The 60,948-nt window shown below is 51.4% G+C and overlaps 3 protein-coding genes across 3 annotated transcripts in view; all 3 read left to right on the forward strand.

Moving 5' to 3' along the window:
* The window catches only part of VPS39 (VPS39 subunit of HOPS complex), a 47,393-nt gene extending 34,587 nt beyond the window's left edge, over window positions 1-12,806 (forward strand). Inside the window, exons 12-25 of the mRNA XM_030843025.2 lie at window positions 1,086-1,228; window positions 3,352-3,495; window positions 3,953-4,094; window positions 4,755-4,841; window positions 5,170-5,243; window positions 5,570-5,668; window positions 6,264-6,381; window positions 6,878-7,006; window positions 8,049-8,151; window positions 8,374-8,419; window positions 9,328-9,477; window positions 9,643-9,777; window positions 10,035-10,126; window positions 11,198-12,806. Of these exons, the coding sequence (XP_030698885.1) occupies window positions 1,086-1,228; window positions 3,352-3,495; window positions 3,953-4,094; window positions 4,755-4,841; window positions 5,170-5,243; window positions 5,570-5,668; window positions 6,264-6,381; window positions 6,878-7,006; window positions 8,049-8,151; window positions 8,374-8,419; window positions 9,328-9,477; window positions 9,643-9,777; window positions 10,035-10,126; window positions 11,198-11,273 (1,538 nt within the window). The 3' untranslated portion in view covers window positions 11,274-12,806. The remainder of the gene's footprint in view (window positions 1-1,085; window positions 1,229-3,351; window positions 3,496-3,952; window positions 4,095-4,754; window positions 4,842-5,169; window positions 5,244-5,569; window positions 5,669-6,263; window positions 6,382-6,877; window positions 7,007-8,048; window positions 8,152-8,373; window positions 8,420-9,327; window positions 9,478-9,642; window positions 9,778-10,034; window positions 10,127-11,197) is intronic.
* Window positions 12,807-15,168: 2,362 nt separating this feature from the next.
* PLA2G4F (phospholipase A2 group IVF) lies at window positions 15,169-28,448 on the forward strand. Its single transcript, XM_030843028.3, has 20 exons — window positions 15,169-15,279; window positions 16,332-16,404; window positions 16,998-17,134; window positions 17,238-17,366; window positions 17,798-17,838; window positions 18,079-18,121; window positions 18,600-18,666; window positions 20,555-20,724; window positions 20,813-20,926; window positions 21,113-21,150; window positions 21,334-21,469; window positions 23,114-23,250; window positions 23,508-23,730; window positions 24,814-24,928; window positions 25,153-25,290; window positions 25,403-25,510; window positions 26,524-26,718; window positions 26,990-27,156; window positions 27,670-27,856; window positions 28,134-28,448. Exons 1-20 carry the CDS (start codon window positions 15,169-15,171, stop codon window positions 28,352-28,354), a joined length of 2,550 nt encoding a protein of 849 aa, XP_030698888.2. The 3' UTR covers window positions 28,355-28,448.
* Window positions 28,449-41,128: 12,680 nt separating this feature from the next.
* Window positions 41,129-60,702, forward strand: PLA2G4D (phospholipase A2 group IVD). The gene is made up of 20 exons (XM_030843051.2): window positions 41,129-41,173; window positions 44,279-44,351; window positions 44,536-44,672; window positions 45,248-45,379; window positions 46,044-46,084; window positions 46,466-46,508; window positions 47,545-47,608; window positions 47,943-48,079; window positions 49,243-49,353; window positions 49,477-49,514; window positions 49,692-49,827; window positions 50,140-50,276; window positions 51,460-51,682; window positions 56,832-56,949; window positions 57,314-57,451; window positions 57,668-57,775; window positions 57,923-58,114; window positions 58,372-58,538; window positions 59,179-59,365; window positions 60,476-60,702. Exons 1-20 carry the CDS (start codon window positions 41,129-41,131, stop codon window positions 60,700-60,702), a joined length of 2,454 nt encoding a protein of 817 aa, XP_030698911.2.
* The last annotated feature ends 246 nt before the right edge of the window (window positions 60,703-60,948 follow it).

Here is a 60,948-nt window from a genome sequence, read left to right on the forward strand (position 1 = left end):
ATCTATCACACATAGTATAATACCCTCTAGGTCCATCCGTGTTGTTGCAAATGGTAAATTTCATTCCTTTTTATGACTAATATTCCATTGTGTGCGTATATATATATGCCACATCCTCTTTACCCATTCATGTATCTATGGACACTTAGGTTGCTTCCATGTCTTGGCAAAAATAATGCTGCAGGGCTTCCCTGGTGGCGCGGTGGTTGGGAGTCTGCCTGCCGATGCAGGGGACATGGGTTCGTGCCCCGGTCCGGGAAGATCCCACATGCTGCAGAGCGGCTAGGCCCGTGAGCCATGGCTGCTGAGCCTGCGCGTCCGGAGCCTGTGCTCCGCAGCGGGAGAGGCCACAGCAGTGAGAGGCCCGCGTACCGCAAAAAATAAATTAATTAATTAATTAAAAAAAAAATAATGCTGCAGTGAACATTAGCGTGCATATATTTTTTTGAATTAGTGTTTTTATTTTCTTTGGATAAATACCCAGAAGTGGAATTGTTAGATTGTATGGTAGTTCTATTTTTAAATTTTTGAAGAACCTCCATACTGTTTTCCCTAGTAGGTGCACCAATTTACATTCCCACCAACAGTGCATAAGGGTTCCCTTTTCTCCACGTTCTTACCAACACTTGTTATTTCTTGTGTTTTTGGTAGTAGCCATTCTTTTTTTTTTTTGGATGCGTTGGGTCTTCGTTGCTGTGTGCCGGCTTTCTGTAGTTGCGGTAAGCAGGGGCTACTCTTCGTTGCGGTGCACAGGCTTCTTATTGCAGTGACTTCTCTTGTTGTGGAGCACGGGCTCTAGGCACACGGACTTCAGTAGTTATGGCTCGCGGGCTGTAGAATGCAGGCTCAGTAGTTGTGGCGCATGGGCTTAGTTGCTCCTCGGCATGTGGGATCTTCCCAGACCAGGGCTCGAACCCATGTCCCCTGCATTGGCAGGTGGATTCTTAACCATCAGGGAAGCCCCAAGAGTCATTCCTTTTAAAAAATCAGTCTGGAACTTATATTGCGATAGAACTAGTCTTGTTTTAGTTTATCCTTAAATTGCTGTGTTCCTTTCTGGGGAATCATGTTTACCTTCCATGTAGATCCTACACATGTGATGGGCCTGTACCCAGACCTGCTACCCACAGACTACAGGAAGCAGCTACAGTATCCTAACCCGCTACCTGTGCTCTCTGGGGCTGAGTTGGAGAAGGCTCACTTAGCTTTGATTGACTACCTGACACAGGTAGGTATATACAGAGGTATATGGAAGAGCTTACCTGGAAGTTCCAGTACCTGCTTCTCTATGGCAGGGAACTGGGGGCCTTCTATAATGCCACAGGTGTTCCATAAATGAACACTATTGAAGTCTGGGGCGGGGGGGACATTTTTTCCTGCTTCATCTCCCTACTTAACAATAGTATTGAGCTCTTTTTTGCTAAATCCTGATACCAGGAAACACATTCAGTTCATGGTAAATTCACACTAAGCTATTGTAGGAACTAAAAACAGAAAAGTTTAGTTGATAGAAAAGAATACATTTTTAAAAACAAACTTTTGGGAACATATATACTTTTGGAAAAAATACCTGCTGTATGCAGCAAACTTGGAAAACACAGAAAAGTATAAAACAAAAATAAAAATCACCTATAGCTCTACCACCCAGAGAAAATTAACTAACATTTTAGTGTTGTCCTTCCAGACTTTTATTTGTACCTGTGAATAATTTTTGTTTATTTATATATTAGTTTACTTATTACAAATGGGTATCAAGCTATATATTGTTTTATAGGTTACTTTTAAAACATTTAGCCACATATTAGGAAAGTCCTTCCCTGTCATTAAATATTCTATAACATGTTTTCTTTACGGGGAGTATTTAGACTTAAATTATTTTCAATTTACTGTTATGGCAGATAAGTGAAATTTTCATGTCAGCACTAAAACTAATGTCTCCATTGAAGCCTCTGAACCTTACATTTCTGTGCAGAAGGTTATTTATTTCCTGTTCACCCACTCAGAGTCAGAGAACTTACTAAATTTTTTCCCAGAAGTGTTCTGCTGACCTTTGTAAGGGGTCCTCTGGATGGGCATGAGAAGTATTGCTAGGAAAATTGTAAGCCAGCTTCCCATCACCTGCTTCTGGGTCAGTGGGTGTCCCACAGGTCCAGTCAGGCATCCATTGCTTTGGCACTTCCTTGACATTGGGTTCCAGGGGTGGCTGACAGCACACAAACTTGCCTCTGTCTGCATACTGCACACCCCATGAGCCAAGTGAAAAAAGGTTCCCGGGGCAGAAAGTCTCCCAAGTGTGTGGCATCACAGAAGACCCTCTATTTTCAACATCTTAGCTTTAGGGGACTTCAAGCATACATTTTTCCCTGGCCTTCTCCACTGAGCTTAGAATATGTGGAGGTAACTGACATGAGCATTGTGCCACAGAGTTGGTAGAACAAATAAGACCATGGGCGTGTCGGACACAAAATAGTACAAACTGGATGATTCCGTTTATATAAAGTTCGAGAACAGGGGAAAAGTAATCTCTAGTGATAGAAATCAGATCAGTGGGGGTAGAGGGTGGGTGAGATTCTTTGGGAAGAGCACAAGGGAACTTTCAGGGGTAATAGAAGTGTTTCATTTTTTGATTGGGATGGTGGTTACATGCATGTATATATCTGTCAAAACGCATATGATAGTATACTTTTTTTTTTTTTTTTTTTTTTTGCGGTACGTGGGCCTCTCACTGTTGTGGCCTCTCCCGTTGCGGAGCACAGGCTCCGGACGCACAGGCTCCGCAGCCATGGCTCACGGGCCCAGCCGCTCTGTGGCATGTGGGATCTTCCCGGACCGGGGCACGAACCCGTGTCCCCTGCATCGGCAGGCGGACTCTCAATCACTGCGCCACCAGGGAAGCCCCTGATAGTATACTTTTAAGGGGTACATTTTATTGTATATAACTTATACCTCAATAAAGTTGATTTAAAAAAAGAAAAGAACAGGGGCTTTGGAATCAGACCCTAATTTGAAATCTGCCTCTGCCACTTAGGAGGTATCTAATATCTGTGCCTTAGGTTCTTCACTTATAAAATGGGTCTAATATTACCTGCATTTGTTTGAGGTTTACAATAGGATAATATATAAAGTGCTTGGCATAGCGCCTGATCTGTAGTAAATACTCAGTAGATAATTGTCTTTGTGTCTGGTGATTTGGTGGTCATCTATTTTGATCCCTGATAAAAATTGAATGCTAATGTGGGATCAGGGTGGGTAGGTGTGAGCTGATTTAGACGTATTTGGAATTGCCTAGTAGCTCGGGTGATAAAGAAAGATTGAGTCCTGGCCTTGACCCCGCATTTTTGGCCTTGGCAGAAACGAAGCCAATTGGTCAAGAAGCTGAATGACTCTGATCACCAGTCTAGCACCTCCCCGCTCATGGAAGGCACTCCTACCATCAAATCCAAGAAGAAGCTGCTGCAAATCATTGACACCACCCTGCTCAAGTGCTACCTCCATGTGAGTCCTCCAGCACTCGGGTCCCCACAGTCCCCTACTCTGGGGTCCCTGCCCCTGGTAAGAGTGAAGCCTTTGATGACAGGAACCAGCTACTCTTGGCCTGACGTCTGTGAGCTTCTTGGAATTGAGGGGATACGGCGAGATGTTGACCCAGAATCTTACAGTGGGCTGGTCTTCTCTGCTAAGATGGGGGTTAGTGCTACGAGGTGAACAGGGACAGTATTTCCCCAAAGAAAATTTCCCCTTTCTTTACCCTCCCTCTCCCAAAAAAACCCTTGAAACATGTTGTTTGAAAGAGCATAAATGCTTTACTGTACTACCTGTAGTCCTGGCAAAGGGTTGTTTGCTCTCTCTTGCTTGTCACAGCCCTGGTGTTTCAGCCTGAAGCAGGCCGAGGCTGGGGAAGGGGCGGGCTCCCCAGGAAGCAGCTTCTGCTGAAATCCTGCCTCCTCTGCAGACGAACGTGGCCCTGGTGGCCCCCTTGCTGCGCCTGGAGAACAACCACTGCCACATCGAAGAGAGCGAGCACGTGCTGAAGAAGGCTCACAAGTACAGCGAACTGATCATCCTGTATGAGAAGAAGGGGCTCCATGAGAAAGGTGACTGGAGGAGAGGTTTCTTTGGTTGGGAGAATCTCTTGTATTTTGACTGAGGTGTTGTTACCGAATCAGGTCCGGCTGCTCCCCGCTCGAAAATCAATACACGAGAGAGAGACAAATGTTGGTAAGAAAGGAAAGTTGCTTTTACTGAGAGTGCTGGCAGTCTGGGGAGATGGTGGACTCAGTGTGCCCCAAAAGCCCCCTCTGAAGATTCTGCTCGACAAAGGGAAAAAGGGAAGTAATCTCAGTTAATCATTGAGATAGGGGCCGTCCCCCACTGTGTGCAGGCCTGTTGCCTTCGCGTGATTTTTCTTTAGATGCTATCTTGTTCACACAGTTTGTTCACAAGATTACTGAAGGGGAAGCTAGGGAGGAGATCTGGCCCTCTTTTAATTACTTATTCTTCATTTCTACTTCTTTGATCTATGGAAAGAACCAGCGAGTTAAGCAAAGTATTGTGTGATCACAAGATTCGAAAGGTGTGCTAGGGCTACAGATAAGCAGAGCATGTAGGTGCCCAGTTTAAGGTTAGTGCCAAGACAAAGGGGCCTCCTGCAAAGACCTCTTTCCTGCCAAAAACTGCTTACAGTGTGATGACTTTCCAAGGAGATACACCTTCTGGAAGGGGTTCATGACCTTATTCTTGGGCTTCGTGGCCAGCTCTGCAGGTGCTGGTGGACCAGTCCAAGAAAGCGAATTCCCCTCTGAAAGGCCATGAGAGGACAGTGCAATACCTGCAACATCTGGGTAAGTCCAGCTTGTGGAAGGGGTGCAGGGAGAGGATGGTGCAAGTGGACCTGACCTCTCTCCCTTTCTGATTCCGACTGGTCATTCCCCTCCCTCCCTCATGTTCACCCAGCTGGGTTCCTCTGACTGGGGTGAAAGTCTCCCTGGTGATGGAACCATGACAGCTCCTTGGTGTGTAACCAGCTCGGTAGGCCCAAGCAGCCCTGAGTGACTGGTGCTTGGACAGAGCTATCTTCTCCGGAAGATAAATCCTGGGCAACCTGGGCATCTGCCTTCCCGGTCCTATGGGCAGGGTGGGTGGGCTTCATCTGCTGACTTTTCCCTCTAGGCACAGAAAACCTGCATTTGATTTTCTCCTACTCAGTGTGGGTGCTGAGAGACTTTCCAGAGGATGGGCTGAAGGTAGGTCACGGAGCCCCTTGGATTTATCTGGCACCACGGTTGGTCCTGATTCTACTTCAGACGGCAGTGGATGGAGGGGGAGGAAGGATTCATGCAGTTCTCTGGTGTTTCAAAGACTGGGAAACATGGAACAGCAATGAGTGGAGTGAAAAGAGCCTGGTGCAGATGCCAGGAGACCTGCGACCTAGTCTGTCCCATAGTAACTGGCCACAGATGCCCTTCCCATACAGCGTCTGTCCCCTTGACGCTACGCTTGTGCGCATGTGCGTTTGGAAGAATTCCCATCAGGTGGTTCTGCTGCTAGAACTCAGGTTTTGTTCCAACAGATATTTACTGAGGACCTCCCAGAGGTGGAGTCTCTGCCGCGAGACCGAGTGCTTGGCTTCTTAGTGGAGAATTTTAAGGGTCTGGCAATTCCATATCTGGTAAGGTATTTTTTTGATCTGAACTAAAAGGCTTCAAACCCAGGATCCAGGACTGCATGAGTCAGTGATCAGCCAGTTCAGATTAGGGTTTGTGTCCCTTGGGGATTGGAAGGAATGTAAGGAATGTAATATCCTCTGAAGACAGAGATCCCAGTAGACCAAGCTGGAGATGGCACTTTTTGATGCTACCTTCTAAAGATGACGTGCAGAGGGATAAAAGAGAAGGATGCTGGAGAAAAACATTTCAAAGCCACATTTGTACAGCCAGACTCAACTGTGACCGAAGGACAACAAATCAGTCCTAAGTACCAGAATGTAATACTCAACCTTCATTACATGGGCTGATTTGGAGGATTATGAGACAGAGTTTATAAAGGAGCTTTGACTGGAAATCAAGACAATAATTCCTGATACTGCTGGGTTGTACTGTGAAATTTCCCAGTGGTTTTAGAAGAGCTATCCCTTGGTAATATTTGTGGCCTAATTAGGGGACAATCTGGATGGGACCTCTTGGGCCTTAAAAATGTGAGGGAGCCTGGGCAATGGGCTGGGTCACAGCATAGAGGGTACCAGGCAGACCTGTATCTTGCCTCAGGAACACGTCATCCACGTTTGGGAGGAGACGGGCTCTCGGTTCCACAACTGCCTGATCCAGCTGTACTGTGAGAAGGTGCAAGGTCTGATGAAGGAGTATCTCCTGTCCTTCCCTGCAGGTACCAGTTCTTGGAAAGCGGGGTGGCCCCAGGCCTTAGAGGAGAGCTGGACCTGAGGGTGTCATGGGTGGTTTAGGGAAGCAGACCTTCTCTGCAGGCCCAGGTGGGCAGGAAGTGCCTCAGAGGAGCCAGGGCAGCTAAGTGACCCCGCAGGTGAGACTCAGGGGCTGGTGCCTGGATCTGGGCACCTCTTAGATCCCCTGGGCGTCACCCCTGGTGGTGGGGAAGGAGCAGATCTATCCGCAGAGTGACGCCTGTGCTGATAAGAAACAGGTTTGTGTAGCAGGGTGCTTCTCTACGCAGCTTGGTTTCTTTTCTTCTTTCCTCAAGCTGATGTTTTGGGGCCATGTAGAGACCATAAGCTAAGAGAAGGCCAACTGGAAACCACCATGGAGGCCCTTTCTGATTATTGAATCCCGTCCCTCTCGTCTTTCTTAATGACCCCACATTGCTGCCCGACAGCATCCTTTCATGCTGAGCGTGGTTTTCCTTAAAGGCAAAGCTCCAGTCCCTGCTGGTGAGGAAGAAGGAGAGCTGGGAGAATACCGACGGAAGCTCCTTAAGTTCTTGGAAATTTCTAGCTACTATGACCCAGGCCGGCTCATCTGTGATTTTCCTTTTGATGGTGAGTGTCTGGCTTAGGTCCAGAGCCACTTTAGCAGAAGGTAATGCAAAAACGGATCTTTCCCTTTTACCAGTTCCCCAGCCCTCCAAAAGGTTGGGCCTGGGAAAAACCACATGTTTCAGGCCTGTGCTCCTGTTCTGTCCCCTCTGAAGGCTCAGTTTTGTTTGAGAGGAGTCTCTTTTGGGTATGAACCACATGCTAATTTTTATTTATTTATTTATTTTTGGCTGCGTTGAGGCTTCATCGCTGCACACGGGCTTTCTCTAGTTGCGGCGAGCGGGGGCTACTCTTCGTTGCGGTGCGCAGGCTTCTCATTGCGGTGGCTTCTCTTGTTGCGGAGCATGGGCTCGAGGCGCGTGGGCTTCAGTAGTTGTGGCACGTGGGCTCAGTAGTTGTGGCTCGTGGGCCCTAGAGCGCAGGCTCAGTAGCTGTGGCACGTGGGCTTAGTCGCTTCGCGGCATGTGGGATCTTCCCGGACCAGGGCTTGAACCCGTGTCCTCTGCATTGGCAAGCGGATTCTTAACCACTGTGCCACTAGGGAAGCCCCACCACATGCTAACTGATGGCCAGGTTGAAAGCTGTTTCTTGGTTCAGTACATATTCTTGGCCAAGTTCATTGGTTAGCACTTTTTATAATCTGGCATAATGTCTAATTATACATCAGACAGACGTATGTCTGAAAAAAGACACACGTCTGTCTGATGTATAAGCTCCATGAGAGCAGAGACCAGGTGTCTGTTTACCTAGCTGAAGTGCCTGGTACATTGTAGGTGCTTATTATGCACTTGGTTGATCATCAAGTGTTGTTGCCCCATTTGTAAGCAGTCACAAAAAAGATGGGATAAAGTACCTCCTAAAATAGCTCCCTCCCCTCTTCCCTTTTAAAAATTTTAGTAATTTTCTCCTTGAAAAAACCCCAAGTAATAAAAATACTTTTTCCCCTTTTATATTTCCCCAATATCCATTCCTCTAATAGCTTAGCCCCTGGCCTTGGGCTTGCCTAATGGGGATGATGGTTACTTAAACACCTTTTTCCCCACAGGCCTCTTAGAAGAGCGTGCTCTCCTGCTGGGACGCATGGGGAAACACGAACAAGCTCTCTTCATCTATGTCCACATCCTGAAGGATACGAGAATGGCTGAAGAGTACGTTGACCCTGTCATCCCACCTCGCAAGGGTCTAAAAGAGGCCCCCCAGAGAGATGAGAGGCGTGAGAGGCTAAGAAAGCCACCCCTCCACCCTTCAGCAGGAGCGAGAATCACCTCGTGTGCTGGCTCCCGATTTTGCTGTCGTTAGGCTGCTCACGCAGGCAGCATCGATGCGCTGTCTCTAGATGTGGCCTTATCTGACCACTTTCTCCCTTGCAGGTACTGCCACAAGCATTATGACCAAAATAAAGATGGCAACAAAGATGTAAGTAGTGACCCTGGCCCCAGGGAGCACGGGTGCATTGCACTGTCCCTCTTAGCATAGCTAACCCCTCTGGTTTGGCCACAGGTGACCCTGGTATGAATTGCTAAGATAAGACAGGTCATGGGTCAATGTGCTGATTGGTTTTGCACGTGCGTGTTGAGGTAGAGGCAGCGCGACCATGATCCTGGTTTGCTTGGGATGGTTCTGGCTTACATCTGTCGTCGTCCGCGTGATTATTCGTAGCACCCCTGCCCCTTTACTCTCGAAAGAATCCCGACTTGTGTAATAAATTTATGTGGTCAGCCTGTTGAGAAGGAACATCTGATGGTTCTGGTAAGGTGCACACGTGTGCTGTCTAGATTGCACATGGATCTGTCAATGTACAAAGACGTTTCTGGTGGCCATGACTGGGGGTAGGGGTGCTACTGGAATCTAGGAGGTAGAGGCCAGAGTTGCTATTAAACAGTGCACAGCACAGACCCAGCAAAGAATTATTCGGCCCAGAATATTGAGTGCTGAGGCTGAGAACCTCTGTGGTACGGGTACCAGTAGGAGATGCAGCATCTCATCTTGGGTAATCCTCACCTGCTAATACGTGGCAGGGTCTCAGCCTTCGAAGCCAAAGGAAATGAGGGATCTCTTTGAGTCGTTTTGTTAACAGTGTAATGCAAAACAAATACAAGGCATTTGATTTTTTTTCTCTCAGGGAGAACACAATCTTTAATTTTTGACATCTTCAGTTGACTGACTTTACGAAATTTTTTAAAAGGTGAAAAATGATGGGTTTTAAATGCTCCGTGACAGCTGTTCCTATAGACCAACCCTCTTGCCTTTAGGTGTGGTCACACTGGGGGTTCTGGGAGGGTTGCTGCCAGCCTGACATGTGTGGCTTGTTGTGTATGAGACAGGTGTATCTGTCCCTGCTCCGGATGTACCTGTCCCCACCCAGCGTTCACTGCCTGGGGCCAATCAAGCTGGAACTGCTGGAGCCACAAGCCAACCTCCAAGCTGCCCTGCAGGTCCTCGAGCTGCACCACGGCAAACTGGATACCACCAAGGTCAGGAGTTCTTCTCGGGGAGACGGAGGGCGCGTGTGGACAGCATGGAATGAGAAGAGGGGCCAGAGGAGGGACTGGGGTTCGAGGGCTCCGTGACGTCAGGCATTTCCTCAGTCTCACTCGTGTCCTGCCTCACCCTATTCCCTTCTCTCTTCCCGTCCCCAGGCCATCAACCTTCTGCCAGCGAACACTCAGATTAACGATATACGCATCTTTCTGGAAAAGGTCTTGGAAGAGAATGCACAAAGGAAACGGTTCAATCAAGTGCTCAAGAACCTTCTCCATGCAGAGTTCCTGAGGGTATGAGCCTTTCAGACATGAGGGCAGGCGTGTACTTTTCAGTGTGAGACAGTTACCGCGTTCCCTGTAGATCAAGGCAGAGCTTTATGCTTTTGAACTCTAGTTCAAGCTGATCGGTAAGCAACTGGGCATTTAAATGCAGGTGTTTCAATTAGGGGAGTCTCTGTGGGCCGGGAAATGAGACAGCGCAGGCCCTTCCTTCTGTTCTAAATACCTGCTGGACATTGGGACTTTTCCCCCCATCTCTCTGCTCCCAGGTCCAGGAAGAGCGGATTTTACACCAGCAGGTGAAGTGCATCATCACAGAGGAGAAGGTGTGCATGGTGTGTAAGAAGAAGATTGGGAACAGGTGAGCCTCATCCACAGCTATGCACTGTTGGCTCTGATGCGGGTCACACTCAGGATGGATTTAAATGTCCCTCACACTCAGGATGGATTTAAATGTCCCTATGCCCCTTAGCCAAAGAGGAAAGTGCAGCTGCAGACTATCTGGGCCGCTTTTAGTTCTTGAGCCTCCAGAGGGCAGGCCACGTTGTCTGCCGGGGGTGTGGAGGGGGTTTGAGAATTTAAAGGCCTGAAATGTATGGCATGGAGCTCTTGACTCCTTGCCCATAAAGCCCTTCCCCTCTGGCAGCTAAACACTGTGACGTAGCCAGGGGGTGTGTGAGAGCTGTATGTGGGCAGGAAGTCCTTATCTTTTAAGGATACACCTCCGAAGGAAGAAAAAGGTCTTTCCACCTGCTGCCTCATGACTTGAGTAAAATCCTGAGGCAGCATCATTCTGTTTTAAGGCATATGCTCCAGTCAGTCCCCTTTCCTTCAAAGAAGAATGATTTGTGCTTTTTCTTATATGGCTGGAAGAACCCTTTCCTTTAGAAAGACTCGCTGTTCTTTGTTAAAATTAGCCCAAGGGACTTCCCTGGTGGCGCAGTGGATAAGACTCCACACTCCCAGTGCAGGGGGTCCAGGTTTGATCCCTGGTCAGGGAACTAGAGCCCACATGCATGCTGCTACTAAGAGTTCACATGCCGCAACTGAGGAGCCCACCTGCTGCAACTAAGACCTGGTGCAACCAAATAAATAAACAAATATTTAAAAAAAAAAATTAGCCCAAAACTTGTTCTGATGAGCAGTCGGCTCTCAGCCGCTGCTGAGCCAGGCTGGGGTACTGCCCCATCTGCCTGTGCTTGCACATTGATGACAGTAAGAAATATCCCATGCGCTCAAATGGCGTGGACCTCATCCTCTGTTCGGATATTTGCCAGAGATGGTGGCTACGTAAGTCCAGAGATGCCAGGCTGTTCTTTGTGGTTAGGGTGGGCGGCTTCTGGAATGGCACCCGGTAAGGTGCCTTTTCCAGTAAGAAGTGGTCTTCTCTTAGAGGCAGTCCTCACTCCCAGGTCATTTTCCTTCCCTGCAGTGCATTTGCAAGATACCCCAATGGGGTGGTCGTGCACTATTTCTGCTCCAAAGAGGTCAACCCGGCTGACACCTGAGCCCAGCAAGCCGAAGACTGAGCAGCGGACAACTCGGCTATCCCAGAGGCGGGGAGAGCCCCGGCCTGGGGAATCGGGGGCTGCTGCCACCACCAGGAGTCTCCCCATTTGGACACTACTGGCTACCTTGTGCCGTGGAACATCTCTGAACCAATGAGACTTGTGTTCTGGCGTTGCCAGACTTTTAATAGAAAAAACAATTAGTTACACCTTATATACCATTATGTTGCAGGCAATTCTGGAGAATTTTATACCTGCTTGGACAGGAGGAGACGGGGAAGGGCACCATCCTGTCTTTGCATTCCAGTCACCCGAATAAGGAAACTGTCTCAAGTGTTTGCAACCCTGGGGTTGTTTATTCCAAGTTTTCTATTAAGATACATGCAGGACTTCACAGGAGCCCTCAGCTCAGCTGCCTGAAGTCCTGGAGTACCAGAGCTCCTCTGGCTGCAAAGGCCAAATGGCCCGTCCTCTAGGTAATGCTGGTCACTTTATAGTCACTGACCCTGTGTCCCCCCACCAGTCTCCCCACTCGGATCTTTATTTTTCAGTCTCCTTCACTTTCTACTTATTTTCTTCCTTTATCTCACCCCCCAACTTCTCCACCCAGACTTTCTCTCCTATTTTCCTGACACCGGGAATAACTAGTATTTTAAACAAGGTAAAATGAGAAGCAAGAGGAAGTCCCAGTTTCTAGGAATACATTGCTCGATTGTCAGGTGTGTTGTAAATAGATCCTCCCTGGACTGTATGCACTGTGCCTGGAAGCTTAGGAGAGCCTCATTCTCGGTCCCTCGGGCCGAGTGTGACGGCTGCTCTAAGGGTGGGCTGCCCTGGGTATGTGACCTCTTGGCAGGTGTCCACAGAGGCCCCTGCTCCTGGTTCATCCACCAGCCACCCAGGGCAGGTTGGTTTAGGCTTTCTGAGCAGCGTGCTTTGTGCTCTGGGCACCTTTCTCTTCCCAGCCAGTGTCATCCGCCTACCTTACACCTTGGCCTGGCCATTGTTCTCCAGCTTTGTTTTGCAGGGGTTGGAGGATGGCTCTGGGTTATGGTAGGTAGGTGGATCTCTGCTGCACTCAGAGAACGATCAGATCAGGAACTGACACTGACGTGATGTAGGGCGTGCTTGTGAGGTGCTCGGGGACAGCCGAGAGTCGGCCGAGCTGCTGGCAGCAGGAGTTTGTGACATAACTCCCCGCCAGATCCACTGAGCACTTGTTTGTGTTCGGGGGAGACCCTGCCTCCCACGGGGCTCTAGAGCCCACAGGAGGGGTGCCTAGCACTGCAGGCTGAGGACACAGGGACAGCGGCCCTGCATCCTGTCATCCTGGGGATTTTGTAGATGCACCGTCTTGTTACCCCAGTGTTTCTAACAGTAATGAGGGTATGAGCCAGCACCCGATACTGACACTGTTCTAGTGGCCTGTCCTTGACATGAGATCCTTTCTAAACCCCAGCACCATGCTATCTGGGGCCTGTGTTGTAGCCTGACTTGCTGGTGTAGATGAGGGTCCTCCCAGGCACGCTCTCTGCGGAGGGTCTGAAGGGACGGAGTGAGGGCCGTCAGTCAGCATCGCTCACAGAGGCAGCCGAGCAGCGCTTCACAAGATCCGTGTCCCACTGGCCACGCCCCCGCTAAGATGCAGTGCTTCCCTGGGGCCCTGTTTGCAGTGGCTTGGACTGAGCTTCCGCTGGGAGCAGCCGCAGAAACTGGCCCCGCCCCACGTGCCCTGCCTTCCCCGCCTGCAGTGTGTGTATCTCCCTACCTGTGTGGCACACGTGTTTGAAGCAGTAGAATGAAGAATGTGTGTTTCCTTCCCTTCTGGAATACATAAACGACCCAGTTTTCCTGAACTCCATTCTCCTTCCCTGGACTCTGCCCTCCGTGGAGGTGTGGAGGAGGCTGGAGATGAAAGCTCTGTAGTGAGGACGACGAAGATCTCTCATAATAAACATCATGAAGTACGAAACCAAGCCTGTCTGGGTCTCTTTTTCCCCCTTTCCTGTGGGATTTGGTGAAAATAACAAAGACGTTAATAATCGAGAAGACTAATCCAATTAGTGACTGAGAAAAAAAGTCAGTATAACACTGCTGTCTTGATGTGTGCCGTCCAGTACAGCTAGCGTGTAGCTGATATTGACAGCACAGATACAGAACATTTCCAGCATCACAAAGTGCTAGTAGACACTGCAGCTCTAGCTGATCCAAACTACTTGCCCTCCGCTTCACGTATTAGGGCCTTGTGCGTCTTCCTCTTCCTGCAGCTCATAATGACTGAGACAGGCAGGAAAGATGTTGACTTGGTGGGATTAAGGGACCTAGGGATGTTTGAGAAGTGGAGAAGTGTTGGTCCACTTTGGCCAGCTCCAAAAAGGCAATCTGGTCCTTCTGTGTCCCTCTCTGGAGCCATCTCTGGCCATCCTGAGTTTTTCCTGGGGATGAAAAAACGTCTGGGACTAAGAGGTATGACTTTCTTGAGGCATGGGTCCGATGACTTCCAGGAGAGAGTGTGGTACAGCCCAGAAAGCACTCTAATCAGTCAGGGGTCCTGGACGCCAGGCCTGGCTCTGCCCCCAGCTAGCTCCGTGCCCCTCCCTCAGGCTCCCCTGCCGTGGCTCCGTGGGCCTCCACATTGTGCATACAGGTCACTAAGAGGCTGGAACTGGCACTTCTGAGACCCCAGCACAGGTCTTGGCCTCATGCTCCAAATTAAGCAAAAACAGCCCCTCCCCCTTGGGACCTTGCCAACAGCAGTTCTGGGAATTTCTGGTCTGAACTTGCCTGCAGAGTTCATTTCAGAGTTGAATCACCTTATTTTGGAATGTCATCTTTTCAGTCTCCCAACTTGGGCACTGGGGAGGAGAGTGGAGATGATTGGGTCTTGGTTGAGGAAAAGAAATGTATCTCCCAACAGCTCACTGCCCTAGAGATCCTTTCTTCCAGAAACTTTGCCTGTCTTGGCCACCTAGGTGGCTGCGGTCTGCAGAAAAGGGAGCATTACACACCACCTGCAGCCTAAGGCTCACGATGGTCAAAGGGGACCCTCTAAAGCCTTTATCTCTAGTAGCTTAAGGACAGGCAGGCCGGTTTTTACCTGCCCTTATCGATACCACCTGACCATATCCCTACTTCTGTTCCTGGAGCATCCAGGTATTTCTGCGGATTCAGGAAGGGGTCCTGGTTAGAAGCCACAGCGGGGAATCACGAGTCTGAATTTCTTCAGGATACAGTTGGGCCCTCCTCACCCTTGGACCAGGGCCTAGCGCAGTGTCTGGCACACAGCAGCCTCTCAGTGTTTGGGGAACAAATGAGAGAGGCCCTGAGGGATTAGAAACACCTTTGAGTCCAGATGAAACACTGTGGGGAATCAGAGATTTCCATGTTTCTGCTTAAGAGCCGTGGGGGAAGTGGGATTTGAAAGGTGTTAGTTTGAGTCTCTTCTGATAGCTGGGGGAACCTAGGCCCCTGATGCAGCACTTTCTGGCTCTGCTGTTCCCTGGACCACCTGTGTCTGCATCATCTAAAAGGCTTGATGGAAGTACGAACACCTGGGTTCTAGCCACACCCTATAAATCAAATCGTCTGGGGAGTAAGGCGCAGGCATCTATTTTCCATAAGCAGCGCCATGATAACCAGGGTCTAGGTTTGGGAACCGGAGTGCCAGTTCCTCATCCTCTTTGAGAGGGTCTAAAGTCCCTCCTGCTAGAGGACACTGGGCTCCAGTCACTTCCTGGAGCTCGTCAAACCCCACCTCCAGCCTCAGCTGTGAGTCCTCAGCAGAGCAGCCTGCTCCACCCTCCCCACTCCAGCTACCTGTCAGACCTGAGCCGGCAGCCAGTGTAGCCAGAGGAGCGCAGGCAGGGCTTCCTGCCGGGAGCCAGGCTGCCCGGCCATGCTCTGGGCGCTGTGGCCCAGGTGGCTGACAGGCAAGGAGCTGTCCCTCGTGGGTGCGGTGTTGCTGCAGAAGAGACAGAAGAGGGAACCCCAGTGGAGGCGGTGGTGGGTAAAGTACCTGATCTCCCCGGGGGGGGGGGCAGGTTGTGTGGACAGGAGGAGTCCTGGGCGCACAGGGCCCTGTGGAGACTGGGGCCAGCCCTGGGAATGCATTTTGATCTGGGCCAGGACCGATTTGCTCCAGATTACCTGGTAGAGCTTAGAGAGCTTGGCCAAATAATAATAATCTTGAAGTTAATCACCCCCGGTTAGGAAATGGAAGCCATGTGACACTTGCAGCTGATTGGCTTTAGCCCGGTAAGCCCTAGCCTGGCTGTAGAATGGGGTTTGGGGGTTGAGGGAGTGGGGGGAATGAGGCACTCTCTGGGATCTGGAGGAGATAGTCTCACTCCCAGGAGGCGGCAGTCTACTGTTATCTCTCCTGAGCCCGAGCTGCCGTCTCCTTAGCGACTCATCAGACCGGTACCCGCTGGGTGACTCTTGGTTTCCCTTTACCTGCCCGCACCCTCTTGGGCCGTCTTCTAGCCTTTGTTAGGAGCTAGTGGGTGGGGTCCATCACAGTTTTCTCTTTTGATACTTAATCTTCTTAAGCACGTCTCTCCAGCTCTCACTTTGACTCTCAAGCTACAGCCCCAGCACTGTAGGCAGGGGGGCTGCACGTTCGTGGTTCATAATAAACATAATTAGTGAAAATGGCTCCACGTATTAAGCACTTATGCCAGGCAGTTTGTACGATTTCTCGTTTAAAACTCGCTACAACCCTGTGAGATTATCGTCATAACCCCCACTTTCGAGACAGAGAAACTAAAGCACAGGGAAATCGAGTCTCTTGCCCAAGGCCAGTTAGCTAGTCCACAGTGCAGCTTAGATTTGATCCCAGCCTGACTGATTCCAAGGTCAGGTTCATCACCAACACACTCAGCTCCCAGCGCTTGCTCTGTCGAGGCCTCCTGGGTCCCTGGCACAGTGACGTCAGTGACCCTGGGCCAGGCTGCCGCCCTGCGATGGGACAAGGGAAGCCCTGGGTGGGCACCACGGCAGGGAGGTCAGGCCTCACACCCGGCTTCCTGGAACTGAGTCCCCGGAGTTCTGTCCTTTCAGCGGGAGACCCACCCATACTATGACCTCCAGGTGAAGGTGCTGAGGGCCAGAAATATCCGGGGCGCAGACCTGTGTGAGTGACCCCCAATTTCATGCTTTCTCCCTTCCTCTCCCTGGGGCCTCCCCAGAGCTCAACAGGGGCTGGCCTGAAGCATGCATGTGTGTTTAGAGTGGAGCGGATGGAGGGCTCTCTGGTGAGGGAGCCCGGGCCACAGCCCGGGGCAGGTTGCGGGAGCTGGAGGGGAAGGCAGTGTGCAGACCACCACCTCCTCCCTGAGGCTGGCTCGTGGAGGTTGCCAGCCTGGGTGAGCGTGTGAGGCCTGCTGCCGCCACAAGTTACCGTCTCTCTCTAGGGGTTTCCACGCCAGTGCTCACGCTGGGCGGGACCTTGTTTCCTGAATCAGGCCCTTTCTGGGAATGACTCAGTGCTCTGCGCTGTCACATGACCTTTTGAATTGGCTGCAGCAGGATCTCCATTCAGTTGAATAGGAGGTGTAACTGGTGGAGACGGAGTCAAGGACATGGGCTCTCCGGTATCTCTCCCCGCCCCACCCTGCTATGCGGGCAGCCTCCTCTGCCCCTTCCCGTCCAGCCCCAGTCTCCTCCAGGCAACCTTTCCAGCCGTAAGAGCTAGAGGCTGAGGAACCCTCCCCATCCCACCTACAGTGTCCAAAGCAGACTGCTACGTGCAGCTGTGTCTGCACACAGCGTCCCCCAGCCCGGCCCAGACAAGGGTGGTAGCCAACTGCCGTGACCCCGAATGGAACGAAACCTTCCACTACCGGGTCCACAGCGCCGTGAAGGTGAGGGCCAGCGAGGGGCTGGGGCTGCGGAGGGAGAGGGCTCCTCCCAGGTGCCTGCCCTCCGCCCTGCCTCAGGCCCCCCTGCCTCCTGCCCTGCCCCCAGAACGTCCTGGAGCTCACCCTCTACGACAAGGACGTCCTGGACAGTGACCAGCTCTCCCTGCTGTTGTTTGACCTGAGGAGCCTCAAGCCCCACCAACCGCGCAGACACACCTTCCCACTCAGCCACCAGGTGAGCGGTTCCACCTGCGCCAGCCACGAGCCCAGTACCGGGAGAAGAGGCCCTGGCACGGGGGGCTCCCCATCAGCACAGGCCCAACCTCCAAGACAGACCCTCCTCCACCCTGCAGCAATGACCCCACAAAGCTTTCCCACAAGCACGCCTTCCCTGAGGGAAGCCAACACGTGGGCTCCTTGAAGGCAGGGGCTTTGTGTGTCTCGGTCACTGCCGAATCCTCAGTGTCTAGAACAGCGCCTGTCCACAGCCTTGAACAGATGGAGCTCCTAGTGGCGATGTTGCTACCCTGTCCTGTGCCCACGAGCAGCCCCAGCATCAATCTGGCCTTCTAGTCGCTGGAGCTGAGCAGAACCAGGGGTGGGAGGGGAAGGTCCTGAGGCTCTGGGACCTCTGAAAACTGGCGCTCCCTTGCTCCCTCCATGTAGGATTCACAAGAGCTGCAGGTGGAATTTCTTTTGGAGGACAGGTGAGTCCAGGTGGAGCCTGTACCCTCCCATTTACTCTGAGACCCACCCAAAGCTCCCAGCTGTCAGCCACCAGGTCCTGCGTTGGCCTGGCCTGAGAGGGGATGTCCTGACCTTGATGCCCACCCCTACCCACAAACCTGCCGTGCTCCCCAGGCTCTTCCAGCTGCTCTGGTTACATTATTATAGTAATAGCCATCTTGAGGGATTCAGGCGTCCCATAAGCCCCTCATCCTTTGTAGCCAGGTGCCGGCGTCTGAAGTCATCACCAATGGGGTCCTGGTGGTGAGTAGGGGTGGCCAGCTTGGGGCTGCCCAGGGCTGGGGGACGGGGGACTGGGGAGTCCACGACTGAGCCCATCATGCCCACTTGCATGAAGGACACTCAACCCCTCCTCAGAGGGGAGATGTGCTGGGGAGGCACCTCCAGGGACAAAGGGGCACCTTGCCTCCCACCTGATGGAATAGCCCAGAAGCCAGGCTTTCCACCTGTGCACAGCACACTGCTCACCTGGCTTCTGAGTTGGCCAAGGAGCCACCGTCAGGGCCCCTCATCTCCTCCCCCTTTCCCACCAGGGACCACTTCCTCTGAGTCCTGGGGTGGGGGTGGCTGTGACAGAAGACCCCTGCTCGTAAGGCACAGGCCCTGGGAAGGATGTTAGCTCGACCCTGCCCCAGATACCCTTCCCTCCCTCCATCCTGGTTCAGGCCCTGTGCAGGGCCCTGTGGACTGTCTGGCTCCCACAGGCCTCTGCTTTCCTCAGGCTCAGCCCTGTCTGAGAATCCAGGGTACCCTCAGGGGAGATGGGACAGCCCCACATCAAGAGTATGGTGAGTCTGGTCAGGGGCCTTGGGTCTTGCCTTCTCTCCTGGGGGATTGGGGACTGCTGGTTTCAAGAAGATGGGTCTGGGGCAGAAAGTTCTTAATTTTTCACTGCTGAAAGCTGACCAAGGATGACATGGATTGCCTCCAGAAGCAGTAAATTTCCATCCCTGGGAGTATTCAAGCACAGAGGCTGTATCGGTTCAACTACTGCTGTACAAAAGACACCCACAAAATCTCAGTGGCAGACACATCTGGTGGTCAGCTGGGGCATGGCTGATCTAGGCTGGGCTTGGTGGAGTGACCTGGCTCTGCTCCCATGTCCCTCATCCACCTCCTGTGGCCAGCGTACAAGCCTGGGCATGTTCTTAAGACACTGGCAGAGGTACAAAAGCGCATGGCCGGATGAGCAAGTGCTTTTCGAGCCTTTGGTCACATCACAGCCCTCACTAACATTTTGTTAACCAAAACAAGCACAAGGCTGACTCTAAGTTGGAGGGCAAGGAATATAGCCAGGCTCTTTAGTGAGAGAAAGCAAGGCCACATGGCAAAGAGTGAGAACTCCAGAAGTGAAGAACTGGGGCCATGGCAGTCTGCCACAGGGGACAGCCACTCGGGAGGGGTGCCAGCTTTGGGAGGGGAGCGGAGGCTGCATGACAGCTAAGGTCCTCTCCGACACTGGGAGTCTGAGCCTACGGGCTGAGTCGTGCCCAGGTAACATGGCGCACTTACTATGAGTCAGGCACTGGTCTAAGCATTTTACAGTGTTTCATCTTTTAATCCTCATAACAACCTCGTAACGTAGGTACAGTCATTATCCTCCTTTAATTCATGAGACTGAGGCTCAAAGAAGAAACTTTGTTAAGGTCACACAGCCAGTAAGCGGTAGAGCCAGGCCCAGGCCCAGGTCTGTGACACCCGGGGCCCATCTGCTCTCCCCACCACAGCTTCTGTTGTCTCTGACAGTGAACAGCCCTTATCAATCTCAGTTTGTAAACCGTGATATGAGAGAAGGATCACTTTCCTTATTTTCTCTAATTCCCTCCCACCCCTGGTCATGTCAAGTCCCCCGGTCTCATTTAGTGCTAAGGAGGGCATGTAGGGACAGGGATTCCATTTGGACGTCGGTTCCTGAGGCGTTAGGGGCTCTTTCGTGGGTCTGTCTGGGGTCCCCTCTTCCTGGGTGTCATGTGTAGCCATTTCTCTCTGGGGTCTTGCCTGCTCTCCAGAAAGCTACAGGAACAGGGTGGGCCCCGCTGCTCCTGGGCCCACAGGCCTCCCTCTGCCTCCCCACAGCTGGCCTCACCAGGCCGGGGCTGGCTCTCCTCCGCTTCCCCAAGCCTACCGTCCCTGTGCCACGAACCCACTTCTTCCTTTTACATCCCCTGCAAACCCTCTATGTTCTCCCAAGGGCTTATGCTTTGGAAACAACGTGCAGCCTGTTTGTTTTCTCTCTGGCCACAAACCTCCCCCAAGGCAATGAGCACAGGGCTTGAATGGAGCAAGAGAGGGGGAACTACCAGTTGAAAACTGGTAATTAATGTAATAATTAATATATGATCATTATAATATGGTAATTATAGAATTATATTTTATATACTTAATATAATAATCTCAAAATCCTCACCCCATAAGCTCCGGACAGGGGCCCTTCCCTGAGCACTGTGTGTGCCGTCCCCATCCCAGGCTCCCAGCTCTGACCGGAGCAGGTTATAGGACCCCGAGTGTCCTTCATGATGTCTGTAGGGCCCATTGCCAGAGAGTGGGCAGGGCGATGAGTTGGCACTTCCAAGGGGAAGGAAAGGGGACTTGCTGCTCGGCGTGCTACCGTCACGGGCCACGCACCCCCCACTCTCACCCCCTCACCTGGCACTCACCTAGGCCCTCTGCTCCCAGGCTCCAGGCAGATTCGGCTGGCAGTGCCCGGGGCCTACGAGAAGCCCCAGCTCTTGCCCCTGCAGCCTCCCCTGGAGGCAGGCCTCCCAGCCACGTTCACCTTCCACGTAAACCCAGTGCTCAGTTCCAGGCTGGAGGTGGAGCTGGGAGAGAAGCCCACGGCCCTGCAGGTGAGTGACGGAGCCTGGGAAGGCGCAGACGACAGAATCCATCCAGCCTGGACGAGGCCCCTTTTCCTGGGTGTTTTCTTCTCTGTAGAGCGGCCCAAGTGCTGAGCTGGAGGTCCAGACCAGCAAGCTGGGCGAGGCGGGCATCCTGCTCTCCTCTCTGGCCCTAGGTCGGGAGCAGCAGCATGTCGTGGCCCTCGGCGAGGTAAGGCTCCGTCTGGGTGCCTGAGGGGCCCCTGCCTGCTCTGTGACCCCCACAAAAGGTCTGGGGGAGGGGGTCAAATCAGGCCAGCCATGGTGTCCACACCTGGGCCTGAATTACCAGAGCAACCGGGGCTGCAAATGAGAGTCCCTCTCAGTGCGCTCAGGGATGGGCTGTTGTCTCTTCCAGGGCCAGGAGGTGGCTATGAGTGTGAAGGCAGAAGTGAGGTGAGCGGCGCGGAGACTCTTCTGCCTACGGCTCAGCGGGCGTTGGGGGTGACTGGGTCCTGTGGCATCTTTCTGGGAGGTTCCACGGAATGTGCATCTGTCTGCTCCCGTGAAAATGGGTTTGGCCGGAGGCTCTCCACTGAACAGTCACCCAATACCCCACCCCCACCCCCTCTGAGGCAGCTCTGGGGACCTGGACCTGCGTCTTGGCTTCGACCTCTGTGACGGGGAACAGGAGTTTCTGGATAAGAGGAAGCACGTCGTATCCAAGGCCCTACAGCAGGTGCTGGGATTGAGCCAGGCTCCCGACAGTAACCAGGTATGGAATGGAGGAGCCAGACACCAGAGTTGCTGGGACCAAATCCAACCTCTTCCTTGAGAGGACTGTGTGTCTAAGAGGTGACAGGAAGCGTTGAGGAAGTGCGGGGACCAGAGGAAGAAGGGGGCAGGCCCGTTTGCCTGAGCTGATGGGCACAGTCGGGAGAGTCATGTGACCCCCATATGAACGAGGGCTGAACGGCCCCAGCCAAGGGAGGTGTATTAGTCTGCTCAGGCTGCCATAACAGAACGCCACAGACTGGGTGGCTCAAACAACAGACATTTATTTTCTCACGTGGAGGCTGGAAGTTCAAGATCAAGGTGCCGTCAGAGTCGTTATCTGACAAGGCCTCTTTCTGACTGGTAGACGGCCACCTTCTTGCTGTGTCCTCACACAGCCTTTCCTCTGTGCACGTGCAGGGGTTTGTGGGAATCTCTCTCTCTCTTCCTCTTCTTACAAGGACACCAGTCCTATGGGATTAAGGCCCCACCCTTATGACCTCACATAACCTATATTACCTCTGTATAGACTCTTTCTCCAAAGAGAGTCACATGGGGGCTCCCACATATGAATTTGGGGAGGACACAATTCAGTCCATAACAGGACAAAGGGATTTGGAAGTGGAGGCAGGAGGAAAGGCAGTGCTGAGGGGGAGACCTGTGGTAAATCAGGAACAGGCTGATGGCTTCCTTCTGGCTGCAGATGTCTAAGGAGACATAGCCTGTGCCCAGTGCTGACAAGCTGAGCAAGCCTACCGCTCGTCTGGTAATGCCTGCTCTGTGCCCCATCTCCGCTCTGTGGGTGGAGGGTAGAGAGGGCACAGACCTGCCTTCAGGGAGCTCTGTCTCCTCCAGAGCTCTGGAGGGACAGTGACCTTGTGGGGCAATGGCCAGGGAGCATTTTTTTCGAGACAGGGGAAGAAAGGAAGGACAGGGAAAGGAACCGGAAGTCTGGGGTGGAATGAACCAAACCTTCGTAGAAAAGCTGAGCAGCCCAACAGCTTCTAGTCTGATCCCACCAGGAACCTCTGATCCTGAAGAGACATCTGGGGACATCCCGTGTCTGGGGCAGGTCAGGCTGCCTGCTGGTCTTTGTCACTTCAGTTCTGTGGTTCTCAGCTGGGAGCAATCTCATCCCCCCACCCACCTAGGGGACATTTGTCACTGTCTAGAGACATTGCCACAACTAGGGGAGGGGAGAGGGATGCTACTGGTATCTGCCTGGTGAAGGTCAGGAATGCTGCCAAACATCCTATAATGCACAGGACAGTTCCTCACAATAAAGAATTATCTGGTCCAAAATTACCAACAGTGCCAAGGTTGAGAAACCCTGCTTTAGCTGTTTTGAGTGAATCCAATATACCTCCCAGGTACATACTTTCCTGATACAACGTTAAGAGCCATCTCTGAGGTTATACTGCTTCAGTCTGACAGCCTATTACTTACTGATGGTATGATCGTGGGCACATTATCTAACTTCCTGTGCCTCAGTTTCCTCACCTGTAAAATGGGGATGCCATTGGGTTTCTTTGAAGACTGAAAGAGATGATACAAGTTGGGCTCTTAGACCAATATCTGATATGCTAAGCAATAATATATGAACAATAGTGGGGGTAGATGTTATCATGATTATTATTGTGCCCAGGTGCCTGTGGTGGCTGTGTTGGGTTCGGGAGGTGGAACCCGAGCCATGTCTTCCCTCTATGGCAGCCTGGCCGGGCTACAGGAGCTCGGCGTCCTGGACACTGTGACCTATCTGAGCGGAGTCTCTGGGTCCACCTGGTAAGTGAGGTAGGGGCAGGGCAAAAAAAAAAGGAGAGCCCTGAAGAGGCAGAGGTATGACCTGGTGATCTGGTGGGGAGGGGCGGGGATCCAAAGGGGTCAGGAAGGGCAGTAAGGGACTGAGTCCCCAGGGCCCTCTGAGTGGGTGGTGCAGGCCAGTGGGTGCAAGGGATGGGGGAGGAGGGGTGACTCAGAGACACCTGTATCCCTCTCTCCCCTTACTGTGCTCCCACGCTCCTAATTCCCTCCATGCCCAGGTGCATCTCCACACTCTACAAGGACCCAGCCTGGTCCCAGGTGGCCTTGAAGGGCCCTATTGAGCGCGCCCAGGCGCGGGTCTGCAGCAGTAAGATGGGGTTAATGTCCATGGAACGCCTACAGTACTATGCCCAGGAACTGGGGATCCGGGAAAGCAGTGGCCACAGCGCTTCCCTCATCGACCTCTGGGGGCTTCTTATTGAATATTTCCTATACCAGGAGGTAAGAGAAGAACAGGTAATAGATGAACATGGCTCCTGTCCACCAGCACTTAGTTCTGCCTTACCCATTAGGCTAAGATCTGAGATTTGCAAAGCTATCCTTTAAGTCTGAGCTCCCTGGGGGCAAGGGGTGGGATCTCTGGGCGGGCTGACACGCTTCATCTCGCTTTCCCTGGGAGGGAGAGGCTGGTCTGCTGTTCTCAGGTCTGTCTGCATATTAGAATCACCTGTACAGCTTTCCAAAAACACCATGCCTAGGTCTCACTTCCAGAGATACTGGTTTTGATTGGTGAGGGGTCGAGCCCTAGTACAAGTGTGCTTTGAAAGGGTCCCAAATGATTTCAACCTCCTGCTGAGGCAGAATGCCACTCCAGCCCGACGGCCAAGCAGACATGATTCTCGCCACCTGGTGGCTTCTCCTAGAACTGCAGGCCCAGCATGCATCGGGAGATGAGATTAGAGCTGAGCGAGGTTCTCAGCCCTGGGGCCCGGCGGGGCCTGGCCCACTGGTGTGTGGCTATCAGTTATGAATGTGATGTCTAAGAAAAGAATACATGTTTTCTAGTGATTTAGTTTTTCAAAGAAAGTAGATTGGATTTTCAGTTATTCCTTTTTTTTGGCCTCTCACTGCCGTGGCCTCTCCCGTTGCGGAGCACAGGCTCCGGACGCGCAGGCCCAGCGGCCCTGGCTCATGGGCCCAGCCGCTCCGCGGCATGTGGGATCTTCCCGGACCGGGGCACGAACCCGCGTCCCCTGCATCGGCAGGCGGACTCCCAACCACTGCACCACCAGGGAAGCCCCAGTTATTCTTTTAAAAATGTCACTTGACTCCCTTGGGTTCTGATAGGCTTTCTTGAATGGGAGGGAAGGGGGTCCAAAGCCCCTGGAATTGCACGAACCCCATGTGGCCTCACCTCTGCTGCAGCCCAAAGCCTGTCCCTTAGAGAGTTGTCTCTAGAGCCCTGGCCTTAGCAACCAAAGTCTCGTGGGCACGCCACACCTGCAGGGTGCTGAGCCTCAGGCCATGGGGGTGGGGAAAGGGAACTCCCTAAAGGCCAAGTGGCCTCCCTTCTTTCCTGACCAGGAAAATCCTGCCAAGCTGTCTGACCAGCAGGAGGCGGTCAGCCAGGGCCAGAACCCTTACCCCATCTACGCCAGTGTCAACGTCCGCAGCAACATCAGTGGGGAAGACTTTGCAGGTGCCTGGGCGTGGGAACCTAGGAAGCCGGTGGGAGCAATGGTCAGTGTGAGGATGTAGAGGCCAGGGCTGTCAGGGCACAGGTGGGAGCCTTGGAGCACAGTGGGCTTGCTGCCTCCTGCTCTTGACAAGGCAGAGATACCTGCTAAGTCACAAGGGCTCAGGGGAAGCATGGGGTCCTGGTGGGAAGCCCCTGGTGACATTCCCTCCTCTTTGCGCCCCCAGAGTGGTGCGAGTTCACCCCCCATGAGGTCGGCTTACCCAAGTATGGCGCTTATGTTCCCACTGAGCTCTTTAGCTCAGAGTTCTTCATGGGGCGACTGCTGCAGCTCCGCCCCGAGCCCCGGATTTGCTACCTGCAGGGTGAGTCTAGGCCAGAGGCCTGGGGACAAGGGGACAGGGCAGGCGCCAGGCCCTGAGTTGGTGATGCCGGTGGAGGACTTGTGAGGGCCGGGGACTTTGCTTTTCTCCTTAGGTATATGGGGCAGCGCGTTTGCAGCCAGCCTGGATGAGATCTTCCTGAAGACCGCCGGCTGGGACCTCGGCTTCCTACAGAGGTGCAGAGGCAGTGTAAACATCACAGGTGAGGGCAGAGAGCCTGCTCCCCCAAACCTCCCCTCCCCCCTGCCAGCCCCCGCAATACCTCTTTCCAGCAGCAGGGCCCTGGCAGAAGCATGAGCAATGTGGGAGGAGGCAGTGAAGGACTTGGATGTCCTACTCGGTTCAGAGAAATATTGAGAAAATGACTTCTAGCTTAGGGTCTCTGGATGCCCAGAGGTCTACAGAGAGGCTAAGGGGTGGGGAACCCATGTCAGAAAACCTAGTGGGAGTTGTGAGTGCTCCGTGATAAACCTGTGCCTTTAATTCTCCGCTTGGGCTCCCATTAGATCAACTCAGCCCAGGGCCACTGGGTATCTGGTTGACACTCTGTCCCCCCACCTCAGAGCTCCCCTTCAGCCCCTGCTGCATAGAATACCTTTCCCACTTTTCTTCCCTGGATAACTTTTGCTCAGTTCTTAAAGTTCAGCTCAGACATCATTTTGTCAGGGGACGTCTCTGTTCCAGTCCATCCCTCCAGGCTGATCGAGGGTCTGACCACCAAGGTTCCCTAGAACCGTAGGCACATCCCATGTTGTCCTTACCTCGGGACACTGTCACCATTTATTACCTCTTTAGATTCTCCCCTAAATAGGCCGTGAGCCCTGGAGGGCCAGGGTCAGGCCCTGTTCACTTCTGCATCCCTGTGCCCAGCACAGTGGCCACCACAGCACATGGTAACTGTTCAGTGGGTGTTTAATGGGTGAAATTCTGGTTGTAAGTTGCATATGCAACTTTAAGGGTAGGTGATGTTGTTTAATACATGCAATGTCAACTTTCAACTTTTTTAATACGTGCATGTCAACTTTCAAAACGTGGGGAACATGAAAGAAAAAGTCATTTAAAAGGGGTTCGGGGAAGCAGTGGTCAGAGACCCAGGAGGCGGGGTGGGGAAGGAGGAGAGACGTGGGGAGGAGACAGAGGGGCTCCCCTGAGATGTGAGGACCGCTGGACAAAGGAGGGCTTCTCACGGTATTTCACCATCCCACCCCCACCTAGACGACCGCCAGAAGCTCCAGCTGCATGACCCAGCGAGGCTGCAAACCAGGCTCTTCACCCCGCAAGGGCCCTTCTCCCAGGCTGTGCTGGACATATTCACCTACCGCTTCACCTCAGCCCAGAACTCGAACTTCACCCAGGGCCTCTGCCTGCACAAGGACTATGTGTCTGGCAGGGAGTTTTTGGCTTGGAAAGGTGGGTGCTGCTCTGGGCGGGGTCCCGCCTGTTGCCTGTGCCTCTGGCTCCCTGGGGCCAGTGCTACCTTTTGACCTGGGGGCTGGGTGGGGGGGGCTCCTGCTGCCCAGGGGCTAGTGGGGGAAGGACTGTGATGACTGTGCTAAGGCAGGCCGGGGGCTGCGGTGGGAGACCCCGTGGCTGTAGGAAGAGGAGAACTCTCAACAGTGGGGCATTCCCAGTGCGCAGAGAAGAGGGCTGCTGCAGAGAGCAAGCATTTGTCTTCTCGCAGATTCGCACCCGGACGCCTTCCCCAACCAGCTCACTCCCATGCGGGACTGTCTGTACCTGGTGGATGGAGGCTTTGCCATCAACTCTCCGTTCCCGCTGAGCCTGCAACCGCAGAGAGCCGTGGATCTCATTCTGTCCTTCGACTATTCCCTGGATGCCCCTTTTGAGGTACGGTGCGGGGTGGGGGGTCCTTGCCAAGGCAGCCTGGCTGGGTGTCGAGAAGGGCCTGGGCAGGCACCTTGCGATCACCGCTAGCAGCATTGGTCTCCCCAGCTGGAAGGGGAGGACTGCTGAGGTGATGGAGGAGAGTGGGGTTCAGGAGAGGAGGCCAGAGGGAGTCCTCGGGAGACTTTATCCCGGTGAAGAGAAGACCCCTGTTCTGGACGCTGCTGTTCCTGATAGGATTCCTTGCTCCTATCTGGGCCTGGGTTCAGGTTTGCTGTCCCTTTGTTGCTATGGTAACAGCAGAGCCATCAGGGTCCCTCCAGGGAGTCTCTGTCAGTGGCTCCCTCGAGGCTTGTGGGGTGATGGACAGGTTGCACGCCCAGATGCGGGTTCTCTTCTTGCTGCCTGTAGTCACTCGGCTGCTGGGAGACAGGGCTGGCGTTGAAGCCTGGGCCAGCGTGAGTCCAGGGCGCCTCAGGCAGGGCCGGAAGCTCACAGGGCTGGGTGTCTGCCCAGGTCTTACAGATGACAGAGAAGTACTGCCTGGACCGAGGCATCTCCTTCCCCAGCACTGAGGTGCCCCCTGAGGACTTGAAGGAGCCCCGTGAATGCTACCTGTTTGCCAAGGCCGAGGACCCGCGCTCACCCATCGTGCTGCACTTCCCCCTGGTCAACCGTACCTTCCGCACACACCTGGCCCCAGGTGAGGGGAAGGTCTGGGTCTGGCCCACGGAGCCCTGGGGTGGTGATGGGGTGCTGGACCCAGGACAGTGTACCTCCTGGAGGCCCCGAGCTGGCCACTGCTTCCTGGACTCGGCATGCACACTGGCCCGGCTCCTCCCGGTGGGCGAGAGAGCTGAGATGTGGCCCCAGGCAGAGCCCACAGACCAGCCAGATGCTCTAGGGAAGGGGGGTTTCTGGACTGGCAGCTCCTAGCCACAGAGTGCCCTAGCCCAGACTCTCTCCCCGTCCCACTGCAGGTGTGGAACGACAGACGGATGAGGAGAAAGCCTGTGGGGACTTTGTCATCAATGGGCCAGACACCCCTTATGGCATGATGAACTTCACCTACGAGCCCCAGGAGTTTGAGCGGCTGGTGGCCCTGAGTCGATACAACGTTCTGAACAACGTGGAGACTGTGCGGCAGGCCCTCCAGCTGGCTCTGGGCCAGAAACAGGCTGGGGACAGGGCTGGAGGCTGACCCGGGCTGGAGTCAGGAGACTGGGACAGAGGAGGGACTGTGGGCTCCGGACCAGGGCTTGGTAGAGGGAGGGGTGGTGGACCCTGTGGGATGATATCCCCTCCTGGCTGGGCTCCAGCTGGTGGGTCCCCCTGCTAATTACTCATCTTCACTCTTTAAACTTGGGTCACATTCTCTTATCAGGGGTACAGCTGCCACCTCGTGCAAATAGTCTCACCCTTCCCAGAAGCTAAATGTGTGTGTCTAGAGGGCGTATCCATTTATCAAGGGCGGAGTGAACGTGAACCTGCGTGTGTGTTCGTGTTCCTAGTGGGGGCCTGTCAGCTGCCAGGGATGGGCAGAGATAGAGGAAGCCTGGCTGGGAACTCAGAGGCCCAGGTTCCTGCCTTTTCCACAGATGTACCCCACCGATCTGGGGGATCTGTTTCTCTCTCTGGAGGATCTGTTTATCATTTCTTCTGACCCACCCGGGACCTTCCGAATACCTGGAGCCTCTCCAGCATGGGCAGATTTTAGGTGTGTGGGAAGGAGATCCACCCTGACTGGGCTTAGTGTGGAGGTCTTCAGGCCCTCTCCCTCTGGCTAGCGCCTCTGCGGCCTCTTCTCACCCACACCCCACCCAGCGCTGAGCCACCTGGGGCCCTTCACTGGCCCGGCTGCCATACTCATTACTCACTGCCAGGAGAGCTCTCTTTGACTACAGCCCCTCCCTCAATCAATCAATCTCTCTCTCTCTCTCTCTCTCTCTCTCTCTCTCTCTCTCTCTCTCTCTCTCTCTCTCTCTCTCTCTCTCACACACACACACACACACACACACACACACACACACACACACACACACACACGCATGCTCTCCAGGGCTAAAGTCACAATTCCTCTTCTAATCAGGGAACTTATGTGACAAAGCCTCACCCATCCTGACTCTGGGAAGAAGACCCTAGTTCTGGCTCCCAGCTGGGAGGAAGGTGTCTAGATCCCAGCCTGTGCCTCCAGCCTGGCCTGGGACCCCAGGCCTCCAGCTGGACATGAACTGGGGAGGGGGGGCCGCTGAGGGAGCTGGGCTTCTAACAGGCCGGCGCTTTTGGCTGGCGTGGGATCGGGGTAGCTTGGTTCTCTCATGCCTGCTCACTGGGGACAATTGCTCTTGAGATAGGCTATCTGGTTAGCTGGTGTTTACACATCTTTTATGAGTCTTTATCCTTTGACCTGCTGTCTTCCTTTTGGGTTTATCTTTCTTTTTGTTGGAGTGCAAAATTGAATAGTTCTATAGTGGAGGATCTGTGGAATGTAAACCTTCTGAGACCTGATATGTCTGGAATTGTCTTTTCTTGCCCTGACTTATAATAGTCTGGATTAGGGTAGGATTCTTGGTTCAGGCTTACATCTACTCAGATTTTTTTTTTTTTTTTTTTTTGCGGTACGCGGGCCTCTCACTGTTGTGGCCTCTCCCGTTGCGGAGCACAGGCTCCAGACGCGCAGGCTCAGCGGCCATGGCTCACAGGCCCAGCAGCTCCGCGGCACGTGGGATCTTCCCAGACCGGGGCACGAACCCGTGTCCCCTGCATCGGCAGGCGGACTCTCAACCACTGTGCCACCAGGGAAGCCCCTACTCAGATTTTAATGCCTCTTTGCATTGCATATTGCCAATGGGCAGCCTGATGTCAGCTGAATTCTCATCCCGTTGTAGGTAATTTATCTTTACCTAATTTTTAGGGTTTTCTCTTTGTCTTCGATTTTCAAAAGTTTCACTATGATTTTTCTAAACTGGGAACTTAAAAAAAATCAGTGACCTCTTTCGATTTTGAGATTCATGTCTTTTTGAAGCTCTAAGGAATTATCTACCAATTGTATCAAAACACTACTCTTCTTCATTCTCTTTCTGGATTCCTATTAAATGGATATTGAAATGTATGAATCGATTCTCTGTATCCCTAAACTTTCCTTTTACACATTCTATGTTTTTCATTTGTGCTGCATTCTGGGGATTTTCTTTGCATGATTTTTTGGTTCACAAATATATACTCCACCTGTGTCCAGCCTGCTTCTCTATCCATCTTTTGGGGGGTTTTGTTTAACTTTTGACTGTCACATTTCCCTGTTTAAGTTCCCTAATAGGATCTTCCAAAACTACTTGTTTTCATTGCATGGAAATGCTTCACCACTTCCCTCAGATGGTGTTAATATGTGCATTTCATGGCATTTTCCTGATTGTTACGTGAACAGTTTCCTTGGGGTAGGTTGCCTCTCCTTCATGGGCTTTACCTTCTTTATATATTTGGTAATTCTTGATTGTCATCTCATGTCTGAGAGGGTTGGGCTGTGATGGCTCCTGGTCAGGTCACTGGCCGTGCAATGGCGCGGTGACCTTCAGGTGGCAGTGTGGGACTTGGGGAGGAGGCCGAAGGGATGCAGTTCTAGAGAACTTCAGAGCCTTGAAGTGATGTTATGAAATTATTAATCTGTATTTATATCTGATGGGTTTGGTGCTGCGGGGGGTAAGTAAAATATTAGGAGAATTCCAGTTTCAAGATGAAAGACAGAGGACAGGCTGAAATCACTTCTCAGCATTTTAAAAAAATTAACAATTTTCAGTTACACAGTACATTTTCTGAATGTGTCTTTTTAAAAAATAACTTAGGTTAAATCAGCAACTGCATATCCTAAATAATAGAAAAAGTTAGGAATCATTGTTCCATAACATTCTATTAACAATATCTGAGTTTTTTGATCACCAATATATTTTTTAGTCCCCAAATGCACCATCAATCAGAACTGAGGTCCACTCTTCCACGGGACAAGTTGACTCTGACACTTGCAAGGGTAAGGAGTCTCTTGGTTTGAGAGCTGCTGGCCTCACTATGGCTCTCAGAGGCCACTTACAGGGAGCCATGAGGGTGAAATGAGACAAGGTGTGTGACACGCTGAGCACAGTGGCTGGCGTGCTGCGTGCTCTCAGTACTTGCTGGTTGCTCTTTTCTAAGGGGTGTTGATGGCTCTGAGCTGCAGAGAAGTGACTTCTTGCCTGGTCCTAAATGATTTGGTCCTCATCGTTCCCCGCCTCCTGCCAGGTACGTTCAGAGCAACCTGGCTCAGCCCTGGGCTTGTTGCTGCCACCTTGCTGGGGGTAGGGCTGGCTGGTAATGCTGGCCAGAGTGACCTGTCCCTAGGCCCCAACCCTCCCCTAGGCCAGGGGAAGGACCTGGCCTTCTGGGGACATTTGACAGGACTCACTCCTTGTCTTTGCTCCATGAATCTTCCCCTTCTCCCTCCTTCCTCCTGGCATGGGAGGAGGTGGTCCATCTTCGTGTGTCCCTGTGTGCACGTGTGTGTGCTCTTTTTTTTATTAGCTGTACCAGAGGTTTCTGGTGGTGCTGGCTGACATCCAAGAGGTGAGGAAAAAGCCCTCAGTGTGGGAGCCACCTAGAGGGTGGAGCCCTGATCTCCTAACAGATCCTTGCCTTGCTAAGCTGGGCAGATTTAAGGCCCGTCCCTGTGGGATTGTTACTGCCACCATCCAGGGAGCGAGGGCGGGAGGGGAGGGGCAGAGTGAACCAGTAGCCAAGGGCAGGTCTTCCCAGCCAGTGGCTGCTGTTCTCTGATATTCCTGAATGAGACATCGAGTTCCCCAGCCCTCAAGGTGCCTGGAAGGGCCTGGGGCGTTTGGAGCCCTCTTGGCCATCCTCCTCCAGTTCCCTGCAGACTTGTCCATTTACCCTAGTGATTCAGGTCAGTGACGTGGCAGCATAGGAGTACTGTGACATGAGGGGGTGGGAAGTACAAGCTTAAGAGACCACCTGGCCTTCCTCAGACATGACATTCTTGCATTACCTGCTGGGATCAACAGCTGAGGCCACAGCCTTCACACAAGCCCCTTTCCCTGCCCTCACCAGGCTGGCAAGTGGCTCCCAGGGGTACCTGCAAAGTTTCAGGCTCAGTGGAAGCCCCTGATGACCTTAGCCTAGATGCCTCCTTTGCACCCCCCTTTCCTGATCTGTGCCTTCCTCTGAGCAAGAACTGCTGCGGGCAGGCTGCCTTCTCAAGTCCCCCTGATGCCCCATATGCTGCTACGGAGGGGCCTGCATGTGACAGTGCCACTGTCTGGAGGCTCCTTCTCTCACTCCCAGACTATGCCCGGTTTTCGGAATCTAGTCCTGAGCTGTGTCTGGACAAGCAGCTTCCCATCAGACAAGCAGCTGTCCCTCAGTGAATTCAGGGGTGAGAGGCAGCGTGGGGCCCCAGGACCCAAGATCCCCTTTCACTGAGGGACAGCATGGCCAGGGACTTGCTGCCATGGCCTGCGCCAGCCTGAGGTCCTGATGTTTCCAGCTGCCCCAGAGGACATCACCCCCGTGCAGGTACCTTTCTATGGGCTGGGAGGAGCCCAAGGCTGCAGGAATAGGGTGGGTGGGAAAAACAGCAGCTGGAGAGTAGGCTGGGCATCCAGACTCTTCTGGAACCTGTTTGCTGTGTGGACTGATGTAGGTCTGGAGAGGTCAGGAAGGTGGGAAGAAGCAGCAAAGGTGACTGAGAAGGAGTGGGTGGCGTAGGAGGAGAAATACCAGGTTAGTGTGCTGTCCAGGAAGCCAGGGGAAGAAAACATTTCAAGGAAAACACCGTCACCTGTGTCACATGCTGCTGAGACGTCAAGTAAGGTGAGGACTGAGAACTCATCACTGGACTAGCCACGGGCTTTGACTGGAGGTCTTGACAAGAGCAGTTTGGTAGAGCAGTGGGAGAGAAACCTGACTGGTTCAAGAAAACAAGGGGAGAAAAATTGGAGACAGTATAGGTAACAGAAGCAATTAGCAATAGGAATCAAGGTCATCAGCTGAGAGTTTGGAGGAGGTTTTAGAGGTTTATGGATGGTGGAGAAAGTATGACCAAGTTATTGGAGTGGCAGAGGGGAAGGGACTAAGGACAGGGGCTAGGCCTGCTGGGCAACGCAGGGACCCACTTGAGGCTCCTGGTCATGGGGTTAAAGTGAGTGCAGGTGCCAAGTGGTCCACGAGTTGGATTCCACCAGGATTGACTGTTCCCCAGTGAGTGTAATGAAGCAGGAGATGGGCAAACGGGTTAAGAGTGGGTGTCAGTGAACAGTTATAATGATGGACCATAGAACCAATGACGTTCTCCTTACTCCTGGGAAAGGACGATAAACAGCAATGGACCCCTTGGATTCTCAGGTAGGGACCAGCCCCCAGGTATTTCCAGTTCCAAACATGAAGGCCAGCCTGTGCCCGACCTGGAGGCCTCGTGGGGGGCTTCTGTGACTTGCTCCTAACCTCCTCCTCTTCTCCCCGAGGCAGGTGTCCAGGGCAGTAAACTCTTTTGACTTCTCCTCACGTTGTTCTTTTTCCCACATGGTGTCCCAGGGGAAAGACTTTGACAGCTTGTTGTACCCATGGGACCACAGTACCATGCTGCGGACCTCAAGGCTCCCTGACACAGCGGGGGTTAGGGGTGAAGGAGGCTGCCAGAGACTTTGGGTGCCACACTCTGTCCCTCTAAGGGCTGGAGATTTAACCCAATCTGTGCTGGGTACAGCCACACCCCTCCCTGGGCTGCTCTTCCCAGCTCTCCCAGGCCAGGGAGCTTCTATATGGGGACACAATGGGTCACACTAAACTTAAAACTATGGCTGCTGCCTTGTCACTTTGGGCTCCTTATGCTGATAGACCAGCAGGCAAAGAAAGGAATGACTTACCATACTGGTAGGGGTAATTGGTTCTGATCGTCAGGAGCTAGGGCTGCTGCTATAGAACGAGAGCAGGGAGGAATATGCTTGGCATCAGATGATCCTTGATTTTCTCACACAAAGTTTTAACTGTAAAATGGGCAATTGTAGCAACCATGGTCTGATAATAGCGTGGTAACCCGAACTCCAGATCCCTTAGGGATGAGGGTCTAGGACACCCCACCATGAGAGCTGCTTGGACCAGCAAAAGTGCTGGCTCGGGGGGAGGAGGACCTAGAATGGGGGGTAGAGGAGGAAGATGACAGTATCAGCTACAGATGTGGGACCAATGGTAGCAGCACAAGCTGTATTCCACTAACTCTTCTCTTGTATGTGTCCCCAGAAATTGTGACCAACAAGAATCATGGAAAAGCTGTTCCTGGATTGAATGAATTTAATGTGGGAAGCAAGTGGATCTGAGTGGTGCAGGAGATGGACTGTAGTGGATGCTATTGGTGCCCTACCCAGATTCTCTTTATCAGACCAGTGCACCCATCCTCCAGCTGCTGGAATGGTTAGTTGCTAACGGTTCACAGGTAACTCCTCCAGAGATTTACCTTTGGCTGAATAAAAGCCCCCTTACCTGCTGTGTCAGTGAGGCTTCTCCAGAGAAACAAAACCAGTTGGAGAGGGCGGCAGGAGGAGGGGATCTGGGAATTGGCGCATGTGATTGTGGGGTCTGACAAGTCTGAAATTTGTAGAGGGGCCATTAGGCTGGAAACTCTGGCAAGAGTTGATGTTCCAGTCTCTGGCAGAATTCCTGCTTCTTTGGGAAAATTCAGTTTTTGCTCTTCAACTGATTGAACGAGGCCCACCCACAATACTCCTTTATTCAAAGTCAACTGCTTATAAATTAGTTACATCTACAAAATATCTTCATATCAACATCTAAACTAGCGTTTGACCAAACAAGTGGGCGCCATAGCCCGGCCAAATTAACACATAAAATTAACCACCCACCCAAGGAAGTGATGTTCTCACTCATACCCCCAACTCTAGGGTAGCCCACAGTCAACACCCAACAGACACAGAAGTTCAGAGAACCAGGCCCCTTGCTTCAAAATGGAAACAATCTGGTGTCATTTGTGCTGCAGAAGTCTCCAAAGGATCGTCCTGAAGCTAGACTGCAGCTTAGAGCTGTTTAGCTACTTTTCCTGCCCTGATTCCCCTCACTGCTAGTCTCCTGAGAGGATTTCCTCTATAAAACAAGTACATCCAAATCCCTGCCTCAGGCTCTGCTTCTAAGGAACCAAACCCAGGACACTGTGATGGTTAATTTTATGTGTCAACTTGGAGAGTGTTTTTGGATGAGATTAGCATTTAAATTTGAGTAAAGCAGATTGTCCTTCATAATGTGGGTAGGCCTCATCCAATCAGTTGAAGGCCTGGCTGCAACAAAGAGACTGGCTTCCACAAGTGAGAGGGAATTCTTCAGCCAGCTGCCTCAGACTTCATGAGCATCATTGGCTCTCTTGGGTCTCCACTCTGCAGTTTGTGGACTTGTCAGCCTCCATAATTGCATGAGCCAATCCCTTATAATAATTCACTTTATATATATATATATATATATACATACATACACACAACCCATTAGTTCTGTTTCTCTGGGGAACCCTAATAACAGATACAAACTATTTACAGAAAGTTAATCTCAAGGCTCAAGGAGAGGCCTGAGCAACTAGTGCCTCAACAGGAACCATCTTTATGTCTTAGGGTAGTGAGCATGATGGGTTCCTTTACTTCACCATTATGCAGCCAAAGGAGATAGGCAGCTGTGGGTCTGCTCAGGTGTTGGAATACTCAGCTTCGTGTTCAAGGGACTTGTCTCTGGGATTTATCAGTCAGCCCTGCCTCCTATATTTCTCATAACTAAACCAATCCCAGGGAAGTTCCTGCCACAAGCCCATGCACCCCATTCCTTATTTTGGCTCTGCAATTCAGGGTGTGTTCTGCACCTTGGTATGTACGCTCTGAACTGTCTCTGAGCTCAGGCATCGCCTGCATCCTTGCTTCTCTACCTGCCCCTACTGCTTGATCTTCATTACTTTTGGCAGTCCTTCCAGATATTTTGTGGGTTGGGATTCAAATGTCTTTTAGTTTTATCGGAGGTGGAGTTTGTGCTTCTGTTATTATTTTCTCATGTTGCTTTTGGAAGACTTCCAAGGGGAGAAGGAAAAATGCTTAATTTACTTCATCATTTAAAAATCTTGTAGGATTTTTGAATGTTTGCAAATCTGATGTGTATGAAGTAGTATCTTATTGTGAATTTAATTTGCATTTCCCTGAATACTAGTGAAGTTGCACGTATTTTTTGTGTGTTTCTTGGCTATTCTCGTTTGCTCTTCTGTGATGTGCCTGTTATATACTCTGCCCATTTTCTCTATTCAGTTCTTTTTTTGTTTCTGACTGATTTGTTAATGTCTAAAGATATTTTTTGATTCCAATACTTTTTTGACTAAATGTATTGCAAATATCTTCCCTCAGTCTGTAGCTTATTTTTTCAACTTTGGAAGGTGTCGTTTATTAAAAAGAAGTTTTGGGGCTTCCCTGGTGGCACAGTGGTTGAGAGTCCGCCTGCCGATGCGGGGGACATGGGTTCGTGTCCCGGTCCGGGAAGATCCCACGTGCCGCGGAGCGGCTGGGCCCGTGAGCCATGGCCGCTGAGCCTGTGCGTCCGGAGCCTGTGCTCCGCAACGGGAGAGGCCACAACAGTGAAAGCACGCATACCGCAAAAAAAAAAAAAAAAAAAAAAAGAAGTTTTGTATTTTAATTACATTTTAATGTAATTGAGTATATGATTGTTTTCCTTTATGGTCTGTGGTTTTTGTTTCTTGCTTAAGAAATCCCTTTTTATTCTGATGTTGTAAATATCAAACTCTTTACTTTTAAATATAAGACCTAAATTATGCTTTTGCCAGCACCATTTAATGAATAGTTCTGTCCCCTCTGATCTACACTGCCAATTTTCTCATCTAACAATTTTCCAAATATGTGTGGATCTGTTTCTTGGCTCCATAATCTGTTGTATTTGTCCAGTTGTCTACTCCTGCACCAAGACTCAGCTATAGTTAATTTATAGTAAAGCAAATCCCCTTCCTGTTCTTTAGAATTGTCTTGGCTATTATTGATTTTTGACCTTCTCTATATATATTTTAGATTCAGCTTGTCAAATTTCATTGAAAACCCTTCTGGGATTTCATCTGGAATGTCATTAAATGTATAGGTTATTTTTGGAAAGAATTGACATCTTTAGATATGGAGGCTTTCTATCTAGGAACGTCTTTCCTGTTTTGGGGGGTTTTTTTGTTTTTCTTGGTGCCTTTCAAATGCACTTTTAAAATTGTGTCTATTCCTTGAATTCTTGGTAAGACTTGTCATCAAACAATCTGGGTCTTGAGTTTTATGTTTGTTGTTGTTAGATTTTTAATTATTAATTCATTTTTTGAAAAATCCCAGATGACAAGAATGAAGTACAAGGTACTGGGTTAGAGCTAGAGACTCTATGAGTATGAACTTATGTTTAACTTAATATAGATACTGATAGATGCATGTAGAAATAATTATGGATATGTGTACATACATGGATTAATATATATTAATATATAATATATATTATACACACACAGGTTTATATATACATATGTAATTTTTTTTTTTTTTGGTACGCGGGCCTCTCACCGTTGTGGCCTCTCCCGTTGCGGAGCACAGGCTCCGGGCGCACAGGCTCAGCGGCCATGGCTCACGGGTCCAGCCGCTCCGCAGCATGTGGGATCTTCCTGGACCGGGGCACGAACCCGCGTTCCCTGCATCGGCAGGCGGACTCTCAACCACTGTGCCATCAGGGAAGCCCCTGTAATATTTTTAATATATATTACATATACATATAAATTTGAGCAACAAAATAACTAACATAGTATTTATAACCCAAAGCATAAATAAATATCCATAAGTTCACACAGGTGTAAATAAATGATTGAATTAAATAAGTCAGTGAGGGAGAGAGGCAAATCAATCTTCAATGCAGAAGAATTCCAAATGATTTATATAGATACTCCCCTCTAAAGGAGATGGAATATAACTCCCACTTCTTAAGTGTGGGCTAGGCTTAGTGACTTAGTTCCAAAAAGGACAGTATGAAAAGTGGGAATAAAGTAAATTACACGAGAGAAGATAGACAAACATTATCTCAGCAAGATGATCAAGGTCAACAGCAACAGTGATGAGGCACCTTGATAGTATTAACCCTTCATGTGATGGGAGGAAAATTTTGTAAAATCATCTTCTTTAGATCAAATAGAAAGAAATCTTCCCCCAGCCTGGATGAACGAAATTTGGTTTTTTAAATTATTGATATTAATAGTTAATTATTTGTAGTCTCCTTCTGCTTCACAGCTCTTCATTGACAATGCCATGTAAAACTTTAGGATTGTTAGCAAATTTGAGAAAAGCTCTGATTTAGTTACTATGGCTATGTAACAGACCACCCCAAACTCAATGACATAACACAGTAACCCCTTTATTAGGCTCATAGTTTCCGTGGGTCAAAAATTCAGAAAGGGCACAGGCTGGGGGTGACTCAGTAGCTGGGCTGGAATCACCTGAAGGCTTATGCATCCCCATGCCCTGGACTGGGAGGACTTGGGGATGAGGACTCTTGACCTCTCCACATGGCCTGGCTTCCTCACAGCACGGAGCCTCAGGGACTGGGACATCTGTCATGGTGGCTCTCAGTGGGAGTTTTCCAGCCATCAAGGAGAAGCTACATCGCCTTTTGTTACCTAACCTCAGAGTCAAGAAGCGTCAAGTTCCTCACATCCTATTAGTTAGCGGCTCCAGCCCAAAAGGTCCAAGAGAAAGGGAATCTGTGTCCACCTCTTGATGAGGGAGGGGCAAGAGCATGAGGACAGGAGACATTGTTGCAATCATCTTTAGAAAAATAAAATCTGTTACAACCTCTAACCAGTTTCTCTCCTCTCTGAGCTATCTAGATGTGCTAGCTGCTTGTAGTACAGGAATATGATAACTTCTATTTCTTGAAATTCCCATCAAATAAAGGAAAAAAAGCATTTAAGCCATGACTGAAAACATCTCTTTCAGGAGACTTATGTTTTGATCATATTTCAACAAGATTGTACTTTCCACTTAGGATTTCATGTGTCTGTTTGGACGAATTTTCCACAGGCTAGTTTTGGTCTGTATGTTTCAGACCTTGTTTATCTTCCTCTACCTTATTCTTCTTGTATTGCAGCACAGCCTCTGCCTACACCTCTGTGTCACAATGTCAGATGAGTTGGCACAGTGCATGGTAGGAGTATTTTGGAAACTATTTCTAAACCAGAATGGCTGGCAGTAACTTCACTATACATGAAACCAACTGAAAACCACATAACTATGTCCCACTGAGCTGAAATTAATGTACGTGTCTCTAACCCAACTTCTCCTTGGATCCTAAAAGTACCACAGTTGCATCAACGCTAACAGATGAGGTAAAAGAATGGGAAGACAGCGGTCTTCACCATTTGTAGTTAAAGTAGCTTACTTTTGCAGATTTTACTAACACATACGAATGGTCGTTAGCTTTACTAACACATATGAATTAAGAATCTCTGACTCAGGGTTTCATGGGCTTCTTCAGGTGCAGCGTTTACCACACCATCACTGCACAGATGGGGAAACTGAGCCAGCTGAGCCCAGGGACCACAGGCACAGGCTGGGATCTAGACACCTTCCTCCCAGCTGGGAGCCAGAACTAGGGTCTTCTTCCCAGAGTCAGGATGGGTGAGGCTTTGTCACATAAGTTCCCTGATTAGAAGAGGAATTGTGACTTTAGCCCTGGATAGCATGCATGTGTGTGTGTGTGTGTGTGTGTGTGTGAGAGAGAGAGAGAGAGAGATTGAGGGAGGAGGCCACCAATGACCAGGGCGTTCCTGCTGGATGGGCTCCAGGCTGGGCTGAGCCCACTCTGGGGTGGAGGTAGAGTTTTCAGTCTAGAGAGCGTAATCCTGGGCTCTGCTACTCACCAGCCAGTGACTTTGTGCATTGCTTCATCTGTGACCCACTTTGGAATAAGTTGTTCTTTGCAGTGTTCTACATTTTTTAAAGTATTGATATTTCTCATTCAAATGATTTTTCATAGACCATTACTAATGTTCTTTTCTGGCTGATTCTGTAATAATACATTTTAGATCCATTTGTAATAGGTTAACATTAATTCAGTTTCACTTGCCTCAAAAAACAAATCATTATTGTTCAATTATATAACGAATTGACAGTAAAAGGACTGAGTTCATGGCATTTCAGGAGAACATTTCATGTTGTGCATACTGAATAGTTTAAACAGGTGACTTCACAGAGCTTTTTTCTGTAATATTCATATTCTAAGAGTTTCCTGATTGGTCTCTTACCTTTACTACAAAGTTTGTCACTCTATTTTAACAGAAATCCTCTAAATGCCTAGGACCAGCCACACGGAAGGAGTGAGAGGCCTAGAGCCAGAGTCCAGAGCCCCCTGCAGCTAGGTCTCCAGAGTCTGCTCGGAGCCCGCCCCTGGGGCCGCCCTATTATTACTCCCAGGCTCCTGGCTGCTCATCTGCTCTCAGGTGCTCAGCCCTCCTCCCCCAGAGGCTGGCCTGGCTCAGGCTGGGGCTGGGCTGCAGGGGTTTCCTAGCTCTGACCCCACCCTGCCCTCTGCCCTCAGCCTCAGGGAAACCAGCTTCCTGCCGCTGCTCCCGGGACTTGACTTCCCCCTCTCTTGTATCCTGACATCCCAGGTCTGGAAGTGATGCTCCACCTGCAGGTCCTGGAGCCTTGCCAGAAGTTTCTGGAAAAGCTAGTTGATTCAGCCTCCAGGGGATAGAGGAGAAGGTACTGGGCTGAGGGAGTGACCTGGAGGTGGGGCTCCGGCTGTTTATAGGATCGTGGCTCCTCAGAGGCTGGCAGGTCCCCCGTCAGTCCCATTCCATCGGAGTAGTCGCTGCCAGCCAGCCAGGGAGCTGTCATCTTGGAGGGAGCTGGGCCTGGAGTGGAGCCAAAGGTTTGGCATGGAGAGAATGACACCTAGGGGACCACCTGGCCATCCTCACCAGGTAATACTGTCACTGAGCCTGTCGGCATCACTCAGGGCAGGGCCTGGAGCTAGGGTGCATTCTAACAAGCTTGACATAGCTGAAACCAAGGTGATTCTGGTCTCTGGGGAGGGGCTGGGTCCCAGACCTGGAGTCTCTGCCTAGGCAGAGGCTGGAGGTGGGAGGCAGATGGCGAGGGAATCTGTGCTTAGGGACGGGGAGTGGGTGGGATGGACAGTTGGCATCCATAGAATCTAGGGCCCTGGAGACCAGGGTGAGGAGCATCATCTCAGCCTGACTCAGAGGCTGTGCCCGCAGGTCCCACTTCCTGTCTCTCCAACCTCCCCGCGCTGTCCTACTGCGGGTCACTGGGTGCCAGCAGGGAGAAAAGGCAGCCTGATCCTTTTACTCCCCCAGCTGAAGACCTCATGTTTATAGATCCTCTGGACCCCGCTCAATCTCCCTTGGGCTATATCCTCCGTGATGGGCAGAGACCTGCACTGAGCCAAGGAGGATGGAGGAGGCCCTGGGGCTCCTGTACAGGGGCAGAGAGGGTGGCTGGGACTCTCAGCAGAGAGGCACTTCCGGGATGCCACAGGAAGCTGGGTGCAGGCGCCCTGCTTGAGACCCCTCCAGGAGCATCCAGGGTCAGTTATCAATGAAGACAGTATTACAGGTGGCAGGATCTTTCACCAGGGAAGATGAAGCCCCAGAGCCCTCAGGAGAAAAGAATTCTACCAGTTAACACATTAGTTGGCTAAATAATCCTATTTGTCTAAAACAAATCTATGAAATTCTAATGTTTAGATATCCATGGGGCAGGGGATGAGAGTTGCATGCGTTTACAAAAAAGCAAAGTCCTAAGAGTGTAGAACCACAAAGGGGTTGTGAGCTCTGGCCTTGAAGACCTGGGTTTCAATCCTAACTGTATCACTTAACTAACTCTGTGACCTAGCGCAAGTCAACCTTGCTGAGCCTCAATTCTCTCATCTGTAAAATGGGAGGAAATGAGAGAACTATCTCATGAGGGTGTCAGGAGGATAAATAGAGTTTGAATATGTAATATGCTTAGTATAGCACCTAGAAACATAACAAGCACTTAATAAATAGTAAGTAAGAAGAGCAATTATCTAGAAACTGCTTACTTTTTGCTAAGCATTCTGCAGGCATTAACACATTTCAGCCTCAGAACGCTGTGTCAGGTTGATACTATTGTTTGTCCCACTACAATGAGGAAACAGAGGCACCAGGAAGTTGAGTGACTTGTCCAGGCTCACACAGCAAGTAAACAGAGGACCAGGGTTTAGATCTAGACAATCTGGCTGGGAACCTGCTCTTCTGCCCCAGCAATGGCCAGTCATCATAGTGATTGTCACAGCCCATCCTCCAGTGCTCTGTGTTAGTGACGCTCTTAGAGGTGAGGAGAATGGGGTTCCATCTTAGGAAAAATACCCTCCAGGAAACGGTGGGCTTTCTGAAGTTGAGAGGCTCTCAGTGACCAGAGGGGGAAATGGGCAGCAACACCCAATTTGGGTATGGTGGCTGGCTGGAAAGAGGGCAATTGGGGACGATTCTTAATAGCCCCAAGTGGCGTTAGAGCAGCCCACAGGCTGTGGCCCTGAGGATCGGGGTGGGAGCTGGGGTACAGCTTGGCTGCCTCTGCCTCGCCCTGGCTTGGAGCGGGCATTGAACCACAACTCCTCACAGGAACCCAGGTCCCAGCCAGCACCACCTCTGTGATGGGCGGTGATGGAATCTGGGTGTGGGGAAGAAACGGAGCCAGGTGCCTAAAATGACACTAAATCCCTGTCAACTACACCCTCTGGCTTAAGGCCTGTGGATGTCACTAGCATTGATCCCCAAGAAGGGAGAAATGAGCCTACCTTGCTGGGAGGGTCATGTGTGCTCTGCCGGAGAGCTGACAAGGATGACAAAGACACTTAGTAAGAAGCCACAAGACAGGGATGATGTGGGGACACAGGGCAGCAGGGCCGGGACAAGGGCACAAGCCTGATTGGCTTTGCTGTGACCCGTTGTCCTTTAAGCTTCTCTGTGGGGCATGGAGAGCCGGTGCCGTGGACACTGAGCCAGCCCCTGGCAGGTAGCACCTGCGCAGAGCAGAGACGTTTCCTGGTGGGAGCCTAGACTTTCAGATCACACGCACAGAAGTAGGACTGGTCGTGGGAGGGTGCAGAGCAGGAAAGAGCTTTGGTTTCATCGCAGCGCCGTCTCCCAACCATGCAAGGCTGAATGTCCACCATGCAAGCACGGTGCTGTCTCTGCCTCAGATCACAGGGCCTTATCGTAAGAAACGTGTGCAGGGTGCCCAGAAAAATCTACTCAGCGGGGCCTCAGGAAGAACAGAAACAAAAGGGCCCCTTGGATCTCAGCAGTGGCAAGGACCTCAGAAGTAGGGGTTTGAGATACCCGCCCCCCGCCCCAGCCGGGCCCTGTCCCAGCAGGATTCAGCCACATCCCCCCTGCCTTCTGCTTTTCCTCCTGCCACCTATTACTGCTTGTCTTCTTGGTCCCTCCGAGCTTCTGCCCACTCCGTTTCTTCTTCCACCTTATTGGGTTGCCTGTGGGCTGATGTGGCCTTGCAAGCACCTTAATAACTTTCACCCCCTGCACACGGTAACAGCCTGATGCTCTTGGAGTTTCCCAATTCACACCCAAGAGACAGTTTGTACCTGAGGCCATCACGGAGCACTGGGATCCCCAGAGCTCAGGGTCCTGGAGTCACGTGCCCACTTCCTGTCCAGAGGCCGGGGGAATGCCTGGCAGCAGGGTCCCGTGCTTCACCAAAGGGCTGCCCTCCCTGTGAGCTCTGGGGGTGGCTGACCCCAAACTGACATGTCCAGTGTGGTGGCTGTTCCTTGGCCCTCTGTTTCCTGCTTTCTCTACTGTGCAATCCTGTCCCTGAAGGGAGGGCGCCCCACAAACTCTACCGCCATTCCCTGACTGCTGCGGCCCAGGACCATGGCCCTAGGGACAGCGATGGGCAAAGGCTGTTTGGCCCCAGAATGCCTGGCAGCGTCAGCGAGCAGCATCTCAGGAGAAGCCTCGGCACGAACTGGGGGGGCTCGTAACTGAGCAGGAGGGACTCTGTGGCCTATTTCTCTCCAGGGGGAGACCTCTGCCTGCTGGCAGCTCACCGTGAGGGTCCTGGAGGCACGGGGCCTGGGCTGGGCTGACCTCTGTGAGTAACTGTGTCCTGGGCCCCAGGAGTGTGGGGAGGACCAGGTCCTACGGGGAAGGCCCAGTGCCTTGGGGCTGGGCTGGGCTGCCCGCAGTGGCTGCAGGGGTCTTGGGAGGAACCTGGTGAGGCCCCTGGAGAGGGGTGTGAGGAATTCTGTCTTACACGGTTCTCTTGATGTTGGCAGTGAGCGAAGCAGACCCCTATGTGATCCTACAGCTGCCAACCGCACCTGGAACAAAGTTTAAGACCAAAACGGTCACCAACTCCAGTCATCCTGTGTGGAACGAGAGCTTCACTTTCCTGATCCAAAGTCAGGTCAAGGTGAAGTCCAGAGGACCCCTGGCCACCCCGCTGAGGACAGGCTGTGCCCCACACTGGGAAGGTTCCTGGGGTAGAGTACACCTTCCTCCGGAGCTCAGGCAGAGAAACTGGGGAAGGGGGTGTCTTTGTGCCCCAGCCTGGATGTGCTGTGTGTGAGAGAATGTGTGAACAGCACGCTACTGGTCCTCCCTAAACCCATCCATGGAGTGGAGGCAGCAAGAGCCCTCCTGCCTGGGTTGTTTGAGGTTAAATGCGATCACGCACAGAGCACTCCCAGTATAGCGCCTGGTACCTACCAGGCCTTAGGGAACCAGCCAAGCAGGGGTGGGGTTGGGCTGGGGAAACTTCAAAAGAGTTTTATTTTTTATAAAAACGAAAATGAGCAGGGGGGAATTAGGAACTTTGCTGGATTTCCTTTTACCACTTCTAGGTTTTACCGGTATTTTTATTTTGAAGTACAAAGTGCAGTGGCCTAATAATCTTTTCCGGCCCTCGGCAGGAGGGCTGAGGATTCAACAGGTGTGAGCCACGCTATGCGTTAATAACGTGCTACGTTGCTGTTCTCGGGTCCTTAGAATGTTCTGGAGCTGAGCATCTATGACAAGGATGCCTTCAAGATGGACGACGCCTGCTTCAAGGTTCTCTGTGATGTCTCTGAAATCCTCCCTGGCAGGTTGCTCCGGAAGACCTTCTCCCTGCATCCCCAGGTGGGTGGAGGTTCCCGCCAGCCCCACCTCTCAGCTCCAGGCTGAGGAAGTGGCACAGTTTCTCCCGTCTGTTGGGATGCTGCTGGGTTTGAACTCCTTTGCAGGAAGACGGAAGGCCCACCCAGAGATATTTACATTTTCATAGGAAAGGAGGAGGTTACCTTGACTGTTACTGGCTGAATCACTTAAGGGAGGAATTCTAGTCATCTACGGGGAAGGAAGGTTTTGGGTGATGGCAAACCTCCTCATGTGCCACAAAACACAGCTCGTGGTGACCAACTCTTCGGGGGGTGTGGGCTCGTCACTCTTGCTTACTGCCTCTGACCCTCCCGTGGTGCCCAAGACCTGGAGAGAGGGCAGAGTTCTGGGGTTGGTCCCCCTCGAGAGGAAGATGAAATGGGCCCTGGGCATCTTCAAGCCTCCTTTGGCTTGTGGTCTACATCTTCCCCTACAGCCTTGCCAGGGAGGGATCTAGCTAGCTGTGGGTAACTGGGGCAGGTAGCCCATCTTTCCCCAAGACTCGATTTCCTCATCTGTAAAATGGGAAGAGTTGTAACACCATGCCTCCCTTAGAGGCTGCTCGGGATGATGAGATACATAAGGGAGCTGTGTCAACTCTAAAGACATGTGTGCATGTCGACAGCTTGCTCAACTTTAATTTCAGGGACCGGAGGAGCTGGACGTGGAGTTCCTGATGGAGAAAACGTGAGTAATACCACACAGCTCAGGGGGTGTCTCAGGACCCAGGCTTTCCTTAGGAAAATGCCTTTAACCCAGATCTTCCCATTGGTCTGACCAGCCCAGATTTGCTGTTCCTCATCTCCTACCCCTGCCGGTTGGGTTGGGGGGACCCTCAGAGAAATGAGGAGAGGAAGGCTGGTGTTTTGTCTGCCATGGTGAAAGGTGAGGACCTTTCACTCTTCAGAAGCAACTCCCCACACCCTGGATCATACCCAGGACGTAGAGAACCCTCAGTGTCACCCAGGGAGGCCCCACCTGGGTGCAGCCTGGCTGGGAGGGGGCACATCAGTGCGGGAAGACTTTGCCTTTGCAAGGCCAGACTCTGGATGGTTTGATTTTTTCCAGGTCAGGCTGCCCAGAAAACCTCATCACCAACAACGTGCTTGTGGTAACCACCTTCCCCAGGCCTGTGGGGTGGGGTGCGCTAAGGGAGGGGCCCCAGTGCAGACACTGGGGTAGGGGCGGGGCTGCCTGGCGGGTGGGCCGCAAGGGACAAGGCAAGGACAGGGCTTTGCAGTAAGAGCCGTCCACTTCCCTGCTAGGTGGTCACCTGGGGCTGCAGTCTGGCCTCGGAGGGGCCTGGGGCTAAAGAGCTCGGAGAGAGAGGGGAGGCCCGACTGCTCTGCTGAGAGGAATTCTGGCCCAAGGCAGGAGGATTGAGGGAACGTTGGGGGAATTTTAGGCATTTCCTGATGGTGTTCTGTTCTGTGTGATGACTTCATAGTTCTTAGCCCTGAAGGGAGCGAGGAAGTCTCTCGAAGGCCAGGCCAGCAGGCTCAGGTTACAGTGTGGTGTGCTTCCAGTCAGGGAGCTTTGAGATAGGATCAGGGGTCAATCAGCTTCTCCTCCGGACCATGGAGGGTCAGCTCTCCTAAAGCATAGCGAGCTCACGAAGCTGCAGTGGACAGGAATGTGCGGTGAGCGAGGATTAGAAACTTTCTACTCACAGGAACACCCTCAACGAGCAACACAGGCATGACCGGGGAGCTAAGCCAGGCCCTGCATGTAGTAAGGCAGCTGGCGTTCAAAACTGAAGCAGGCGTCCACCCTTGGCGTCCTGCGAGTGCTTGTTTGAGGGGCTAGTATTACTTTTTCAAATACACCTTAAAATAGCCACCCCTACGCCAGCTGCCTTTTATCTGAGGTGATGGAGACCAGCGGCATGTTGATGACCTCAGCAGTTCTCAGGGAGAGGGTGGCGGCCAGAGCTGAGTGGGCTGCAGGCATCAGCTGGCACGCGTTACAGAGAGAATGCAGCAGGCTCGCTTGGCACGTCGGTCAACGGGAGGACTGGTCCTACCCTGGACCCTACTTCTGGCTCTGCGCGTGGTGGATTTGGGACAGGGGGTTCAGGGGGTGAGGTTGAGGGGAGACCTCAGCTTCCCCTGCAGAGCCCCCTGCCCATGACGTGGTCTCTGCCCCAGGCCCGAGAGCTGTCTTGCCTGGATGTTCACCTGGACAGCACGGGGAGCACAGCCGAGGCTGCAGGTGAGACCTGCTCAGCATGAGGTCTGGCCTCTGCCTGGAGTGTGGAGGGTTGCTGGGTGTGGCTGGGGAACCTGTCCAGCAGGAGGCTGCCCACACAGCGCAAAGGCAACTGGTCTCCTCTGGGCAGGAGAGTCCCCCTGACCTGGGGGAAGGCCTGTCGCTGGAGGTGGGAGTCCCACAGAGGGTGTGGGGAGAGCCCTCTCCAGAATGCTGTTTGCCATGGTCCAGCCACCCGGCCTCCCCATGGCCTGGGCAGTACTGCTGGTTTCCTGGATCCTAGCTGGGGTTCCGGGCTCTTGTTTCCCTTGTGCTAACCTGTCCACTCTCTCCCTAGATCAGGATGAGCTGGAGCTGGAGCTGGTGCTGAAGGGCTCATATGAGGACACACAGACATCTGCCCTGGGAACAGCCTCTGCCTTCCGCTTCCACTACATGGCAGCCCAAGAGGCAGAGCTGAGTGGGTGCCTGAGGGTAGGTTTTGGCTCTGGAGCTCCCCTGCCGACCCCAGCCTCGGGCCAGCTCCACCTGCTGCAGGCTTCTCTCTGGCCGTCCACCTGTCAAGGTCAGGGCCCTGTGGCCTTGTCAGCCTCCCCCAGTTAGGCACCATGCCCTTGGCAGACAGGAAGGATCACCAGGGGCCTCGCCTGGGCACGGGGGGCTGCTGTGCCATGTCAGTCTTTGTTTGAAGTCTTCAGTGGCTCCTCCGGTAAGGCTCCTAGAATAAAATCCCATGTCTGCGTCCATAGGCCCTGCATAACCTGGCCCCTGCGCACCTCTGTTGCCTCATTTTCTTCCATGCTCCCCCTCATTCACGATGCTCCAGCCATATTTGTCTCTTCTTGCTTTTCCAACATACCAAGTGCTTTCCCTGTCCTCCTGCGGCTCCTTCCGAGGCTGCCTGCTCCTCTTTCTCCTCCTCCTTTAGACCTCAGCTCAGATGGCATCTCTTCAGAGGCCCTCCTTGACCGCCCCCCACATCTTAAACAGATTCTACATACCCCACCTTTGGTTACTCTATCACATCACCCTGCTTATTTCCTTTACAATACTTACTAATGTCAGTTCGTTACCTGTTTCTTTATAAGTTCATGCACATGACTCAGAATAATTAATAAACACATATCAGCTATTAATACACTAAATAAATATAAGCTATGCTTATTTTTTTATTTTTATTATTTTTTTTGCGGTACACGGGCCTCTCACTGTTGTGGCCTCTCCCGGTGCGGAGCACAGGCTCCGGACACGCAGACTCAGTGGCCATGGCTCACGGGCCCAGCCGCTCCGTGGCATGTGGGATCTTCCCAGACCGGGGCACGAACCTGTGTCCCCTGCATCGGCAGGCGGACTCTCAACCACTGCGCCACCAGGGAAGCCCCCTATGCTTATTATTTTTTATTGAAGTTTAGTTGATTTATAATATTATGTTAGTTTCAGGTGTATAGCAAAGTGATTCAGTTAGCTATTATTATTTTTGTAATGATTAGTAATTGTAATTTTTTAATTACAATAATTGTAAATACTGTAATTATTTTTGTATTATCAGGGAGGGCCTGTGTCTGTCCAGATCGCTGTCTAGATACTCAGTAAGGATTTGTTGAGTGGGTGAATGAATGAATGACTTTTCTTTCCAGACCTCTAAAAGCAACGGCTGGAACTCAGGCAACTCAGATGCGTACCTCACTGTACCCCTAAGGTCCTTGGCCATGGGGGAGGAGGTGACAGTTGACGTTCCTGCTACAAATGTAAGTGGCCTCAGCTGGCTGGGAAGTGCCAGTGAGAATAAAGACCCCAAGGCCCCCAGGGGATACCCACACTCCCTTCAGGGTCTAGGACATTCTGAGTGGGATCTCTTGTTTTGATTTCAGGCCCCAGGAGTGAAGCTGCAGCTCAAGGCTGAGAGCTGGTAAGGGACATTCATATCTGCGGGAGACAGGGGTAGTCACGGGGCTAGGGAGTGTGTGGAAAGTGTGGTCCTGGGGGTTGGGAGCAAGGAGTTTATCTGGCAGCTATTGTGGGCTCGACCAGCCAGTAGCTGAGCTATGCAGGTGCCCCCTGATCCTTGGATCCTCCACTGCCCCAGCCCGAAGGAGCTGGCTGTACATCTGGGCTTCGATTTGTGTGCGGAGGAGAAAGCCTTCCTGAGCAGGAGGAAGCAGGTGGTGGCCAAGGCCCTGAAGCAGGCCCTGCAGCTGGACAGAGACCTACAGGAAGATGAGGTTTGTGGGGGAAGGGGGATATGGGTACAGATACCTTGCACTCGCCTTAAGGGAGTGCCTGATTGCTATGCCCTCTCCAGATACTCCAGTCAGCAGAGACTGAGGAGTGGGCATATGTGGGGAGATGTGGGGCATGGGGAAGCTCTCTTTGGGGATCTATCCAAGGCTGAGAGCTGTCATTTGCTGGGGAGGAGCCGGGCGCTAGCTCTAACCCCGACTCCTTCAGGCTCTGACCTCGTGGTCCCTTGCCTGGAGGCAGGAGGCAGCTCCACCCCTGTCCTTGTTAAGCCAACCTGTGTCTGTGCAACCCAGGTCCCCGTCGTGGGCATCATGGCCACAGGAGGAGGTGCCCGGGCCATGACCTCTCTCTATGGCCACCTGTTGGCCCTGCAGAAGCTGGACCTTCTGGACTGTGTGACCTACTTCAGTGGCATCTCGGGCTCTACATGGTGAGGGCCCTTGGGACTTGGAAGAACAGAGATGATCAGGCCCCAAGGGGAAATGGAGTGGACGTCAGAGGGGCCCTCTAAGTGGGTGTGAGCAGTATGTTCTGATGGGTGCCAAGTGACTTTCTCAAAAGCGGGGAAACGGACATTCAGAGGTCCTGCCATGAGCAAGGCATTGCAGGACATCCATTCCATGCTACTGATCCAGAAGGAGCTGGGTTTGAGTTTCTGCAGCACTACTTACTGGCTAGGTGACTTTGGGCAACTTATTTCCCCTGCTTCTCAGTCGACTCATCTCCAAAGTGGGGGAAATAATACTACATACTCCATAGGACTGGAGTGGGACAGCCCAAGTAAAGCACTTAACATGTCTGACACTTACCAGGAGCTCCAAATTGGTAGCTTTTTTTCCTTTAATTGTCATTGCCTCATTTAATCCTCACAACACTCTCTGGGGTCGTTTCTCTTATTGTATAGTATAGATGAGGAAACTGAGGTCAAGAGATGCTATTTTACCTAAAGACAACATTGCCACACTATGCTCCACTCTGCCTATGACGAAGTGGAAATTTTCACTATTAGAGATTCATTCCTTTGAGTCTTATCGAAATGTGACTTTAAGGAGTAAAAGAGTAAACTCAGAGTTTAGGTGACAGCTGTTGACAAGCAGAGTCTTAAAGGGCTTCAGGACGGATCTATAAAGATGGGAGTAGGAGTCTACAGCTGTGCTGTACAATACAGTAGCCACTAGTCACGTGTGGTTATTGACCACTTGAAATGTGGCTAGTCCAAACTGAGATGTGTTAAATATAAAATGCACAGTGAATTCTGAAAGAACAGTTTGAAAAGAATATTTATATTAATTTTCATATCGATTACACACTGAAATGATAATTTTAGATACTGAATTAAATGAAATATACTGTTAAAATTAATTTTTCAGATCTTTTTTTACTTTTTGAAAATGTGGTTACTACGAAAATTTAAATTACATATGTGGCTCACATTCTATTTATATTGGACAGTACAGATCAAGAAGGAGAGAATGCCCTGAGGCAGTTTCCAGATAGGTGGGGCTTTGGCAGCCAGAGCCACGTGTTGGGAGAAGTCGGAGGGTGGAAGTTGGAGTTGCAGCGTCCCATGCTGGGCCTTGACCTCAGACTGTAATGTCCCTTTGTTCTCTCAGGACGATGGCCCATCTGTATGGGGACCCTGAGTGGTCGCAGAGGGACCTGAAGGGACCCATCGGACACGCCCGGGAGCACCTGGCCAAGAGCAAGCTGGAGGCCTTCTCTCCTGAGCGCCTGGCGAGCTACTATCGGGAGCTGGAACAACGGGCTGAGCAGGGCCACCCCACGACCTTTGTGGACCTGTGGGGTCTGGTGCTGGAGTTTGCGCTGCACGGACAGGTAGGGCCCCTGCGCATGCGAGGCAGAGCCTATGTGCAAGGGTGAGGGCTGGGACAGCCTTGTGACTAGCTGACGTGTGCATGCACATTTCCTGCTGGGTAAGAGGCCAGTGGTTAAGGGATGTGGGAACTGCTGTACTTCCTTGTCTGCCAACTTTGGGATGCCGACATTTTGAATCAGGTTATTCTTCAATTGATTGCCATGAAACAGAAATTTCTGGGTCTCCCAAGAGCTAAGGACCAATGTCAAAGTCAGTTAAGCATCGTGTTTAAGAGTCAGTGAGGTTTTTGGAACAGCTTTCATTTTATTTTATTTATACTGTAATATGAAATGTATTTTTCTTCATCTTCATGGTAGTGTTAAAAGCACAGACTCGGGCTTCCCTGGTGGCGCAGTGGTTGAGAATCCACCTGCCGATGCAGGGGACACGGGTTCGTGCCCCAGTCCGGGAAGATCCCACATGCCGTGGAGCGGCTGGGCCCGTGAGCCATGGTCGCTGAGCCTGCGCGTCTGGAGCCTGTTGCTCCGCAACGGGAGAGGCCACAACAGAGAGAGGCCCGCGTACGGCAAAAAAAAAAAAAAAAAAAAAAAAAAAAAAGCACAGACTCTGGAGCCAGATTTCCTAGATTCTAATCCCAGTGTCTCTTACCAGCTATGTGTCCTTAGGCAAACTACTTAACCTCTCTGTGCCTCAGTCTTTTTCATCTGTACAATGAGGATGAGAAGAGTACTTAACACATAGGGTTGCTGTGAGCACTCAGTGGTGCCTTGGCATAGAGTAAGCATTAAGTGTTAGCTATTCTGTTTCTTTACTATTATCCTAACACCATTAATACAAAACTGAGCAAATAAATTTTTTATGCGTTGCTTCTTTAAGGAAAGCTTAGTAAGTTAATTGCTGAATCTTACATTAACTGATGTAATTATTAAAATCAGGAATTTTTTTCACATTGTTGTTTTACCACATATAGTTATCTGAACAAAGTTTCTTTTAAAGCATTTGAAACAGCTAAAACACAGAAAGTATTTTTAACATGTATAACAAAAAAGTAAACTATCAAATATATTAGCAGAGGAAAGATTCTTACCTTTCTTATCTTTGGATATCAGGTGTTTGACGAAGAATGATTAGCGTGTAAACTAATGCCAAAAGTGAATTTGTTTTAACTTTTTTCTTTAAATGTTATTCTTGTTGGCAAGCACAGTGCTACTTGGAAATTACCAACCATTCTTGTTTTTTAGTTATTAGTTTAAAAATATTTATTATAAAATATTAATATAAAAAATTTATCACAATGATCTTCAGACTTAAGAAAATGCATAAAGCATGAAGAATAATATAAGGAATATGCATGATCTCACTAATCAGCCTAAGAAGTGAAATATTACAGATAGAGCCAAAGCCCCCCCTGTGGGCCCCCCTTTCAGTCCCATTTCCCTCCCACCCCCAGAGGTAACCACCATCCTGAATTTAGTTTTATCATCACATACATATCTGCAATCTGTACACTTTATAATATTATATAATATATAACATATTTTATAAACCTTTATTATATACTTTATTAGATATACATTTATTATGCATACTTTTATTAAAAATATATATCCTTAAGAAAAACTAATATTATTTGTACAATGGTTTTGTAGAAGTCTCCTTGTGCCCTTGTGTTAGAGATTCTTTAATCCTTGAAGAGAGATGATAGCCAGTAGTGGAATTGTTAGGCCATTGGGTAGTGTATCTTCAACTTTTCTAGCTATTGACAAGTTGTTCTCCAAAAAGGTTGTATTAATTCACACTCCCACCACCAGTGTATCATAGTTTCTTTTTCTCTACATGCTCTTCACACTTTTAAATGTTTTTTCATTTTATGGGTGTGAAAGGAAATTTTATTGTAGTTTTCCATTTCCTTGGTTTTTAGTGAGAGTGAGCATATTTTCAAGTATATTTGTCATTGGGACATCCTCTTTTTTTTAATGCTAACTTCTTTAAAAAAATTATTTATTTATTTTTGGCTGTGTTGGGTCTTCGTTGCTGTGCGTGAGCTTTCTCTAGTTGGCAGTGAGCAGGGGCTACTCTTCGTTGAGGTGTGCAGGCTTCTCACTGCAGTGGCTTCCCTTGTTTCGGAGCACGGGCTCTAGGTGCGTGGGCTTTAGTAGTTGTGGCACACGGGCTCAGTAGCTGTGGCTCGCAGGCTCTAGAGCACAGGCTCAGTAGTTGTGGTGCACGGGCTTAGTTGCTCCGCGGCATGTGGGATCTTCCCGGACCAGGGCTCAAACCTGTGTCCCCTGCATTGGCAGGCAGATTCTTAGCCAATAGGGAGTCCCTCTATTCCATTCTAATGGGGCTCATTCTCTATCCCTGTGCCAATCCTGCCCTGGCTTAGTTACTACCTTTGTGATAAATCTGTTTCTGATAGGGCAAATTTACCCCCATCTGCCACCTTGGTTCTCAGAATTATCTTGGCCACTTTTGGCCCTTTGCCCTCCTATATACATAATAGAATCAGTTAGTCAAGTTTCATGATAAATATTATTGGGATCTTTGTCGAAATGGCATGGAATTTATAAAACCAACATAATTACTTGAAATGTTTTTATTTTATTAATATATCCCATGTATTCTTTGGATCTACTGTTTAAGTTCATGTTTGGTTTTGAGGGTGCTGTGTTTTATTAACTGACTTTTCTGCCTGGTGGCAACAATTAATTACCATAGAGTGGGGAAAGCTTGTTTTAACAGTTCATTTTATGAAGTGCTAGAAAATGCAATTTGATCCTAGGCTATAAAGAAGACATATTTAATTACATTTGATCCTCCAGTAATGACTTAATACATGGTTTTATGTACACAGTTTGTAGTCATTTTAAAAAAGACAAACTTATTGTTCACAAGAATAAAAATCCTTGCGATATTACTGAACATCAATGCATTCTTTAAAATGAGTACCCATGCAGTTTAAAAAATTTTGTCACAATGTGAAAGCTTTGCAAATATTGTTTCTTTTTTTTTCTTAGTCATCATGCTTTATCTCTTAAAGCTCACATTTTAAAAATAATTCTTTATTGAGAAAAATTTAGTGTTGATTTCAAATTTGCCTTTAGATAAAAATAAGTATTTATTATCTCTATACTATACTGAGCTACAGTACCAAAAGTCATTTTAAGTGGTCAGAAAATATAACTCCATATATAACAAATCACAATTTCATTAATACTAAGTATTATTAGAGAAATATTATACCCTGAAACTTAGAACAACTTACTTAGTCTACATACTTTTATAATATTACTTCAGTTTTTATAAAAACCCACTTACAAAATACACCTGTTGTAATCAGTGCTTCTCAAATTACCTCTTTGAAACTTTGTTTTTACTCTCTTGCTGGCAAACACTGAAAGGCTTAGAAGCTGCTCACCATTCTTCAAGGAGAAACTTACAGTTTTTCTCCTATCTTTTCCTGAGTTAAAACGGTCTTACATATTTTTCTTCAACTCTAGACAAAAGGTTTTATATACACTTTAGTGCCACCCTGTGCAAGACCCAGATCACACTGACAGACCACCAACTGCACCCAGCTCCCACACTCCAGGTGGGACCCTTGAGTCATCAGAGTGGTGTTCTGCAGGGTTGGGGACCCTCATTTGGAAACTGGGGAGGGGGTGCGGGTAGAGATCCAGAGACTTGCCATGACTTACTGGTGAGCTATTAAAAGGAAAAGGAATACTGGGTGCTGTTTCAGTTGATAGAGAGGTGTGCTGACCCTTTTCCAAGGCTTTCCCAGGGCAGAAATTGCATCTGTAGTAAAAGATTGTACACGTCAAAAGAGCAGGCAAACAGGATTCCTAAATAAAAGACTTTGAGAAAGGAAATCACAGGTATTCATCAAGCCCCCTCCCTCCTCAGCACACATACATACTCACACCCACAGGACTAACTTGTAAATATAACAAATGCTCAGTGCCAGGCCGCTTGAGCCGTATTTGGAGAATTTCCTGTGGATTCCCCATAACTCAAGTCGTATTGGGTACCACTGAAGAACTGGAGGAAAAGGTGACTGTGACCTGAGTGCTCTCACTGTGTGACAGAGGGCTGCCAGGGGAAGGGAAGCACACCAGGTGTGCTGAGCCTTTGTCATGGGTGTGGGAGCCGGACTCCCTGTTGGATGGGCTAGGCTAGAGTCCCGGGATGCACATCTGGCTGATCATCAGAATCACCTGGGGAGGTTTTAAAAACACAAATTCCTAAGTGGCTTCTGATGATTCTCAGAAGAGACCCAGTCATCTGTATATTTAACTCTAAGTAAATCTGATGATAAAGGTTAATATGGCAGGGTGGGAACCTCCTAGGTCTAGCTGCTGAGTGGGGTGCCTTCCAGCTCAGAGAGCCTAAGAGAGAGGTGGTGCGTTCCTGGTACACATACTGCTCCATGAGTAACAACCCAGGGCCTGTGGCAGCAGGATCCTTCCCCAGGTGGGGTTCCAGGCAGTCACCACCCTTAACCTTGCTGAGGCTTGAGATGAACTCTATTTTCATTTCTGGTCTGGGATAGAAGGAGACCTTTCTGTTCCCCTAGAATTCAGTGAGGCTCTGTGGAGGCTTCCCCAAAAGGCAAGCCAGAGTCCTTGCCAGAGTTTGGAGTTCTATTGGAGGGAAAATTAGAAACAAAAGGCAAGGATAAATAATGGGGTACAACTTTGTACTGTGCAAAGCAGGAAAGGTGGAGATGAGGATGTCAGGAGAGTGTTTGGCAGGGGCTGAAACTTGAACTGGTCCAGATGAACCTAGAAGGGGCAGCCCATCCCCTGGCAAAGCTTACAATGTACACTGAAGGGGGATTTCTGAGTCCTTTCTGGAAAGCAGCGTCTGTGTATGTGTGTGTGTGTGTGCGCGCGTGCGTGCGCGTGCCTTTGTGCCTGTGCATCAGGGTCCATGTACCCGCCATGCTTCAACCCATAAAGATGGGCCACTGGAACCACAGGTTGCAGGGGTGGGTGTCACTGTTGACACTGTGGTCCTTGTGAACAGTGCTGTCTGCAGTGCACAGCCCTACATGGAGACCCCGATGCTCCTCACCCCCAGCCTGTGCTCCCACCCTGCCTCCAGGGTGCTCCCAACCTTACTTTGGCCCTCACGCCCCCACCCCAGGTGATGGATCAGAAGCTGTCAGGACAGAGAGCTGCGCTGGAGCGGGGCCAGAACCCTCTGCCCCTCTACCTGAGCCTCAATGTCAAAGAGAACAATCTGCAGACCCCGGACTTCAAGGGTACAGTCCTCAGTCCTGTCCACTCCACCCTCCAACACACACACGTGCATGCACACCTCCTTTGCACCCTGAGGGCCCCCAGAGTATTCACACAGGAAACTCCTGCACAGATGGCCAGCCTTCTGGAAGGATGGTGGTTCTGATTGCCTGATGAGGCAGCCAGCAGAGCTCGCCGTCCTGGGGCAGGGCTGTGGTGGTGAGGATGTAGACAAGGGGCTGGGTGGGGGAGAGGTCAGCTCAACAGTCAGCCGGGCGGGGAGGAGGCGGAGGCCTGCTGGGGAGCAGTGTCTTTGGCCCTTGTCAGAGCTGGGGCTCCCCAAACCCACTGTCCTTTCATTCCTGCCTTTCCCTCCTGGCCCCTCAGAGTGGGTCGAGTTCTCCCCCTATGAGGTCGGGTTCCTGAAGTATGGCGCCTTCATCCCCTCTGAGCTCTTCGGCTCGGACTTCTTCATGGGGCGGCTGATGAGGAGGATCCCTGAGTCCCGCATCTGCTTCCTGGAAGGTGAATGGTCATCACTCTGAATGCCCTGTACCCAGGTCTGGGCAGAGCACCCGGGGAGGGCAGATATTGAGCTGGGGGGAAGGGCCATTGCAGAGGCAGCCTGCTCCCCCTCCTATTCTCCATCTGCACTCAAGGGTGGGGACCACTGCCTTCCAAGTGATGGGGGGCAGGGCACTGAGGCCTAAGGCTGACCTCTCTTGGGAATTTGGCCTTCAGGTATCTGGAGCAACATTTTCTCCCTGAACTTGCTGGATGCCTGGTATAACCTCACCAGCTCCAGTGATGCCTGGAAGCAGCACATCAAGGATGAGATCAGGAGCCTGGGTAGGAGAGGGAGGCACTGAGGGGAGCCTGCGGTGAAGCCGCTTCCCCTTCAGATGCTGCAGGGTCGGCGGGGGGGACTGTCGGGGGAGGGAGGGCCAGGCATTTCCAGACCCCCCAATGGACCAATGTCTGCTTCTCTGGGCTCAGAGGAATCTCCTCCCTCCTCGGGGACCTCCTCAGGGCCGGAGGCCTTGTGGCTCCAGCCTGGAACAGCGCTAGCCCAAATGTTGAAGGGCTTCTTGACGAGCAGACCACTCTACCAGCACAGCTCCAACTTCCTCCAGGGCCTCCAGCTGCACCAGGACTACCGTGCCCAGAAGGACTTCTCCACCTGGGCAGGTAAGGGCCACTGCCATGTGTCCCCAGGTAACAAGGTTGGGCTCCTGGGTGGAGATGGACCATGGCTGGGGCTGGCAGAGGCCTGGGGGGGTCCCAGCATCCACTCCTGGGGTGTGGCTTGGAGGAGGTCTTGGGAAGGGCTGGGCTGGCACGTGCATTCAGGGAGTGACACCAGGGGTTAGAAGGGGGCGTGGAGGGGTGGGTGGGTGATCTGTGTTGGACTTGCTGCCCCTGACTATTGCTACCTCTCCCATCAGACAGCCAGGTAGACTCCTCCGCCAGCCAGCTGACCCCGCAGGAGCCCCAGCTCTGCTTGGTGGATGCCGGCTACTTCCTCAACACCAGCTGTCCCTCCATGTTCCGGCCAGGCCGCAGGCTGGACCTCATACTATCCTTCGACTACTCTCTATCCTCGCCCTTTGAGGTGCCGCTGGTCACCCCATGGGAACCCCAGACCCTTCGCCCACCCAGGCCATGCTCCAGGGACGAGCAGCAGGGCCACTGGCCCAGACCTTCTGGGTCCCCAGGGGGAGGGAGAGATGACAGGCTGTGACTCAAAGGCTCCTGCCAGGGTTGGGAAGGGCTGTGGAGGTGCTGGGGCCCTGGGCTCCCAAGAACGGTAGACAGGGAGGAAGCTCGCTATGCCCACCCCAAGAGGAACCGCTGGACAGAGCTAGGAGGAGAGCCTGGCCTGTCCACGTCCATCCTCCCAGGGGCCTCCCTGAGGACTCTGGGGAAGGGGGTGGGTAGGGCTGTGAGACAGAAGTGGGTCCCCTACTGAGGCCCTGGAGGCTCTGAGATTGAATATCCCAGAAACAGCAATCCCATACGGGGTGCGAGATCTGTACCCCACCTAAAGATTTTAGTCAAACAGTACTGCAGACCACCGGGATCCTTTGCTTCCCTCCGAGGCACTGTGTAGCTTGACTGGGCCACGAGCAGGACAGAATCAGGTTGTCTTGAGCAGTCAGTTTGGGCTGGAGCTGTCCTAGCATCTTCTAGAGTGCTGACCTGGGATGACTGGGAAGTAGCCATTGCTCTCTGAGCCCCCTCTGCCCCGCCAGGTGCTGCAGCAGACGGAGCTAGACTGCCGGGCCCGGGGGCTGCCGTTCCCCCGTGTGGAGCCCAGCCCTCAGGACCGACGCCAGCCCTGGGAGTGCCACCTCTTCTCAGACCCCACCTGCCCTGATGCCCCTGTCGTGCTTCACTTTCCGCTGGTAAACGCCTCCTTCAGGGACCACTCAGCCCCAGGTGAGGCAGCCCCCCTTCCTAACAGCCTGGAAGCCTGGCCCCTCAGAGGCACCGCTCTGGGCCCTCCCAGTGCCCCTGCAGCCAGCAGAGGCAGGAGTCTTAAGGCTAGTCCCACCCAGTCTGGGACATGGCAATACCCTGGCCTGTTGTGGATGCCCAGATCCCTGCAGAGGCCCTCCGTCTGCAAAGCCACTGGGCTGGTGTCCTCTTTGTCATGACCCCAGGCTCCTTTGGCCTCCCCCTCCCCATGCCCGTCACTACAACTGGGCTCTGCTCCCCCGCTCTATGGCAGGGGCCATGTATGGGAATCCCCGCACTGTCACCGTCCACCACTACTGCGCACCACATTGTTGGAGGACTTCCTAAAGGCCCCCCAGGCTGGACAGCCAGAAAAGAGAAGCCCCAGTCCCCTCTCTCTCAGATTCCCCTAAACCTGTCTGGGGTCACAATTGGCCTCTCTGTCATTCTACCGCAGACCATTCTGGGGTCCTTTCTCAGAGAGCTGGGCCTCTACTCAAGGACCCCCGAAATCTGAACTCTCATCACATTCCTTCTAATCCTCGCCTCCCACCAACTGGTCAGACTTTTATCCCCTTTTGATGGGAAAACCTAATTCTGCCTTTGTGCAATCTTCTGGCTTTCTAGTTCCTGCCATAATTCCAAACCTTCTAGCTTTACTCTTAACATGCTAAGCCCGCATCTTGGGAGTCTCTTTCTCTCTCAACAAAGACTGTTTCTTGCAAAGCAAAAGCTCTTTGGTTTTCAGACGCTTGCTTCCATCATGAGTTTTAAGAATCCACCCACTAACCTAAAGGGCTTTGTTTTTCTGCTGCTTCCGCCTTACCCCTGGGGGTGAGGTGGATACCAGGGTGGGGGCCTGAACAGTGGAAGATGTGTAATGCTGTGAGAAAATGTGGGAAGCAGCACATGCGTCATAGCTCAAAATAGCATCCTGCTATCCACAGTTATAGTTCTGGGCAAAGGACACGGGGCTGGGAGGAACCCCTTCAGTGGGGAGCAGCTCACCCCTGTGTCCAGCCACCAGGAGCCGTTCTGCCAGCTGTGGAGGCCTCTGGGCCCTGCGCCTAACCCCCTTCCACCCCTGGACAGGTGTCCAGCGCAGCCCTGCAGAGCTCCCGGCCGGCCAGGTGGATCTCACGGGGGACAACTTCCCCTATTCCATGTTCAACATGACCTACAAGGAGGAAGACTTTGACCGCCTGCTGCAGCTCAGTGACTACAACGTACGGAACAGCCAGGGCACCATCCTGCAGGCTTTGAGGACCTCTCTGAGGCACCGGGCCTCGGGGGCCAGGCCTCCAGGGCCGCAGACTTGAGACTTCTCGGGGTCCCCAAGATTTGAGGGCCACACTCTGATCCTGGGGGCTGGGGGCTTAACCCACTTGCAGTGGGTACAGCCACGGCCCTCACGGGGCTGGAGTTCCCGGGCTCTCCCAGGCCTGGGCCGCCTCTGCGGCTGGTCTCATCGCCCAGAGGGGCTGTGTCCCACCCAGAGTTCTCCCTCACCTTCATAGCTGGTTTGGGAGGAGCTGACAACAAACTCCTTACCAGGCCAGCATATA

The sequence above is a fragment of the Globicephala melas genome, chromosome 2 (genome assembly GCF_963455315.2).
Source record: "Globicephala melas chromosome 2, mGloMel1.2, whole genome shotgun sequence".
NCBI classification, from domain to species: domain Eukaryota; kingdom Metazoa; phylum Chordata; class Mammalia; order Artiodactyla; family Delphinidae; genus Globicephala; species Globicephala melas.

Excerpts from the sequence above, each read along its gene's own strand:
- PLA2G4F (XM_030843028.3), top strand. The coding sequence starts at position 15,169 with ATGCTCTGGGCGCTGTGGCCCAGGTGGCTGACAGGCAAGGAGCTGTCC. Across the intron at positions 23,251-23,507 it reads GGAGTCTCTGGGTCCACCTG|GTGCATCTCCACACTCTACA; the intron begins GTAAGTGAGGTA and ends CTCCATGCCCAG. Across the intron at positions 24,929-25,152 it reads CAGTGGGGAAGACTTTGCAG|AGTGGTGCGAGTTCACCCCC; the intron begins GTGCCTGGGCGT and ends TTGCGCCCCCAG.
- PLA2G4D (XM_030843051.2), top strand. The coding sequence starts at position 41,129 with ATGGAGAGAATGACACCTAGGGGACCACCTGGCCATCCTCACCAG. Across the intron at positions 46,509-47,544 it reads TCACCAACAACGTGCTTGTG|GCCCGAGAGCTGTCTTGCCT; the intron begins GTAACCACCTTC and ends TCTCTGCCCCAG. Across the intron at positions 49,515-49,691 it reads CAGCTCAAGGCTGAGAGCTG|CCCGAAGGAGCTGGCTGTAC; the intron begins GTAAGGGACATT and ends CCACTGCCCCAG.